This window comes from Crocodylus siamensis, chromosome 15 (assembly GCF_052110815.1).
Source record: "Crocodylus siamensis isolate JL-2025a chromosome 15, ASM5211081v1, whole genome shotgun sequence".
Classification (NCBI taxonomy): Eukaryota; Metazoa; Chordata; order Crocodylia; family Crocodylidae; genus Crocodylus; species Crocodylus siamensis.
The window spans coordinates 45,345,677-45,411,064 of NC_143409.1; the positions used below are offsets into that span (position 1 = coordinate 45,345,677).

General features: G+C 53.0%; 2 protein-coding genes across 7 annotated transcripts; both read left to right on the forward strand.

Moving 5' to 3' along the window:
* Window positions 1–1,793: 1,793 nt before the first annotated feature.
* LOC149852506 (zinc finger protein RFP-like) lies at window positions 1,794–20,151 on the forward strand. Of its 6 annotated transcripts, XM_090028549.1 has the most exons (8): window positions 2,397–2,900; window positions 4,261–4,317; window positions 8,233–8,329; window positions 9,224–9,454; window positions 11,722–11,905; window positions 12,217–12,332; window positions 13,124–13,183; window positions 13,387–20,151. In XM_090028549.1, exons 5-8 carry the CDS (start codon window positions 11,856–11,858, stop codon window positions 13,938–13,940), a joined length of 780 nt encoding a protein of 259 aa, XP_089884675.1. In that variant the 5' UTR covers window positions 2,397–2,900; window positions 4,261–4,317; window positions 8,233–8,329; window positions 9,224–9,454; window positions 11,722–11,855; the 3' UTR covers window positions 13,941–20,151. The 6 variants fall into 6 exon arrangements, with proteins under 6 accessions (XP_089884681.1, XP_089884680.1, XP_089884675.1 ...); XM_090028552.1 differs by lacking the exons at window positions 8,233–8,329; window positions 9,224–9,454; XM_090028551.1 differs by lacking the exons at window positions 2,397–2,900; window positions 4,261–4,317; window positions 8,233–8,329 and adding an exon at window positions 8,344–8,918.
* A 138-nt stretch (window positions 20,152–20,289) lies between these two features.
* On the forward strand, window positions 20,290–31,902 carry LOC149852507 (zinc finger protein RFP-like). The gene is made up of 7 exons (XM_090028548.1): window positions 20,290–21,223; window positions 22,506–22,601; window positions 23,592–23,822; window positions 25,239–25,261; window positions 25,727–25,842; window positions 26,541–26,615; window positions 27,221–31,902. The coding sequence occupies exons 1-7, from the start codon at window positions 20,804–20,806 to the stop codon at window positions 27,772–27,774; spliced, it is 1,515 nt and encodes a 504-aa protein (XP_089884674.1). The 5' UTR covers window positions 20,290–20,803; the 3' UTR covers window positions 27,775–31,902.
* Window positions 31,903–65,388: the final 33,486 nt, after the last annotated feature.

Below are 65,388 nucleotides of genomic sequence, written 5' to 3' on the forward strand. Positions count from 1 at the left end.
GAAGATCCCTGGCCCTGCCAGTGCCCCTTACTTCCCTCCCATGGCAACCTGCCCCGCGCTCTGGACCCACAGTCATTCCTGCCCCTCACTTCCAAGCCACAGCACCCTGCTCCCTCCATGTCCTGGCTGTCCCACCCCTGCAACCTTTTTCCCCCAGTGGGCTACTGCTTACAACCCAGTGCAAACTGCAGGCCCACATCCCAGGGTGATCAGATGCTGCTACAAGAGGAACAGATAGAAAAAGGCAGGTGCTAGGACCATAGATTAATGCATGGGGCAGCGGGGCTGATCCCAGGGGCCCAGGACAAGTAGATGCCCTGCCTGTGGCTTTCTCCTCCTCAGCAGGGAAACCAAAGCCACCGTTTTAAACCTGCTGTCATTTTTGTCTCCCAGCTGGTCAGCAGCAAGCAATGGGGGCCCTGGGTCCCCTGAACTAATCAGCAGCACAGAGGCAAAAATGGTGTCAAGTTGTGTGTGCGTGGGGGGGAGGAAACTGCAGTACTAGAGGTGCTGCCACACGTGTGGTTTGGAGGGAGCAGCACCCTGCAGGTAAGTGTTGGGGGAAGGGGCGGTGGGGAGATGGGGGGCCCCCACAGCGAGGGAGTGGGGCTGGGGCTGGGGCTGCCCAGCCAGAGTGCTGAATGTGATCCCAGGCTGGGAACGGGACAGAGGCCCAGGCGGTTTGTCCAGGGTGTGGGGTGGGGGTGGCTCCTGTTGCTGTGTGCAACTCTGTGGGAGGTGTGGGTGGCCCGCACCCCCTGGATCTGTGTGCAGGGTAAGGGCAGGCTGCCACTGTGGGCTCTGGGCCAGGGGCTATGCCAGCCTCTTCCTGGTGGGAGGTTGAGCTCAGTTGTGCAGGGTGGCAGCAGCAGCACTGGGAGGAGGGGCCATGGGGGGGCTACAGGGAATTTTGGGGTGGCTATAGCCCCCCAATCCCCCCTAGTGCCTCCCCTGCTCAGAGCACTCGTTCTGCTGCCTTTCCCTCAGGAGCCCTGCACAGAGCGCCCTGAGCAGTGGCAGTGGTAGGGGAGTCTTGGGGGGCTACAGTTACCCCAAAATTTCTTATGGCCCCCTGTTGCCACCCCTGCCAGTGCCACCCCTGCCCGCTCTGAGCCCAGCCCCCGATGGTACGAGATTGGCACAGCCCAGCCTGCAGCAGGCAGCCTGCTTTCACCCTGCGCACAAATCTGGGGGTGCACATCGCCCCCATGCCTCCCCCAGGGGTCTGCACAGCAGCGGGGAGCCACTCCTGCTCCACCCATCCTGCTCTGGATGAGCCGCCCATGGCTCCATCCCACTCCCGGCCCAGGGTAGTATTCACCACCCTGGCTGGGCAGCAACTGCCCCAGCCCCCCTCCCTCCCTGACCATGGGGGCCTCTATCTGTCCCCCGCATGCCCCTTCCCCCCCGACCTCTCAGAGTAACTGGCAGATGTTGCTCTCCAGGCTGCCCGGCTGCGTTCCTGGCCGTACGTGTGGCATATATCAGTGACATTAATTGGCTTCGTGGGCCTAGAAAAGCTGAAAGTTGATAATGTTAATATTTCTTTTATCAGTGCCAATCTGATATGAGACTAGTTTATCAGTCCACCTTGAGAAGGGGCCCTCAACTTTGCGTTTGCCCAGGGTCTCTATAAATCTTAATCTGCCTCTGGCTAGGACACTTCTCTGCTGAGACTGAAAAAAAACTACAGTGAACTTGGTAGGTGCTAGGACCCTGCGGGCATTTCCTCTGTGAACCCCCCCCCCCCCCCGCCAGCCCCCCAGCTGAGCTGCCAGAATCCCAGACAGAGATCTGAGGATGCCAAAAACAGGACATGTCTGGAAACTGGAACAGATGCAAAACCTAGAAGCCTGTGTGGACTCCTGCCGGGTCAGCCTGCACTCGGTGTCATTTCCAGGAAGGGAAACGCAGACACTGCTGCTAGTCCGGGAAGTGAAACCAGCCCTGTCCCCTCCCTGCTCCCAGCCATGGCCGCTGAGAGCTCTGTAGAAAACCTCCGGGATGAAGCGACCTGCTCCATCTGCCTGGACTTCTTCAGGGATCTGGTGATGGTCGTGGGCTGCGGGCACAACTTCTGCCGAGCCTGCACCACCCAGTGCTGGGAGGGGGCTGAGACAGACGTCACCTGCCCCCAGTGCAGACAGACCTTTCCCCAGGGGACCCTGGGCCCAAACAGGCAGCTGGGCAATTTGGTAGAACTGGTGAAGGGCCTGAGCGTGCGGCCAGTGGAGGCAGCCGGAGGGCAGCGAGCATGTGGGGAGCACGGGGAGGCTCTGAAACTGTTCTGCCAAGATGATGAAATCCCCATCTGTGTGGTGTGCGACCGATCCCGGGTGCACCGAGCTTACAACGTGGTTCCCCTAGAGGAGGCTGTTGAGGAGTACAAGGTAGGAACCGCTGTTTGACTAATGTGCACCAGCTTTAGATTTAATTGCAGGATCATTTCTTCCCACACTTCTTTCCACAGATCATTTCTGTCTTAGCTGCTGGTGTGACCAGCTATGGGGAACCTCCCTTGTAGGGAACAGACTACAAGATGCAGTTGGGTGTGTGGAGATCTCTAGGGGTTCCTTGGACAAAAACAGCTCTTAAATGTGAGACACAAAACCTCTTCGTAACAGTCCTGGGACATTGGTTCAAACTGGCCCCTTCCCCTTCCCTGGTGCCCAGCGGTCACCTCTCAGCTCCACACTCACACGCTCCGTTACACGGGACTGCCTCTGAAGCCTCATCTTGCATATCAGTGCCCCTTCCCTCCTAAATAAGCCATCCCGGATAGCAAATTCCACGATCCGTATTCTCAGCCTGGCAGCGTTCTCAGAGGAGCGATTACTAGCACATCACATCTCGCTGGGGGGAGTTTACCACTCACTTTTTCCAAGCCTTTCTGCCTTGAGGTAGGTAAATGAGTCTTTCAGGGTGTTTGATCTCCCTCTCTTCTCAGCCTTAGCCCTTCAGTTGCCTCCGAGTTGCTTTCTTGTTACTTGGTGATTTCTGCAGTGCCTCGGGGGTTAACAAACAATCATCTAGTTGGGTACTAGAAAGTCACTCTTGGCTGTCACTTTGTCCAGGCGTTTTGGGTACCTTTAGCTTTTGCTAAACCCTATTCCCTTGGTCTGCGTGGTCTACATAAGATTTTGGAGGCAGTTGTTCCTCAGTGGTACTCAGTAGGGCCCAAGTAGTAGAGTGTGATTCCTTCATGGATTTCTTCTTGGATTACGTTATGGAAAGCCATGGGATAATGTGACAGTAGGACTGGGAGGGACCTCATGAGGTCATCTTATCCTGTCCCTAGGTCAGGGCAGAATCAGACCTAACTAAAGCATCCCAGCCAGTTGCCTGTCTAACCTGCTCTTGGCAATTTCCAGGTGTTCCAATCTGACAACTTCTCTAGGTGGCCGATTGCAATGCTTAACCACCTTCATGGTCAGAAAGTTCCTCCTAATCTCTGCTGGACTCTTTCTGATCTGTCTACATCTTTCCAGAAATGTGGGGCCTCACCAGTGCCATACCCTGTCATGCATCCACAGATGCATCTCGAGTTGGTCCAGAGAGGTGCTACTCCCCCTCTATGCGACACTGGTCAGGCCGCAGCTGGAGGACCATCCAGTTCTGGGCGCCGCACTTCAACAGGGATGTCGACAGCATGGAGAGGGTCCAGAGGAGGCCACTTGCATGATCAGGGGCAGTAGGGCAGGCCCTACAAGAAGAGGCTACGGGACCTGAACCTGTTCAGCCTCAGCAAGAGGGGGCTGAGGGGGGACCTGGTGCCTGCCTACAAACTCATCAGGGGAGATCAACAGCAAATAGGAAGAGCTCTTTTCTCCCCAGCACCGCCTGGGGTGATGAGGAACAATAGTAATAAGCTGATGGAGAATAGGTTTAGGTTAGAGATCAGGAGGCAATATTTTACACTTTGGGTGGCCAGAATCTGGAACCAACTTCCCAGGGAAGTGGTCCTTGCCCCTACCTTGGGCAAAATCAAGAGGAGGTTGGATGATCACCTGTTAGGGATCTTGTGAACCCAGCATTCATTCCTGCCTGTGGCAGGGGGTGAGGCTAGATGATCTGTTCAGGTCCCTCCTGAACCTAGCAACTATGAAACTATCAAAGAGGGGGAAAAAAGGAAACAAGCAGTAAATCCATAATGTCCTGTTACTCCCTTTTAGAATTGCCTACGTTCAGCGCAGCTCCTGCTGGGGAGAAGATCAGATCACATATACTAATTAATGATATTGTTCTTAAATGTCATGACAGTGAACTTATCCAGCAGAGGAAGGACCAGCAGATGTGGCCCCCGTTACGACTCAAAAGGTTGGCACACTGTTTTAATTTAATTTGATCAAATTCAAGAAGAAAAGGGCAGTCTTGGTCTTGGGACGTAATCATTGCATGCACAGATTCAGGCTGGGGAGCAACTGGCCAGGCTGCAGTACTGCAAAGTACCAGGGGGTTAGAGTGGATCATAAACTGCTTATGAGCCAATCATGTATTCTTGTGGCAAAAAACCAACAGCATCCTTGGAGTGGGCTGTCCCTCCTTTATCCTGACCCAGGAGCCAGCTTCCTCACAAAGATTTCATAGATTTCATAGACATTAGGGACCTCGGGAGATCGAGTCCAGCCCCCTGCCCAAAGGGCAGGAAGTCAGCTGGGGTCATAGGATCCCAGCAAGATAAGCATCCAATTTGCTCTTGAAGGTGTTCAATGTAGGTGCTTGAATCACCTCCGCTGGCAGACTATTCCAGACCTTGGGGGCTCGGACAGTAAAGAAATTCTTCCTTATGTCCAGCCTGAAACGGTCTTGCAGGAGTTTGTGACCGTTCGACCTCGTCATCCCTTGGGGCGCTCTGGTGAACAAACGTTCCCCCAGATCCTGGTGGTCACCCCTGATAAACTTATAGGTGGCCATCAGATCACCCCTGAGCCTGCACTTTTCCAGGCTAAAGAGTCCCATAGCTCTCAGCCTGTCATCGTAAGATCCGTTTTCCTGACCTCTGATCATGCGCGTGGCTCTCCTCTGGACTCTCTCAAGCTTCTCCACATCCTTTTTGAATTGTGGAGCCCAAAACCGGGCACAGTACTCCAGCTGCGGCCTCACCAAGGCCGAGTACAAGGGGAGAATGACGTCCCGGGATTTGCTCGAGAAGCATCTATGGATGCAAGCCAGCGTTTTGGTCGCTTTACTAGCCGCAGCATCGCGTTGGAGGCTCATGTTCATCTTGTGGTCAATGATGACCCCCAAGTCTCTTTCTTCTGTAGTGCTATCCAACGTAGCACTGCCGAGCCTATAAGGATGCTGCAGGTTTTTCCTCCCAAGGTGGAGAACCTTGCATTTTCGGTGTTAAACACCATGAGGTTCTCGTCTGCCCATTTGCTGAGCTTGTCCAGGTCAGCCTGGATCACCTGCCTATCTTCTGGCGTGGATGCTTTGCCCCAAAGTTTGGTGTCATCAGCGAACTTGGCCAGTCCACTCCCGACTCCAATGTCCACATCATTAATGAAGATGTTGAACAGTATGGGTCCCAGGACAGAGCCTTGAGGGACCCCACTGGTCACAGGGCACCACGATGAGTGACTGCCATTGATTACAACCCTCTGGGTCCGACCACGAAGCCAATTTCCCAGCCAGCGGATTGTGGTGGAGCCAAGGCCACAACTGGCCAGTTTGGCCAAGAGATGACCATGGGATACCAGATCAAAAGCTTTTTTGAAGTCAAGATATAGGACATCAATCTCTTCTCCCTTATCCAGGTGATAGGTCACCTGGTCATAGAAGGAAATGAGATTGGTCAAACAAGACCTACCCGCAACAAACCCATGCTGGCTATCCCTTAGGATGTTAGCCTGGGCCAGTCCCTCAAGTATGGCCTCCTTAATAAACTTTTCTAAGATCTTCCCCAGGATAGAAGTCAGGCTAATGGGCCTGTAGTTAGCCGGATCCACTCTCCTCCCTTTCTTGAAGATCGGCACCACATTGGCCTTCTTCCAGTCTTCAGGCACTACACCAGAGCGCCAGGAGTTTTCAAAGATCCGTGCCAGGGGCTGGGCTATGACGCTCGCCAGCTCCTTGTGTACCCTGGGGTGCAGATTGTCAGGGCCAGCTGACTTGAAGGTATCCAGCTTCTCAAGGTGTTCCTTCACGAGGTCAGCATTTATGGAGGGTAGGGGATCCCCATCACCCGTATCTCCCTGTCCCATAGCAGGCATGGGCGTCCCATGGGACTGATGAAAGACTGACACAAAGTACCTATTTAATAGGTTGGCTTTTTCCTGGGCATCAGTTGTCAGTTGCCCCATCTGGTTTAGCAGGGGTCCAGCATTGCCCTTGCTTTTCCTCCAGCTCCCCACATATCTGAAAATGGACTTTTTGTTGTCCTTGATGCTTGAAGCTAGTTGGAGTTCAGTTGCAGCCTTGGCTTTCCTGGTTTGCTCGCTGCAGGACCGGACCAGCGCAGAATAATTCTCCTTGGAGGTGAATCCCATCCTCCATCCTTTGTAGGCTTTTCTTTTTAGCCGCAGGAGGTCCGCTAGGTCCCTGGAGAGCCAGGAGGGCTGCTGTGCCTTCTTGCTGCCTTTCCTCTGTGTTGGAATAGATTTAGCTTGTGCATTGAGGATCGCTTCCTTGAGGAGCAACCACTCTTCTTGAACTCCCACCTCCCTGGGGTCATGGTCCCTGAGGGCCTGACCGACAAGCCTCCTGAGCTTGTCAAAGTCAGCTTTTCTGAAGTCAAAGACTTCTGTGTTGCTGACTGACTTGCCAGCTTTACGGTGGATGCTGAAAGTGATCAGCTCGTGGTCGCTGTCACCCAGCTTCCCATCGATCACTAGGTTGCCGATTAGGTCGTCCCCCGTAGCCAGTACCAGGTCGAGCAGTGCTTTGCCTCTCGTTGGCCCATAGACTTCTTGAGTCAGGTAGAGGTCATCCACGCACAAGAGAAAGCTTTGCGACTGCTCGGATTTTCATTCTAGCTTCCTGTCCCTTTATTTTACATGTAGGCAGCTTGTCCCCATGGCAAAGAGAGCAAGGAACAACATAAACACATGTGTAAACAACAAAGAAAAGTAAAACTTCTGGTCTTTCCTCAGACCTACAGGGAGAGGAAAACCAGGCTCTGTGCTTTTCCCTCAGTGTACCAGCTGCTGCCACAACACTGCTGCTATCGCTGGTACCTCCTCCTCCTTGTCTCAGCCACTCAGGAACTTTTAACTTAACTACGCTACAGCTCAACTACGCTATGCTACAGCTCTGAAACCCAGGCTCTGTGCTTTTCCATCAGTGTAACAGCCATCATCAGCACATCCTCTTCCTCCTCTCCCTCTCAGCCACCATCCTGGGGAATTTTAACTACCTAATGGCCGGACAGTCATCCTTGCCAGCTGGCCCAGAGCTTCCAGGCAGGCACCTGTTCCCTCTAACCCCTGCAGTTGGGCTTCAGCCCCTGAGCCATGTACCTTGTTACAATCCTCTTGCTGCATTAACAGGAGTAGAAAGGTGGCCTTTTCATACAGGAGTAGAAAGAAATGGCCTTTGTTTTCTTTCTCTTAGCACTGCCCCTTCCCCTTTTCTCTGTCTTTCTCTTTCCCCAACCCCAGCTTATCTCTTTTTTTCTGTTTTCTCTCTCCTTCATATTCTGTGCCTTCTGCAGTCCTTTCATAGCATCTCTTGAAGTGCACCTGAGTTCACAAAATCTTGTGCTCTATAATCATACCTTATTTCCTTAGTTTGTGAAGGTGCATATCTACCCTGCCTCTCAGCAGAGTTCAGAGCATCATTGGAGTGAACCCTACCATTCTTCACACATCAGCTATGCTAATGGAGTTGTTCTCTCATTACGCTCCCTCTGTCCAGGCAGCACAGTTACCAGAGGCTCTAAGGCTGAACCCCTCAGGCCGTGTCAGCTCTATAGTACCAGAAACAAACCTTCAAGAGTCTCACTCTGGGATGTCTGTTTCCCTCTCTGTGAATTCAGTTGAGGACCAGGCCCAAAAAAAGATGTCTGTGGCATGAAATTTTGTCCTCAGCTTCAGAAATTGATTGCACTTTGCAAGTATCTCCAGTGTCATGGGCATATTTGGATCTGCAAGGAACTGTAGAGTCTTGGCATTTGGATAACCAAAAAAATCTCTTCATTAGCACCCCTCAAACCAAACCACTGAAATCAGCACATGCATCCCCCTCCTCCTGCTCATCAACATAAAATGGCTCAAATCCTTTCTGTTGCTTTAGGAAAAACTTCAGGGCCATTTGAAGACTCTGAGGGAAAGGAGAAGAAAACCTCTTGGAACTGAAACAGTCTGGAGAAAGAAAAACCCAGGAGTATCTGGTAGGTGTCTTGGGACCACAATGGGAGGGATTTCCAGGGCTGAGGAGCATTTACCCAGCGCCATCTCCTACATGATTTCACCAAAGAAGCTTTGTGTATATGCGGTTGTTGCAAGAAGCTGCTCTTGCCTGATATTAGGGATCATAGTGGGACTCAAGGGAAGAAGCGGGTGCCTGAAGTATGCGAGGCTTTGAGTTTGGCCCTGAAGTCAAAACCAGCATCATGTTTTGCATCTAGAAACATAGTGGAGAGCAGACTCTGGAGCACTGGAGCAACGTGCTCCTGACAACCCGCCTCTCTCACAGAGGAGGCTGCCTTGTTCTGCACCAGCTGCAGCTTCTGGATGGGGCTCAAGTGCAGGCTAATAGAAAGCACATTTCTGCAGTCTGTGCCTGAGGTTACAAGGATGTGGATGACAATTGCCAGATCCAGACCAGATGGTGTTGGCCTCTAGTCACCCCCATCAATGAGAGGTTTCATTATTCACCACAAACCAGGAGGGCTGCCAACCATCATCACCTCTGTCTTCTCTGGATTCATCTTCAATTGCTTCTCCTGCGTCCAGTCCCCAGCTGTTGCCAGCTCCTGGGTAAGGACCAAGACTAAAGTGCCTGGTTTAGATGAAAAAGAGGGACAGAGTTGGGTGTGATCTGGCCCACAGCCCTAGATTTGGCCCACAGGCACCATCAGCATAGTGACAGTGCCTCACTCCAAACCTTTGACTGATCTTACCCAGCATGGCCACCTCCCCTTAAAACATATTAGGGTCAAATACTATTACTGCATATCAGCCAGGGGGAAGGATATCATCCTGGTGCCTTGGGCTTTGCCAAGAATCTGCCATCTGTACACTCGGGCCTGTGCTGGTGTCACTTAAGTGTTGTCGTTTTACAGAAATGGACAAGAGCTGAGGAACAGAAGATTTTGTCCAAGTTTCATCAACTACGCCAGCTACTACAGGAACAAGAGCAACTCCTGCTTGCCCAGCTGGGACAGCTGGAGAAGGAGGTTGCGAATATGCAGAAAGAAAAGGGAACCAAACTGTCTGAGGAGATTTCCCATCTCAATTTGCTGATTTGTGAGATGGAGAGCAAGTTCGAGCAGCCAGACAGTGAGTTCCTGCAGGTGAGACTGGGCTGTCTCCAGCACAGAGCCTTGTACTGGGAAGGGAGTCTGCTGACTCCTGAAGTCCAGCAGTTAGAAACCACAGGGTGACCCAGTATGTCAGGGGTGGGAAATGATTTTGGTCTGTGTGTCCCAGCTACCAGCGGAGGGTTCGGGATTGAGGGTATGGTCACGGGTAGAAAGGTAAGAAAGGTTTATTGACTTAACAAAAACATAACTACACACAGATAACAAAACAACAGATAGCTGATAATAATTCACGTCGGCAACTTATTGGCAGTCCCCTCTGATGCCTGATGTACAACAAGTTTCTCTTCTGCAAAGGTCAGCGAAGTCAGGCATCCCTGATCAGCGCTGTCTGAGAGGTACCAGAAAGGACCCTGGCATTCAGTCCTGGGGCTCTTTGAGATCCATGGGCCCACTGATCCAGGCCAGCAGCTAATTAGTCCCTTTCACAAAGCTGTATCTTCCTTCTAAATGACTCCCAGATGTGCCAGCCAATTTATAACTTCTGAACTATGCTGATAACTTACACCCATTCAGATTCTTTTATTTCAACTGTCCTTAGACTGACCAATAGCAGTACAAGCCTTGCATTCTTTTGATAAGGTTAATTTTAACTATGCCACAGGGCCTTACTACTTCAAGGCTTTGCTAAATTTTCAGCCTTACTTTATACAAGGCTTTACTACATCTTTGACTTTTATTAGGCTCTTAGGAACAGCATGTAGCTTAATATCTGAACAAATACAGAAAAACACTTGGTCTAATCTTCATAGAGCCTTCAGCAAGCACCTTTATCACACAGACATGATTTTCAGCTGTCACACCGTGGGCCACATAAGGACTTTTGATGAGCTGTTGTGGCTCAGGTCAGCACCTTCCTCCCCCCATAGAACAACTCACCAAAACTCCCCCTGCAGGATGGAGCAACGGGCGGGATGTGTTCAGGATTGCAACGGGTGGTTGAGGCTGGGCCCAGGGGTGGGGTTGTGGGGCGGTGGCGGCGTGGTGTGGGAGCCCTGGGTAGAGCCATGGTCAGCTGCCTGCACATCCCTCTGACGGGCACAAGTTCTGCAGGCAGAGTAATGCAGGGAGTGGATTGTGGCTCTTCCCTGGGCTCTGGACCAGCATTGTCATCGCCTCAAGATTTTGGCCCCATTCCTGGATGCAGATCTCCCCCTGCCCACCTATGGGTACCAGGGGGTCTCCGTGGGGACCCCAGGATTATGAGACAGGGCCAGTGTGGGGTCAGGGCTGGGGCAAAGCCCTGGTTCTGTGGACAGGGACGTGCAGGGTTTGGGCCCAGGGCAGAGCTGTGAACTACTCCCTGTTGTGTCCCTGCGCTGTAGGTGGGAATGTGGGAGTATGTGTGTGTGTGTGGGGGGGGGTTCCTGGGAGCTGGCTAGGGATGGGGGCAAGGAAACAAAAGACAGGTGATATGTGCAGCAAAGCCCCACACGAGGAAGCCCATGCAGTGCTCCTACCCACACCCACAGTTGCACAGCTTACTGGTGGGGATGCTTTTGGTGCAGCTGCCCTCATTTACTGCACCTCCTCCTCCTACCCGTGCTGTGGCCATTTGGATGGGGAGGAAGCTGCTGCTGGTCAGCTCCTGCCTCAGCACGTAGGGGTCTGGCTTCAGCTCCTGGCTGCTTTGCACCGACTCTGCCCACCCGGTGCACTGAGCAGCCACCTGAGGGTGGAAGAGTGGGTGGCCAGGAGCTGGAGCCAGAGCCCAGTGTGCTGGAGCAGGAGTCACCTGGCTGAAGCTTCCTCCCCGTCCAGAAGGGCGAAACGGGTAGAAGCAGGAGGAGAAGCCTCTACTGGAGGCAAGTAAAGCCCATCAACACCCAGGCAGCTGCAGTCACACCACGACCAGGCCCATTTGAAGTTGTGCTCACTGGCCAGGGCTGGAGTGGTGAGTGCAGACAGGAGCACAGCATTAAGTGCCCTAGGTGGGGTTTGGACCCATGTGGAGTGCTGCGAGAGAAGTCAAAGGCCAGATACAATCATTTGCTGGGATGGATCCTGCCCACAGGCCGGATTTTGCCCAATGCTGTTGTTCATGCATCACAGCCATAAGAGTTCTTAATCTCCGAAAAATTACAGACACAAACATGACGGATGGAAAAGCTTCAGCAGCTCAGCCAATCATTAGCCCTTGAGGCTACATAGTGCTTCTTTATGTGCTTGTTTCCAAATGCCTCCCTAAGATCCCCAGGATGTAACATGGGCAAATCACATTGTCTCTCTTTGCCTCCTAGGATATTAGAAAGACCCTGAGCAGGTACATGGCTCCACTTCATTCCTCCTCACTTGGGCTGATGCTGGGAAGCAGCTGCAGAGCATAGCAGACTTGTGCCTCCCCAGGGCTCAGCGGTGCAGTTGGTGCGGCAGGATGCAAATTTCTCCAGTTAACTTAATCCTGAGAGGAGCATTTCTCCAAAGGTGAGGGGTCGTCCGTCCTGTCAGACAGACCATTTTTAACCAAAAACCTCTTCAAGGGATGTCTCTTCCCTTGATGTCTGGCTGCCTCTGGGCCCTCAGTGTGGAATATGGGCCATTCTTTGCCAGGTCATCAGTCACAATTCTGCCCAGGTCAGCGGTGACCAAGGGTTGGGGGGAAACATCTGAATGGGCCAGTGCGAGGGGCGGTCGCACTGCCACTGCCTGTGCTGCACCTCTGTGGAGCAGGGCTGAGCAGCGAACGGTGCTGAGGTCTGCTAGTTCATTCACTCACCTGAGATGGGTTTTCCCAGGTATGAAAGAGGGGAGATCCCACAGCCAGTGCCAACTTCTTTTGAGCTGGAAAGGAGACTCCGGGATTTCTTCCAGCAAACCTGTGCTCTGACAGAGACTGTGAGGAAGTTCAAAGGTACGGAGAAGGGATGGGGAGGGGGCGCAGAGAGGGGGGTCTGTGGCCATGGGGGGAGATGGGCTCTGGTCTACTGGCTGAAAACCAAGTTATTTACAAACGGCACAGAGCCCACAAACTGAGTGGAGGTCAGAGAGTCCAGGCATTAATGTGGTACGTTCGTGCACCCTGTGACATCAGAAAGTATTAAGGCCCCCGTGTAGGCAGATAATTCTCATTCTTTCCCCAAGACAGAGCCAGGCAGGGGCTGTGCTCTGGGCCCTGTCACTCGCAGCTGCTCAAGGAGTCGGTGGGACCTGCAGGAGCCCAGCTCCTCTGAGTGCCAGGGCTTGGTTGCTCAGTGGTTGGCATCCAAAATAGAGACTCCAAATCCAAGGCTTCTTCAGAAATGTTGAGCCAGCTAGTTTGTCTGCAGTGGGCTGTAGTGAAAGGAGAAATCTCCCTTCCCATTTCTCCCTCCCCACAACAGTAGCAGGCACTGGGAGGGCTGAAGTAGGGAGGGGCAGGCTAGTCAGATAGGGGGAAGCTATACTTTTTATGTTCTGCTCCCCTGCAAAAGCAGGACATCACCTCCAGGCAGAGATGGTGCCATGGTCGAGGGGCAGAGAGATGCAGAGGCAGCTTCTGAAGTTACAACAGCTGCAGGTGCTGGTACCTGGGGTGGAGATGGAGCCACCCCAGCATCTCTGCTCAGCCTGAGGCATTTGGGTCAAAGAGGTGGGACCTAGGCTGCAATGTCCTTACCAGCCCAACAGCAGGAAGTGTCATGTCTGTGCCCCTTTCCCCTCCAGACATTCTGCCATCTGTCCAGGAGAAGAGAAGTGGGGATGTACCACAGCCATACACCAAAGGTAAGCTCTTGTGGGGTTGTCCTGAGTCGCAGCAAATTCCCAGCTGCGGGGCTGTCTGTGCTCAGCCTCCAGGGCCCAGGGCAGAGGCAGCTCCTGGGGCCCAGGATGGGCCCAGGCAGGACGGGGCTGCTGGGGAGGGGGAGGAATGGCCTCATCTGCCCCAGGTCTGGGCTCAGTCCTGATGCTGCAATTCTCTCTTCCAGTGATGGTGACTCTGGATCCAGACACAGCTCATCCCAAACTCATCCTGTCTGCAGATGGGAGAAGTGTGACATTGGCAGGCAGAAGGCAGCACCTGCCTGACAATCCTGAGAGATTTGACTTTGAGTCCTTTGTGCTGGGCTGTGAAGAATTAAGCTGGGGGAGACACTACCATGAGGTCAAGATGGATGTGGACGAGGGGAATGGCTGGGGCCTGGACGTTGCCAGAGACACTGTAAGGAGGAAGGGAGAGATCAAGATAAGCCCCAAGGAGGGGTTTTGGGGTGTGCTGCACTGGTGGGGGAATCAAATCCAGGTTCTTACTGCATCTGCTCCCACCTGTGTGCACCTGCCCCAGGAGCCAAGCAGGGTGCGGGTATGTCTGCACTATGCAGAGGGACTGGTGTCATTTTTTGATGCTGATACCGAGACCCCAATTTTCACTTTCCCACCGGCCTCATTCACTGGGGACAGAATCCGGCCTTGGTTCTGCCTCCGCCTCCAGCCTATGTTACGCTCCAATTTTGATTCAGGCCAACTCAGACTGCGCCCCTGAGCCAGGCATTAGATGTTGCCCAGCAGATGATCACATGGGTGTCTCTGGCTTTGTTCTAACTCGTCTCTCTGACCATGGAGGACCCCCCTCAACTCAGCCCTCTCCCCCTTCTTGGACCTAGGTGATCTCGCTCCTTCTCTTGGACCTAGGTGATTTCTCTCCTCTTACAACAAACCCAAGCTGTGTCTGTACACATCAGCCCCTGCCACTGCTGCAGGGTCCCAAGGTGTAACAGGACTTGGGCTCCAAGGACAGCCATGACATGTCCTGGTGGCCACATGGCTCCTGTTCTGCTCCAGCTTTAGAGTGCCCTCTCTTTTTTTCACCTGCCACACCTTTGTTAGAAGAACTGATGTGGGAACAGGAAAGCTGCCCCCAAGGATCCTAGAGTGAGCCCTGGTCTGGATACCTGTTCACGGTTTCTCTATAAACCCCTATGATCTTACTACATCCTTTATGTTAAGTGGGCCCTCCTGACCTGTACGTGTCTCCCAGAACACCAAATGCCTTATGGGCTGTTCACAGCCTCCATCCCCCACTACAAGCTCACAGGTGTTACCCCTTATTTATTAGTGGAGACTTGCCTCCAGTCTCTTTTGGTCTCTTAAACTTTTATTGTTCTCTGCTACATTTTAGGCTCAAGCCTCTTTACCTTTATAACTCTGTTCAGGCCCCTTATGTCTAATCACTCTTTGCAACTCTTGGGCTCAGGCTTCTTTGCCTTTATCAACCTCCACCCATCTTGTGCTTTAGTCTTGCCCCATTAGGGCTGTGATCTGATCCCTCTAGGGCTTTGCTCTTGCTCCTCTAAGGTGCTGGGCCCCGGCCCTGTCTCTGGCTCGCTATCTCTCTCTCTCGCCATCTCTCCAGCTGGGCCTCTGGCCCTGGTTCTCACCCTCTCAGGCTGCAGCAGCTTGTGTCCTGTCCCTGGCAGGCTCATGCTTCATGAGACCTCCACATTTCCCCTATTGGTCCATATCTGGTCCACTGTTGGTAACCACCACAAAAGAATAAGCCCACTGGCTAGAGCAAAAACTCTGAGCACACTAGCAGCAGAAGCAAAATACCTCTCATCCTGGGGCTTAGTCCCTTGTAAGCCTTCAGCCACTTGCTTGCAGTCCCCATAGCCACAGGGTCTCAGTCAGCACGTCATGCCACAGCCACATCCTGTTCTTGACAAGAGGCAGAAAGAGAAAGGAAGAAAGAGAAGATGAGGAGGATGACAACATTTACTTCAGGATTCCCTCAAGAACTGAACTATTATGCATTATAATTATAGTTGACTTTCATCCTGACTTACATAGACTTATAATGTAATAACAGGTAATATGAATAATAGGAGTCAATAATATTATTAATTCCAATAGTAATATATTAATAAGAGTTTGTAGTAATAGTAATGTTAATGCTGATTTATTAATGGTCAATAATAATTGTAACAGTTCAATTCCTTATTACAGCATTTCTAAGCAGGTAGATCTGCCTTATCACCCTACACACATCCTGCACCTCCACCGTGTATATGTATATGTGTGTGTATATATATATATAGCCAATATATGATATAGACTTATGTTATATAGACTTATATTTGATTCCTTATGATGAGAAAGCAGATAGTGAGCATAAGGCAGGCGATTATGCGCCCTCCCTGCCTCTTTCCCCATAGAAGGGCAGTTGGGGGGAAGGAAATGCCCACCTCCTGGTTCAAGCTCCTCCCTCGGTCCCTTTATCCCCGTACAGAAGAGATATATACCCTTTTGCTTTACATACTACCCTTACTGAACTTGTATTACTTCCTCCTCCCGGTTGCTGGCTACAAGTACTGCTGAGGCTTCTCTTCTGTATACTACTTGAATTGCGGAGGCTTTCTTGCAGGCTTTGGCCCGAGCATCAGCTTGTGTATGGTAAGAGTTGCACAAGTTCTGCAAATCCATTTCATTTTATTCCATCCCTCCTCCTGGTTGCTGGCCCTGTTTGCTAATGAGCATATTATGGAATTGTAATTAGAGGGTTGCTGCTGGCCACAAAAGCGGAAGTTTTTTCTTGGTTGCTGGCAAAGACCTCTGGCAAATTCCCTCCCAGGGTCTTGGTAGTAGGCCCAGGCCTGCGGGCTCTTTGCCCCACTTGCTCCCCTCTGTCTTACATCTCTCTGCTGTACCCTTGCAACTTTGGAATTGTTGCTGGCCACAAAGGAAGCTGTATACCTGAGCTATAACCTCTGCAGTGGCAGAAGCTGAGCTTCTTTGTTGGCTTTGGCCCGAGCACCAGCTCGATTTGCACAAGTTCTGCAGGCCCTTTTCATATAGTCTTCTTGCCCTCCTCCTGGTTACTGGCCATGTCCCAGCAAATTTGGACTGGGGTACATGTCTTCTGACTGGGAAAAAGCTTCTTGTTGGGGAAAACCCTCCCTACCTCTTGCATCAGCACGAGCTGGACAAGTTCTGCAGACGCATTTCATTCATTGCTGCAGCTGTGCTCGGGAGCTATGACCACTGCAATGGCAGAGGGCTCAGGGCGCAGGGGGGGCCTTCCACAAAGGAAGCTTGGGCTTGAGTTTCTTTTCTGAATTGCGGGGGCTTTCTTCTTGGTTGCTGGCCAAGACCTCCAGGTAGTAGGCTCTTCATCCCACTTGTCCACCTCTGCCGTACACCTTGCAGAGGCTTTTTTCTTGGTTGCTGCCCAAGACCTCCGGGGCCAAGAGGCTAGAGGGCCAGTTGTTGACTGAAACAGGGAAGGCACCTGGAAGCTGTTTCAAGGTAGAAGGCAGCGGTGCGGTGTTTCGGTTTGCTTTCTGTTTGCCTGTCTGCAAGTGAAATCTTTGTCCTGTGCTTTTCTGTCTTATGCAGTAAACCTATTCTGAACTTACAGTTTGTCCTGTGATAACTGATTTTGTGGCAGCTAGCAGCAGCAGGCTTCATCGCTGGTATAGAGATGGCACACCTATTTTTTCAAGCCAAGGGAAGCCAAGAGCTTCTTGGTTCTCCACTGAGCTGTAAGGTCTGATCAGGGAGCTGGTCAGATTGAGTCTTGCTAAGCAGAGAAGAGTCTCCCATGAGCAAGACCCAGTGTCAGTCTCAAGGTACAGCAGGACACTGGGTAGAGGTCTGTGTCCTGTAGATAACCCCTAGGCCACTCGAGGGTTTGTCACGGTCTCCTTCCCGCGCTAGACTTGTCCAGAGCCAGAAAGCTGAGGGCTGGGTCCGAAGGGATTTTTCACAGTCTCAGGGTTATCTGTAGCACACGACTCCCAGCACTTTTTGCCAAAGTTCCCCAGGTCCAACTCACTACCTACCTCAGAGGGAACTCAGGAGGGTATGTGCCAATTCATAGTGAATTGACAACACAAGTATTGCAGAGGGCTGTAGTCGCTCGCTACCATTGCAACGTGCCCTGCGGGCACACGATGTTCGTGCTAACTGCACCTCATTGGCGTTCCTTTTCTCGATATTTCCCCAAGACACTTTTTCTGCTCAAGGTCGGATCTGGTCAGGGTGCTAGCGAGATAACTGATTTCATGGCAACTGGCAGCAGCAGGCTTCTCTGCTCATACAGGGAGGGCACACCTGTTTTTGTAAGCCTAGGGAAGCCAAGGGCTTGCGGGTTCTTTACTAGCTGTAAGGTCTGGTCAGGGTGCTAGTTACATTGATATTTCACTCCTCCTGCACTAGACTTGCCCAGAGCCAGAAAGCTGAGGTCCAGGCCTGAAGGGATTTGTGCTCCGGGTGGGATCTGTAGCACATCACTCCCAGCACTGTCCTTGGGTCAAAGTTTCCTGCCTAAATCCGATCCCGCATGGGGGATTAATGCTAACAAGCTGCTCTGTGCTGCATGTTCCTTCCACAGTGCCAGCCTCCACTGCATGTGCAGTTCGCCTCCTGGCAGTAGGGTTGAGGATTAGCAGCAAGGCTGAGTATAGGAGCTGGCCACTCCAGCGGGGAGGGAGTGGTGCCTGCTCTTGGGGCCAGGTTGCAATGGATGCTTGCACTAACAAAAGGTTTCCTCCTTCCCTACATTGATATCAGCACTACAACACAGGGGGACCTGGGAATCCAGGACTTGCTTGTCTTCCACCACAACAGGGGGGATGAAGTGGCCCTGTTTTTCATAGATTCATAGCAGCTGGAAGAGACCGTGCAAGATCATCAGGTCCAGCCCCCCTGCACTTGGGCAGGAAAGACTGGTGGGGTCAGATGACCCCAGAAAGGTGGGCATCAAGAAGCTTTTTGAAGATTGCCAGGGTGAGTGATTGTACCACCCCTGGGGGGAGTCTGTTCCAGACCCTCGACACGCGAATCATAAAAGAAGTTTTTCCTTATGTCCAATCTGAAGTGATCTTCAAGAATTTTGTGTCTATTGTTTCTTGTGTTTCCCTGGGGTGCTTTGGTGAACAGATGCTCCCCCAGGCCCTGATGTACACCCCTAATATACTCATAGGCTGCCACCAAGTCCCTTATAAGTCTTTTCTTCCCCAGGCTGAACAGAACCATGTCTTTCAGCCTCTCCTCATATGACCTGCTCTCCAGACCTCTAATCGTGTGTGGCCCTCCTTTGGACTCTCTCAAGCTGCTCCACATCCTTCCTGAAGTGCAGCGCCCAGAACTGGACACAGTACACAGTATACTGGACACAAGTATGACATCAACTTCGTTTCCCGTATGAAGGCGGCGAGTTACCTGATTGTAGAAGGACATGAAGTTGGTCAGGCATGACCTGCCTGCAACAAAGCCCCGTTGCCTATCATTCAGAATAGCACCTTCTGTTAGCCCATCAGCAAGGGATTCTTTGATGATTTTCTCCAGAATTTGACCAGGGATTCAGGTCAAATTGATGGGCCTGTAATTCCCTGGGTCCTCCTTTCTCCCTATCTTGAAGAGGTCTGTAGTAAACTCCTACAGTCAAATCCCCTTCCTCCTGCTCTCCCACTATCTTGACCCAGAGAGTCTCAAGTCACCTTTCTTTATTGCCAGCCTCTGCTTCTAGGGAGGTGTACCGTTCCTTCATGTAGGGAGCAACTCCACCACCCTTCATCCCAATACGATCCCTCCTATGTAAGGTGTAGTCCTCTATAACTATGAACGCCAATCATAGGTGGAGTCCCACCTGATCACTGTAATCCCTATGAGATCACATTGCTTATTGATTAGCAGGAAGGCCAGTTGTTCCAGTCCTGCTTGTTCCCTATGCTCCTGGCATTTGTATACAGGCAACTAAGCCTGCCATTGGAGGCCCCACTCTTCCTGGTGTGCTGCGGAAAGTCCTGTCCTTCGGCTGGTGTCAGATGCTTCTTATTGTTTCTCCATTTGCTGGTTCCATGGCTGCGTTCCTCCCCTTTGATGTGCGGTGGCTGCCATCCCTTCCCAACAAAATGTGTGCTGTGGTTGAAGAAGCCAAAGCCCTCGTGGTAGCACCAGCACCGGAGTCTTTTGTTCATTTCTTCTATGCATCTGTCCCTTCCGTACCCATGGCCCATAACCGGAGGACCCAGGAGAGGACTACCCATGCCCCTGACCCCTTGAGCCCAGCCCCCAGAGCCCTGCGGTCCTCATGACACAGTCAGGATTGTTCCTGGCCGTGTCATTTGTGCCCCCATGGATGACGAGTGTGGGGTAGTGGCTGGTGGACTGTACGAGTTTAGGAATCCTTTCAGCCACATCCCAGATACGAGCCACTGGGAGGCAGCAGACCTCGTGGGTTAGTGGTTCAGGGTGGTAGATCACACCCTCTGTCCCCCTCAGGAAGGAGTCGTCTACCACGACCACCCTGCATCTCTTCTTTGGGGTGGTAGCTGGCTGCCTTCCTTCCTCCAGAGCTTCTGGTCCCCATCCAGGGGAGGAGTGAGCCTGGTGCTGTGTGCCTTGGGACCCAAGATGACCATCTTCCAAGCAACCCCTGGATGGGACTCCAGATTGGTCTCTTTGTTCATGCTGCTGTGCTTTCAAGCTCTTTCCTCCTCGTTCTTCTGGTGAAAAGCCTAGTAGTAGTTGTCGATCTCCTGCTCATGTGAAGCCTGCTCACCTCGACCTGGAGCTCCCTCACCTGGCACTCTAGAGACCTCACTAGGGAGCATACCCTACAAATGGGGGTGCCTTTGCTCCCATTCCCAGTTACTGGCAGGTGTGACAGGCAGCCAGAGGCTGCTGCTGGGGAGGCTGCTCTTCTGCGCACACTGTTTCTGCGGGGATTTGCTCCATGGCACAGACTATTTCTGAGGGGCTGAGGGGTTTTTCTAGGCCCTTCTTCTCCCACTAAGAAGGGGCAGGTGATATTCTTGGGATGTGCCCAAAGCGCGCCCCCCCCCCCCCGGAAAATTTGTGCACTAATATGGCCATGGATTGCTCTACCTCCCTCCCCTGCTGTTGTTGTCCTCTGGATCTTGCCTGGTGCTGTTAGGCCACTTTGGCCATGCCTGTGTGACCATGGGGAGCAGCCGTCTGTGTGTGCTGAGGGAGGGGTTGTGAGCAGCCCTCCCCCAGGCCCTGATGCTGGATGCACTCGTGCCCTGCCGACCTCTGTGCCAGGGACTGTCCCATCGAGTTCCTGGGCAGGACTGGCCTGGGGAAAGCAAAGCACCAGAGAAATGTGGGCAGGATCAGGGCTTCTGGGCTTTGTCTGCACTGAATATCACTGCCAGTATATAGAGCACAAGCCTATTTCCCCAGACACTCAGGAGTTAGACTAAGTTTCAGCTTAGGAATTGCTGAAATAATTTAAATGAAAAAAACCCTTCTGTACTCCTGGACTCCTGCCAGGTCAGCTGGTACTCACCAGCATTTCCAGGAAGGGAAAATCCAAGCTGTTTATGAGCATGCACCAGAGCTCAGGAAAGTGAAACCAGCCCTGTCCCCTCCCTGCTCCCAGCCATGGCCGCTGAGAGCTCTGTACAAAGCCTCCGGGAGGAAGCGACCTGCTCCATCTGCCTGGACTTCTTCAGGGATCCGGTGATGGTCGTGGGCTGCGGGCACAACTTCTGCCGAGCCTGCATCACCCAGTGCTGGGAGGGGGCTGAGATGGACGTCGCCTGCCCCCAGTGCAGACAGACCTTTCCCCAGGGGACCCTGGGCCCAAACAGGCAGGTGTGCAATTTAGTAGAACTGGTGAAGGGCCTGAGCGTGCGGCCAGCGGAGGCAGCCGGAGGGCAGCGAGTGTGTGGGGAGCACGGGGAGGCTCTGAAACTGTTCTGCCAAGATGATGAAGCCCCCATCTGCGTGGTGTGCGACCGATCCCGGGCGCACCAATTTCACAGCGTGGTTCCCCTAGAAGAGGCTGCCGAGGAGTACAAGGTAGGAACTGTTTTTTGGCTAATGTACCCCAGCTTTAGATTTAATTGCAGGTAGGTTTATTTTTTCCCACACTTCCTTCCACGGGTCATTTCTCTCCCTCAGGTGCTGGTGTGACCTGCTGTGGGGAGCCGCCCTTGTAGGGAACAGGCTACAACATTTAATTGGGCGTGTAATGATTTCTAGGGGTTCCTGCCTCAGACAAATATAGCTCTTAAATGAGAAAGACACAAAACCTCTTTGCAACAGTCCTGGAGCACAGGTTCAAACTGGACCCCAGGGTTCACCTCCCAATTCAACACTCACTTGTTCCATTATACAGGACTGTCTCCAAAGCCTAATCTTGCATATCAGTGCATCTTCCCTCCTAAACAAAGCCATAAGCCATCCCAGATAGCAAACTCCACGGTCCGTATTCTCAGCCTGGCAGCGCTTTTGGGGGGGTGATTACTAGCACATTGCTCTTTAGCACTCCCTTTTTCCAGCCTCTCTGCCTTGAGGTAGGTAAAAGAGTCTTTATGACCCCCAGCAGGAGCTGAGCTGAAGGTAGGTAATTCTACAGGAGAGTAACAGGGCATTATGGATTTACTGCTCATTTCCTTATTTTCTTTTTTTCACTTCTCCTAGCACCATCCCCTTCCCCCCGCCCTCTCTCCGTCTTTCTTCCCCCACGCCCTGCTTGTCTGATTTTTTTTATTTTTTCTTTCCTTCATATCCTCTGCCTTCTGCAGTCCTTTCATGGCATCTCTTGAAGTGAACTTGTGTTCACAAAGGCTTGTGCTCTCTGCTTAGTCCATGAAGGTGCATATCTACCCTGTCTCCCAGCAATTTGGAGCATAATTGGAGCGGACCCAACCATTCCTCACAGCTCAGCTATGCTAATGGAGTTGTTGCTCTCTGACTATGCCCCTTCTGTCCAGGCAACACAGTTACCAGAGGCTTTAAAGATGAACCCCTCAGGCTGTGACAGCTCTACAGTCTCAGAAACAAGCCTTCAAGGCTCTCACTCTGAGATGGCTGTTTCCTTCTCTGAGAAGTTAGTCAAGGACCAAACGGGAAAAGATGTCTGTGGGCTGAAGCTCCCTCCTCAGCTCCAGCAATTAATTGCACTTTGGGTGTTTCCAGCGTCATGAGCAGACTTGGATCCCCAAGAAGCACTCGTGTGTTGGGATTTAGTTAGTCAAAAAACTCCCTTTATTAATACCCTGCAAACCAAACCACTGAAATGATCTCATGCACCCTCCACCTCCCACTGCTCAAGCTAAAATATTTTCTATTTCTTTAGGAAAAACTTCAGGCCCACTTGAGGACTCTGAGGGGAAGGAGAGAGACCCTCCTGGGATTCAAACAGACTGGAGAAGGGAAAACCCAGGAGTATCTGGTAGGTGCCTTGGGATCACAAGGGGGAGGGATTTCTGGGGCTAAGGAGCCGTTACCCAGAGCCACGTCCCACACAATTCACTAAAGCATCTTTGTGTATATGTGGTCCTTGCAGGAAGCTACTCTTGGCTGACATCAGGGATCATAGTGGGATACAAGGGAAGACGGGGGAGCTTGAAGTATACCAGGCCCTGGCTTTGGCCTTAGAGGTCAAAACCAGTGCTGTGTTTTGCTCCCATAAAAGTAGTGGAAGCCAGAGCAGACTCTGGAGCACTGCAGCAACGTGCTCCTGGCAACCCGCCTCTGTTGCAAAGCAGCTCTTGTACCAGCTGAAGCTTCTAGATGAGGCTCAAGTGCAGGCCCATTGAAATCACATTTCTGCAGTCTGTGTTTGTGGTTACAAGGATGTGAATGATGGATGCCAGATCCAGCCCTGATGGAGTTGGTGAAAGGTGCCCCTAGTCACTCCCATCATTGAGAAATTTCTTTATTCCCCACAAGCCAGGAGGCTGCCAGACATCATCGCCTCTGTCTTGTCTAGATTCAGGTTCAATTGCTTCTCCTGTGTCCAGTCCCCAGCTGTTGCCAGCTCCTGGGTAAGGAGCGATATTGAAGCACCTGGTTCAGGTGAAAAAGAGGGACAGCTGGCTGTGATCAGCATGCTGTGATGGTGCTTCACTCCAAATCTCTGATTGATCTCACCCAGCATGGCCACCTCCCCTTAATACAGGGGTGGGCAAAATTAATATTAATCTGCCCTGGGCTGCCTGTCGTGCAGCCCTCGATGGCTTGCCAAAACTCAGTAAGCGGCCCTCTGCCCAAAATAATTGCCTGCCCCTCCCTTAATGCATATTAGGGTCAAATGCAATGGCAAAAGAAATGACTGCATATCTGCCAGGGGGGAGGATATTATCCTGGTGTTTTGGGCTTTGCCAAGAATCTGTCCCCTGCACACTCAGGCCTGTGTTGGTGTCACTTACTATTGTTACAGAAACAGACGGCAGCCGAGAGGCAGAAGATTATGTCTGAGTTTCGGCAACTGCGCTGGATACTCCTGGAACAAGAGCAGCTCCTGCTGGCCCAGCTGGGAGAGCTGGAGAAGGAGGCTGAGAAAATACAGGAAGCAAAGGTCATCAAACTCTCTGAGGAGATTTCCCATCTCAGCGAGCTGATCAGTGAGATGGAGGCGAAGTGCCAGCAGCCAGCGAGTGAGTTCCTGCAGGTGAGCCTGTGCTGGGGACAGCCCAGGGCCTTGTCCTGGGGGGGACGGCTCCTGACTCCTAGAGGCCACAGGGTGACCCAGTATATCAGGGGTGGGCTATTATTTTTGCCCGTGGGCCACACAGGGATTTGTGATGAGCTTCTGCAGGCCAGGTCAGCACATTCCTCCCGCCACGGAACAACTCACCAAACTCCTGATGCAGGATGGGGCCGTGGGTGGGCTGCGTTCAGGAGTCAGATGGGGGGTTGAAGTGGGATCAGGGGCAAGGTTATGAGGGGTTGCCAGTGTGGTGCTGGAGCCCTGGGCAGAGCCGTGATCTGTGGCCTACACACCCCTGCAACAGGTGCAAGTTCTGTAGGCAGGGTGATGCAAGGTGTGGGTCATGGCTCTTCCCTGGGCCCCTGCCCAGCACTGTCATTACCCCACGATCCTGGCCCTCTCCCAGCATGCAGCTCTCCACCTGTGCAGCTGCAGGCGCTGGGGGTGGTCTTCATGGAGGTCCCAGGATCATGGGGCAGGGACAGCATGGGCCTGGGGCTGGGGCTGGTGCAGAGCTCTGGTTCTGTGGGCAGGAACATGCAAGTTTGGAGCCCAGGGCAGAACGGAGATCCACTCCCTGCACACCCCTGCCCTGTGGGTGGTGGGGTTTGGAGGGTTAGTGTGCACATGTGTGTGTGGTGGGGGGGGTGCTGCCTGGGTGTTAGGTCCTGGGAGTTGGCCAGGGTCGAGGGGAGGGATGGAGTTGAGGGGCAGGGAGCACATGCAGCAGCACCCTGCTTGGGGCAGCTGGCACCATGCTCCTCCCTGCAGTTGCCGGCCCAGCTGCAGCCAGTACACATAGCTTACTGGTGGGGCTACTCTCAGTGTAGCTGTAGTTGCTGAGATGCAGCTCTGCTTCCTTCACCTGCAGCAGCTCTTGCTCCTGCCCCTGCTGTGCCCATCCGGATAGGAAGGAAGTTGCGGCTGGGCAGCTCTTGCCCCAGCATGTGCAGTTCTGGCTCCAGCTCCCGGCTGCCTTGCACCCACTCAGCCCACCTGGTGCGATGCGCAGCCACCTGAAGGTGGCCAGGAACAGGATCCAGAGCACTTAGTGCTAGGGCAGAAGCCACCCGGCTGAAGCTTCCTTGGGCTGGATCCAAGACTTATGTGGTCTGGATCTGACCTGTGCCCCAGATCCAGCCTGTGGGTCATATTTTGCCCACCCCTGTGGTACATGCATCACAGACATGACAGTTGATCTTCATCTCTGAAAAATTACAGACAGGCACATGCCAGAGATGGAAAGCTTCAGCAGCTCAGCCAGTCGCTCGCTCTGGAGGTTACATAGTGCTTCTCTATAAGCTTGTTTCCAAATGCCCCCCTGAGATTCCCAGTGTGTGACATGGGCAACTCATATTGTCTCTCTTTGCCTCCTAGGGTATCAGAAAGACCCTGAGCAGGTACGTGGCTTCAGTTGACTCCTCACACGGGCTGCTGCTGGGAAGCGGCTGCAGAGCATGGTAGACTTGTGCCTCCCCGGGGCTCAGCAGTGCGGTTGGTGCGGCAGGATGCAAATGTCTCCAGTGAACTTAATTCTGAGAGGAGCATTTCTCCAGAGCTGAGGGGTTGTCCATTGTGTTGGACAGACATTTTTAAGCAAAAGCCTCTCAAGGGATGTCTCTTTCCCTGAGGTCTGGCTGCCTCTGGGCCCTCGGTGTGGAATATGGGCCATTCTTTGCCAGGTCATCGGTCAGTAATCTACCCAGGTCAGCAATGACCAAGGCGGGGAAAAACATCTGAATGGGCCAGTGCGAGGGGCGGTTGCACTGCCACTGCCCATGCTGCACCTGCGTGGAGCAGGGCTGAGCAGGGAATGGCACGGAGGTCTGCCAGTTCATTCGCTCACCTGAGATGGGTTTCCCCAGGTGTGAAAGAGGGGAGATCCCACAGCTGGTGCCAATTTCTCCTGAGCTGGAAAGGAGGCTCCAGGATTTTTGCCAGACAACCTGTGCCATGACAGAGACTGGGAGGGAGTTTAAAGGTACGGAGAAGGGATGTGGGAGGGGACGCAGAGAGGGGGGTCTGTGGCCATGGGAGGAGATGGGCTCTGGTCTATTGGCTGAAAACCAAGTTATTTATAAATGGCACAGAGCCCACAAACTGAGTGGAGGTCGGAGAGTCCAGGCAGTAATGTGGTATGTCCGTGCACCCTGTGATCTCAAAGTATTAAGGCCCCCGTGTAGCCCGATAATTCTCAGTCTTTCCCCAAGACAGAGCCAGGCAGGGGCTGTGCCACTTGCTGCTGCACAAAGAGTCAGTGGGAGCTGCAGGAGCCGAGCTCCTCTGAGCAGCAGGCCTCGTGCTCAGTGGTTGGCATCCAAAATAGAGACTCCAAATCCAAGGCTTTTTCTGAGATATGGACCCAGCCTGTCTGGCTGCAGTGGGCTGTAGGGAAAGGAGAAATCTCCCTGCCCACTTCATTTCCCCCCGTTACAGGAGAAGCAGGCATTGGGAGGGCTCCTGTGTGTCTCTGGAGTAGAGTGGGGCAGATGGAGGGAGGTTGCTTGAGGGAAGCTACACCTTTGATGTCCTGCTCTCTTGCAAAAGCAGGACATCACCTCCAGGCAGAGACGGTGCCACTGTCTAGGTTCAGGGAGATGCAGGGGCAAGAGCTGAGCTGCAGTATCCTTACCAGCCCAACAGCAGGGAGTGTCACGTCTGTGCTCTTTTCCCCTCCAGACACTTTTCCATCTGCCCTGGAGAAGAGAAGTGGGGATGTACCACATGGGGATGCACTACAGCCATACACTAAGGGTAAGCTCTCGTGGGAACGGCCTTGAGTCGCAGCAAATTCCCAGAATCCCGCACAAGCCACGGACGGACCCTTTCTCTCCGCTCGGGGCCCTCGGCTGTTCAGTTCTGTGCTGGGAGGGAGCAGGTGTCCCTCAGGGTTGCTGTGTCTCTCCCCTCGTGCCTGGCAGAGACTCCCCTGTTTCTTCTCCTACCGCTTCCCTCTTCTCGGGGCAGAGCCAGGCTCTCCCCAGGGAGCTGCTGTGGAAGGAGAAGGTGGGGGAAGGGGGATAAGGATGCTGCTGCCTTGTGCCACTTAGGCATCCTCCCACGCTGTTTGAGGAGATCGTCTCCACAGCTGCCTCTTCACCTCCGTGCCTAGCCTGGGAGTGGATGGCAGGTCAGAGGGGCTGTCGCCTGCCTCCTCTTGCCCCAAGCTTAGCAGGGGCAGGAGTGGCTGCCAGTGCCAGGCTGAGGAGCTGCGGGGCCGTCTGTGCTCAGCCTCCAGGGCCCAGGGCAGAGGCAGCTCCTGGGGCCAGGACGGTCCCTGGCAGGTCGGGGAAGGGGGGGAACGGTCCCACCTGCCCCAGGGCTGAGCTCTGCCCCGACGCTGCGATTCTCTCTCCCAGCGACAGTGACTCTGGATCCAGACACGGCTCATCCCTCTCTTGTCTTCTCTGCGGACAGGAGAAGAGTGCAACGAGCAGAAACACGGCAGCATCTGCCTGAAAATCCTAAAAGATTTGGTTCTGAGCCCTGTGTGCTGGGCTGCGAGGGATTCATCTCGGGGAGACACTGCTGGGAGGTGGAGGTGGGGCAGGGGTACGGCTGGGCCGTGGGGGTGGCCAGAGAGTCTGTGAAGAGGAAGGGGCTGATCAGCTTTAGCCCCGAGGGGGGGATCTGGGCCGTGCAGCGCTGTGGGGGTCAGTTCCAGGCTCTCACGGCCCCTGCTCCCACCCGCCTGGACCTGCGCCAGGCGCCCAGCAAGTTGCGGGTCTGTCTGGACTATGCAGGGGGGCAGGTGTCATTTCTTGATGCTGACACCGAGGCCCCGATCTTCACCTTCCCACCGACCTCATTCGCTGGGGACATAATCCGACCCTGGCTCTGGCTCGAGCTGAGATTTGGCTTCAGTGTCAAGCAAATGGGTTTTTGTCCAGTCCAGCTCAGGCTGTGCCCCTGAGCCAGGCATGGGATGTTGGTCACGTGGATGTCTCCGGCCTTGTTCTAACTGGTCTCTTACCAGCCCTCTAACTGGCCCTCTGTCCAGCCCTCCCTTCCTTTCTCAGACTCAGGTGATCTCTCTGTTCTCACAGCAAGGCCAGGATGTGTCCATACAGATCAGCCCCTGCCACTGCTGCAGGGTCCCAAGGTGTAATAGGACTTGGGCTCCCAGGACAGCTATGACATGTTCTGGTGGCCACATGGCTCCTGTTCTGCTCTACTCCTTGCTTTTTTTTCCTGCCATGCCTTTGATAGAAGAATTGATATAGGAAAAGGGAAGGTGCCTGCAGGGGTCCTAGGGTGAGCCCTGGTCTGGTTACCTGCTTGTGGATCCTTTTTAGACCCCACTGATCTTATTCCATCCTTTATGGTAAGGGGAATCTCCTGTCCCGTACGCACCTCCCAGAACACCAGATGCTTTACGGGCTGCTCACAGCCTCCGACCTCCCCTGCGGGCTCGCAGGTGCTACCCCTTATCTATTAGTGGGGACTCGCCCCCAGTCTCTGCTCTGGTCTCTTAAGCCTTTATCATTCTCTGCTACTTTTTAGGCTCAGGCCTCTTTGGTTGTATCAGTCTGCTCCAGCCTGTTCAGGTCCTTTATACCTTATAATTCTCTGCAACTCTTTGGGGCCAGGCCTCTTTGCCTTTATCAATCTCTGCCCCTCTTGTGCTTTGGTCTAACACCCTTAGGTCTGCGATCTCACCCTCTGGGGCTCTGCTCTTGTCCCTTTTAGGCAGTGGGCCTCGGCCCTGTCTCTGGCTCTCCCCATGTCTCCAGCTGGGCCTCTGGCCCTGGTTCTCACCCTCACTGGGTACAGCTGCTTGCGCCCTGTTCCTGGTAGGCTAAAGGCTTGTGCCTCTGCGGCACCCTGGGATCTCTGAACTTCCCATCAGTCCCTTTCTGGTCCACTGGTAATAACCACCAGAAAAGAATAAGCCCACTGGCTATAACAAAAACTAAGCATGCTGGCAGCATAACCCAAATACCTCTCATCCTGGGGTTTAGCTGTTTGTAAGCCTTCAGCCACTTACTCTCAGTCCTCGTAGCCACAGGGTCTCAGTCAGTGCCTCAGGCCACAGCCATCTTGATCCAGAGCTCCTTCTCCGGCAGCCTTCAGGGCCAGACTCCCTGCCCTGTCTCAAGCCCTGTGTTTTCATAGCTCCTAGGTACTAACCCTCTTTGGTTATGTGACTTTCCTGGTTGGGTGACTTACCTGCTGGCCTCAGCTATTCTCCAGTTGGGCTTGCTGGCTTAATTGCTTGGCAGCTTACTGCCCTGTTGCGCAGCTGCCGCAGCAGTGCCGTGCTTCCCCCGCAGGGTACTGCTCAGCTGTATCATTGCGGAGCACTTAGCTCAGCAGTGGACTGCTTGTGGCTTGCAAACCCCTCGGGAGCTGCCCTTTGGAAGCTCCTACCGAGCAGCCTTCCCCATCTGAGGCTCTCTGGGCAGTTGCTTCCCTCTCTTAAAGTCAGGGAAGCCCTAGGCTTCCTGTTACAGAGGCCTGTTGTCCTTATGGTCTGTGGCGCTGGAGGGCTCCAGCAGGGCTGGCAGTGCAATGTCCCCTGTAAGAAGCCCCCAGCTCTGGAGCATTGGCCTGCCTGTGACTGGAGCAGCCCAGGGCTGGGGGCTCCCTGCAAAGTGCCTCTGGGCATCCTCGGGGCAGGGAGGCCCCAGCTGGGGATGTGTGGGAGGCAGGCTGGATCTGCCACTGGGGAGCTGCTGGGCTGGTTTGGGTTTGGGTGTTTTTCATGAGGGCCCTGGGCTGGGGGTTCCCAAGGAGCTGGAAGGAGCAAGGTCCCTCCTTGTTGTAGGGGGAGAGGCTGGGAGGCCGAGACAGGGAGGGGGAGGGTGGCATAGGGACTGGAGAGTGCATGGGCAGGGCTGAGATTCAGAGGGTACGTTCAAAGATGGGAGCAAAATAGTTGTGGGGTTTGGGAAACAAGAGCTGTTGCTGCATCGGGGACAGAGAATGAAGGAAGTAGGATTTGGGAGTGAGGGGAGAAGCTGGAAGCTCCCATTACCTTTGAGCAATTAATACAGCCCTGTGCCTTAGGGTCTCATTTGGATTTCCCATCCAAGAGCTCCTGCAACAGGCCCCAAGTCCTCTTCCTCTATCCATGTGTAAGAGTTAGCACTGTTCTTGGGTTTTCATGCCTACGAGTGATGGCTAGAAAATGACATTTAAAGGTTTACTTTTAGGAATTGGCTTGTAGGTGAATGTATATGTATTAGAATAATGGTTCTGGACAGTGGCAAGGGTTAATTGATTTCTAAAGGTCTGGTTGTCACACATACAGTTTTCACACCCTTCGAGGCAGACAGGGTGTCTCACTCAGGAAAGCAACAATGCCAACAGATATACACGTAGCCTGGGAAAATATGGGCATATACCACCCTGTTCCATAACGTGAGATAAGGTGGCACCAGCTCCCAAGGCTGAAGAGTTGGGGCCCTGAATGTTCTGGTTTTGGGGGAACAGACCAAATTAGGCGAAGGTCCAGAAATCCCAAATTAGGCTGTCATGGTTTTGTAAAACAAAAGAATATGCTGACACAACAGAACATGGACAGTATGACGACCACAGAAGGACCAGTCGGTGATGCCCGGGGATGAAGAGTCATCAGGAGGGAAGAAGAACGCAGAAGCAGAGACTTCAGAGCAACAAAGGGTCCCTGTCCCTGAGAGGAGTCCCCCTGAGAGGGGAACCCGAGGCACATGGGCATACCACCAGCCTGTCTCATCCACCCCACTGGGGGGCAGGGGGAGGCCTTGGCCTCTGACCTCCAGGCTACTGACATCTGACATTCAAGAGAGAACCTCAGAGTGAAGCTCGCGTCCTTGCCAAATGTATCTTGACTCTGATGACAGCCCTGGGATTGGTAGCTGTAGAATTGCTTGTATTATTCTTTGCTGTTACCACTGTATATAAAAAAAAATATTCTATTATAAAATGGAAAGGTCGTGGTCAGTCTGAGAGTTTTGGGTCCCCCTGGAACAAGGCACCTGGGTCCTAAATCCAGTGCCAACAAGGAGTAGGAGGGAGTTCACCCACCAAAGGCCTGAGCAGTAATGCAAGATACAACTTTAGCGTGGTTTGCAAGGCTGCCTGTCCAAGGTGCTATGATGTTTGGGAGCAGACAGTGGTGGTGAGGCAGGGACAGCTGAGGTGTCAACAGAGGGTTGTCAGCTGAGGTTGTCAAAGACAAAATAGGTTTATTTGTTTTTTTAAACTTAAATCCAATATTGAGAGTCCTGTGGGAAGGAGGAGAAGGGATGTGAGGCCTGATCTACACCATGGAGCAGAGGATTGTGGGGGACACAGAGAGGAAGGACCAAGGCTGGGACAAAAGTGATGGACAAAACAGCCAGTGAAGGAGTCTGGAGAAAGGAGGAAAAGGGGAGAGGAGGGAAGAGAGTGCAAAAGGAGATTCCCAACATGGTTCTTAGGGTGAGGTTGGCTCCTTGGTGCCATGTATTAGCACATGGATTTCCCCATCCCTCCCTGTTATGGGGTTACCAAATCTGCAGTGGGGCATTTCACAGACATCGCCTCCCCCCAAGTTGGGCAACTACTGTCATGTTTGCTGTTATAAGCAACTAAAACCAAGCTGCCATATGTGCATTGTTATTGTGAATATGTTTGGGTGTGTTCAGCTCCAGGGTTAGACTTGGAGATTGAGGACTTCTGCTCAATAGTAGCTGCGTCCATATTAAAGGGGACTTTGTTAGTGTTCCTGTGAAGCAGCTGGGAAGATCGCAGAAGAGAAGATGTGGAATGGTTTCAGGAACTTCTCTTGCGAAGGCTGAAGAGATCCAGGTCCCTCAGTCTCTCCTCATAGGGCCTTGCCTGCAGGCCTCTGACCATCCAGGTGGCCCTTCTCTGGACCCTCTCAAGATTCCCTGCATCCCTCTTGAAGTGCGGTGCCCAAACCTGGACGCAGTACTCCAACTGTGTCCTGACCAGTGTCACAAAGAGGGGAAGCATCACCTCCCTTGATCTGTTGGTCATGCATCTGCTAATGCATGATGAAGTGTCATTAGCCTTGGTTACACTGACGACTTGTGTTCATCTTGGAGTCAACTATGACTCCAAGATCCCTTTCCACTGCTTGCTGCTGAGGTCATTCCCCGACCTGCAAGTGTCTTGGTGGTTCTTTTTGCCCAGGGGCAGCACTTTGCACTTGTCTTCGTTGAACTGCAAAGTGCTGCCCCTGGGCAAAAAGAACCAACAGGCTGGAGACTCCAGGATTTCTCCCAGAAAACCTGTGCCCTGATGAAGACTGAGGGAGTTCAAAGGCAAAGGGAAGGGATGTGGGAGTGGACACAGGGAGGAGCCTGGCTACTGGCTTATATTAGGTTACTTACAGGAGGCAGAAAGCCAACAAAGTGGCTGTAACAGGGCCCTGGCCCAGGCATTAGTACTTCACATTCATTCACCCGGTGACCTCGTAAAGTTAAGGCCCAAGTTTAGCCACATAATTCTCGCAGTGTTTTCCCCAGAACAGGACCTGGCCAGGCAAGTGCTCTGGGCTCGCCGTCAGTCGCAAGAGCAGGAGGAGTCGGTGGGAGCTGCGGGAGCCCAGCCCCTCTGAGAGCCAGGCCGTGTTGCTCCGTGATTGACATCCAGAATAGAGAACCCAAATTGAGGGTTTTTTTCTGAAACATGGGCCCAGCTACTCTGGCTGCAGTGGGCTGTAGGGAAGGAGAAATCTCCCCTCCCACGTCTTCCCCCTCCTCCCCAGGAGCAGCGGGCACTGGGAGGGCCTCGGCGTGTGTTGGAAACGGAGTGGGGAGAGGCAGGCCACAACGACGGCAGCATGCTCCCTGAGGAAAGCTACATATCTGGCGTCCTGCTCCCTTGCAAAAACAGGCCACCTCCATGCATCCCCGTGGCTCTCTTGGAGAGCCTCTCCTGCTCTCTCCAGGCTCTGCTGCACCCAAGGGAGGGGTCTGTCTCTCCTGGCTTCTCCATCACACTGTGCCTCATGCACCTGCTCCCATGTATGTTCACTCAAAATGAGCCGTGTGTTAAGTGTAAGGGCTTATTACGAACAGAAACGTCCCCCCGCTGGCCGTGCTAGGGCCCAGGTGCTTCCTCATGACACGTTCTGGCATTTGCTTCCATCTGCTTGACCAGACCGTTGTTAAGAGACAGAGGCAGAGGAAATGAGCAGGAGGGAGACAAGGAGGTCAGAAGCCAAGAGAAAGGTAAACGGAAGCTGGCTCAGGATGGCCTTGTTCGTTTAGTTGTTTATTAGCAGTTGGACTTGGTTTAGGGTTTCTGCAGGTGATTAAATACAGGCATTGCTACCTGACAACGAGCAAGACTTGTTTGATAACCATGTCTGACAAAGTCAATGTTAATATTAATGATGAAAGAACCTATTCAGCACATTTGTATATTCACTGAACGGTTTCAGCAGGTTTCTGAGGTTGGGGCAGAGAATCAAGTATAAAAACCCAGAAATGTTGCTCTTTGGTTTTGAACTCCGGTTCTTTCTGAATTTCCCACCTGCAGGTGAGCCACGATCAATGCTTCTTTAAAACTTAAGTCTCTGAATCTGCTGTGTGAAGCCCTCTTCCCTGGTCTCAGCTGGCCACCTGCTAGAGGCTATTAAGGTTTTAGGCCTTAGAATATTTATTATTAATTCTTCTCTGATATGAATAATCCTCTTATTGCTTAAGGTAGAAGAGCATTTTATTGTTATTAGGTGTGGGGTGACATGCCTCGTGTACTGCTTTGCTGTTTCTACGTTAGCTGTATTTCTGAGTTTAAAAATTATTTTTTTGAGACTTGATTTTGGTGGTCCAGACTCCTGGAACCTTCTTTGGCTCCCAGATGAATCTGGGGTCAACATCCTACTGCAGGGCTTGGCAGCCTGTGACCAGGGAGTGGGTTTGATCCAACTCATGAAGAGGTCCAATCCTGTCTTCCTGAGTCCAATGTGGCCTGAAGGATCGGTGGCATAGAGCTGCCCTATGTTGCGTGTCCCTTCTGCAGCTCCAACCTCCTGGCCGTGGGGTTGAGGATTAGTAGCAAGGCTGCGCGCAGGCAGCTGGCCACTCCAGCAGGGAGGGGCTGGTGCATGGCCCTAGGGCCAGGCTGCAAAGGGTGGCTTGCACCAACAAAATGTTTCCCCCCTGGCTCTACAGAGACACCAGGTCATCACCACTAAAACATAGGGGAGCCTGGGAATCAAGCCCTTGCTCCTCCTATGCCACATCACGGGGTATGAAGTGGCCCTCTACTCAGGCTGCTGCTGGAGGGGCTGCTCTTCTGGACATGCTCTGTTTCCTGGGCGGCTTGCTTCACGGCACAGCCTGTTTCTGTACTGGTTGAGGAGTGAGGGGTTTCTCTGGGCCCTTCTTCTCTCACTAAGGGGCTGGTGATATTCTTGGTTCTGCCCCATGTTCCCCACAGCATACTTTGGGCACTAATTTGACCACGAACTCCTCTAGCTCCCTCCCCTGCTGCTGTTGACATCTGGACTCCGGCTGCATCCTTACCCATTAGACTGTCATTGCTGCAGGGCAGAGCCCTTTGCAGTTATGTCCAGCACTCAGCAAAAAGGATCAAGGCTTCTGCAATGAGCATCACTGCCTGTGTACAGGGGATGAATAGGTTTCCCCAGAGAATCCATGGGCAGGATCTAGACTGGTTTCAGCTTAGGAATTGCTGAAAGAATTTTAATTAAGAAAAACATTTACCCATTGACTCCTGCCAGGTCAGCTGGTACTCAGTGTCATTTCCAGGAAGAGAAACTCCCAGCTGCTGCTCATGTCTGAGCATGTGTCAGCGCTCAGGAAAGTGAAACCAACCCTATCCCACCCTCCCTTCAGAGCCATGGCTGCTGACAAACCTGTAGAAAACCTCTGGGATGAAGCGACCTGCTCCATCTGCCTGGACTTCTTCAGGGATCCGGTGATGGTCATGGGCTGTGGGCACAACTTCCGCCGAGCCTTCATCACCCAGTGCTGGGAGGGGGCCGAGACAGACGTCACCTGCCCCCAGTGCAGACAGACCTTTCCCCAGGGGACCCTGGGCACAAACAGGCAGCTGGCGAGCATTGTAGAAATAGCCAAGAGGCTGCATGTGCAGAAAGCCGAGGCAGCCGGAGGGCAGCAAGCGTGTGGGGAGCACGGGGAGGCTCTGAAACTGTTCTGCCAAGATGATGAAGCCCCCATCTGCGTGGTGTGCGGCCGATCCCGGGTCCACTGAGCTCACAGCATAGTTCCCATTGAGGAGGTTGCCAAGGAGTACAAAGCAGGAACTACTGCTCGGCTAATGTGCACCAGCTTTGGATTTAATTGCAGGTTCAAATCTTCCCACATTTCCTTCTACCCATCATCTCTCTCAGGTGCTGATGTGACCAAATGTGGGGAGCCTCCCTTGTAGGGAACAGGCTACAAGATGCAGTTGGGTGTGTGGACATCTCTAGGGGTTCCTTGGACAAAAACAGCTCTTAAATGTGAGACACAAAACCTCTTCGTAACAGTCCTGGGACATTGGTTCAAACTGGCCCCTTCCCCTTCCCTGGTGCCCAGCGGTCACCTCTCAGCTCCACATTCGCATGCTCCGTGACACGGGACTGCCTCTGAAGCCTCATCTTGCATATCAGTACCCCTTCCCTCCTAAACAAAGCCATAAGCCATCCCAGATAGCAAACTCCATGGTCGGTATTCTCAGCCTGGCAGCGCTCTCCGGAGGAGCGAATACTAGCACATCACTCTTTAGCACTCCCCTTTTCCAGGCCTCTCTGCCTTGAGGTAGGTAAATGAGTTTTTATGGGTCTTTCAGGGTGTTTGATCCCCTTCTCTTCTCAGGCTTAGCCCTTCAGTTGCTTCTGAGTGGCTTTCTAGTTACTTGGTGATTTCTCAGTGCCTTGAGGGTTAACAAACAGTCTTCCAGTTGGGTACATTTTGTCCAGGCTTTTGGTTATGATTCTTAAATTCTTCCATGTTTGCCATACCTTATTCCCTTGGTCTGTGTGGGCTGCATAAGATTTTGTGTGTAGTTGTCATTCAGTGTTACTCTGAGGCTCAAGTACTAGAGTGTGATTGCTCAGGCACAGTATATCTCCTGGATTAAGTGGTGGAAAACCATAGGATAATACAGCAGTAGGACTGGAAGGGGTCATCTTATCCTGTCCCTAGGTCAGGGTAGGGTCAGACCTAACTAAAGCATCCCAGCCAGTTGCCTGTCTAACCTGCTCTTGGCAATTTCCAGGTGTTCAGATCTGACAACTTCTCTAAGTAGCTGGTTGCAATGCTTAACCACCCTCAAGGTCAGGAAGTTCCTCCTAATCTCTGCTGGACTCTTTCTGTCTGTCTACATCTTTCCAGAAGTGTGGGGCCCAATGCCAGACACAATAGTCCAGGTGAGGCCTCGCCAGTGCCTGATAGAGGGAAATAATCACTTCCCTTGATTTGCAAGTGCCACTCCTGTTAATGCAGCAGGAGGATTGTAACAAGGCGTATGGCTCAGGGGCTGAAGCCCAAGTGCAGCGGTTAGAGGGAATAGCTGCCTGCCTGGAAGCAGGCCAGCTGGCAGGGATGATTGTCTGGCCACTAGGTAGTTAAAATTCCCCAGGAAGGCAGCTGAGAGGGAGAGGAGGAGGAGGATGGTGGCAGTGGTGATGGCTGGTACACTGATGGAAAAGCACAAAGCCTGGGTTTCCTCTCCCTCTAAGTCTGAGGAGAGACCAGAAGATTTACTTCTGTTGTTTGCCCATTTGTTTGTATTGTTTCTTGCTCTGTTTGCTGTGGGGACAAGCTTCCCACATGTAAAATAAAGGGAAACTGAAGCAAAGTGCTGACTGGCCTTTGTGAGGAAGCTGGCTCTTGGATCAGGATGAAGGAGGGATGGCTCACTCCAAGGATGCTCCTGGGTTTTTTCCACCAGGAGCAGCTCAGAAGGAGCTTATGGTCCACTGTAACCCCCAGGTCCTTCTTTGCAGTACTGCAGCCTGGCCAGTCATTCCCCAGCCTGAATCTGTGTGTGCAATAATTAGGTCCCAAGTGCAAGACTGCCCTTTTCTTGTTGAATTTGATCCAATTCAGTTGAGACAGTTTGCCAGTCTTTGAGTCTTAATGTAAGTCCACATCTGCTGGTCTTTCCTCTGGTAGATAACTTCCCTGTCATGACATTTATGCATGCTATCATTAATTGGTATATATTATCTGATTTTTCTCCCCAGGAGGAACTGAGCTGAAGGTAGGCAATTTTACAGGGGTGTAATGGGATATTATGGATTTACTGCTCATTTCTTTTTTTTAAACTTTCTCCTAGCGTTGTCTCCTTCCTGCTGTCTCTTTCTCTCTATATCACTCTCCCCCCGCTTATCTATTGTGTTTTATTTTCTCGCTCCTTCATATCCTCTTCCTTCTGCAGTCCTTTCATAGCATCTCTTGAAGTGAACTTCAGTTCACAAAGGCTTGTACTCTATATACGTGTCTTATTTAGTCTGCGAGGCAGAGTTTAGAGGATCACTGGAGTTTAGAGCATCACCCTACCATTCCTCACCCTCAGCTATGCTAATAGAGTTGCTCTGTGATTATGCCCCTTCTGTCCAAGCAGCACAGTTACCAGAGGCTTTAAGTCTGAACCCTTCAGGCTGTGCCAGCTTTAAAGCCCCAGAAACAAATGTTGAAGAGTTTAACTCTGCAACTGGTTTCCTGCTCCAAGAACTCAGTTCAGGACCCGGCCCAAGAAGATGTCTCTGGCTCAGTGCTCCCTCCTTAGCTCCAGTAATTGATTGCACTTGGGAGGTGTCTCCTGTGTCTTGAGTATACTTGGGTCTGCAAGGAGCTCTAGTGTGTTGCCATTTGGTTAGTCTGAAAAATCCCTTCAGTAGCACCGTGCAAACCAAACCACTGAAATCATCCCATCATGCACCCTCCTTTTCCCACTGGTCAAGATAAAATCATTTTTATTTCTTTAGGAAAAACTTCAGACCCATTTGAAGACTGATGAAAAGGAGAGAAAATCGTCTAGAGAAGGGAAAATTTGGGAATATCTGGTAGGTGCCTTGGGACCACAAGGGAGAGGGAGTTCCAGGGCTGAGCAGCAGAACCACGTCCCACACGGTTTCACCAAAACAGCTTTGTTTATATGTGGTCCTTGCTGGAAGATGCTCTTTGCTGACATTAGGGATCATAGTGGGACACAAGAGAAGGAATGGGTGCCTGAAGTATGCCAGACTCTGAGTTTGGCCTTAGAGGATAAAACCAGCATTGTGTTTTGTATCCAGAAACACAGTGGAAGCCAGAGCAGACTCTGGAGCACTGGAGCAACGTGCTCCTGACAACGCACCTCTCTCACAGAGGAGGCCGCCTTGTTCTGCACCAGCTGCAGCTTCTGGATGGGGCTGAAGTGCAGGCCCATAGAAAGCACATTTCTGCCTGAGGTTACAAGGATGTGGATGGCAATTGCCAGATCCAGACCAGATGGTGTTGGTGAAAGGTGCCCCTAGTCACTCTCCTTAATGAGCAGTTTCTTTATTCATCCCAAGCCAGGAGGCTGCCAGACATCATCACCTCTGTCTTGTCTAGATTCAACTTCAATTGCTTCTCCTGTGTCTAGTCCCCAGCTGTTGCCAGCTTCTGGGTAAGGACCAAGATTGAAGTGCCTGGTTTAGATGAAAAAGAGGGACAGAGCTGAGTGTGATCAGCATAGTGATAGTGCCTCACTCCAAATCTCTGACTGATCTCCCCCAGCATGGCCACCTCCCATTAGTACATATTAGTGTCTAATGCAATGGCAAGAATAAATCACTTCAGATCGGCAGGGGGAAGGATATTATCCAGGTGTCTTCATCTTTGCCAAGAATCTGTCCCCTGCACACTCGGGCCTGTGCTGGTGTCACTTACTATAGTTGTTTTACAGAAATGGGCAGAAGCCGAGAAGCAGAAGATTGTGTCTGAGTTTAACCAACTGCGCCAGCTAGTAGAGGAACAAGAACAACTCCTGCTGGGAGGGCTGGAGGGGTTTGTGAATATGCAGAAAGAAAAGGGCACCAAACTCAAGAAGTCTATGGGCCAACAAGAGGCAAAGCGCTGCTCGACCTGGTACTGGCTACGGGGGACGACCTAATCGGCGACCTAGTGATTGATGGGAAGCTGGGTGACAGCGACCATGAGCTGATCACCTTCACCATCCGCCGTAAAGCTGGCAAGTCAGTCAGCAACACAGAAGTCCTTGACTTCAGAAAAGCCGACTTTGACAAGCTCTAGAGGCTAGTCAGTCAGGCCCTCAGGGACCATGACCCCAGGGAGATGGGAGTTCAAGAAGAGTGGTTGTTTCTCAAGGAAGCGATCCTCAGTGCACAAGCTAAATCTATTCCAACACGGAGGAAAGGCAGCAAGAAGGCACAGCAGCCCCCCTGGCTCTCCAGAGACCTAGCGGACCTACTGTGGCTAAAAAGGAAAGCCTACAAAGGATGGAGGACGGGATTCACCTCCAAGGAGGATTACTCCGCGCTGGTCCGGTCCTGCAGGGAGCAAACCAGGAAAGCCAAGGCTGCAACTGAACTCCAACTAGCTTCAAGCATCAAGGACAACAAAAAGTCCTTTTTCAGATATGTGGGGAGCCGGAGGAAAAGCAAGGGCAATGTTGGACCCCTGCTAAACCAGATGGGGCAACTGACAACTGATGCCCAGGAAAAAGCCAACCTATTAAATAGGTACTTTGCGTCAGTCTTTCATCAGTCACACGGGATGCCCATGCCTACTATGGGACAGGGAAATCTGGGTGAGGGGGATCCCCTACCCTCCATCAATGCTGACCTCGTGAAGGAACACCTTGAGAAGCTGGATACCTTCAAGTCAGCTGGCCCTGACAATCTGCACCCCAGGGTACTCAAGGAGCTGGCGAGCATCATAGCCCAGCCCCTGGCACGGATCTTTGAAAACTCCTGGCGCTCTGGTGTAGTGCCCGAAGACTGGAAGAAGGCCAATGTGGTGCCGATCTTCAAGAAAGGGAGGAGAGTGGATCCGGCTAACTACAGGCCCATTAGCTTGACTTCTATCCTGGGGAAGATCTTAGAAAAGTTTATTAAGGAGGCCATCCTTGAGGGACTGGCCCAGGATAACATTCTAAGGGATAGCCAGCACGGGTTTGTTGCGGGTAGGTCTTGTTTGACCAATCTCATTTCCTTCTATGACCAGGTGACCTATCACCTGGACAAGGCAGAAGAGATTGATGTCATATATCTTGACTTCAAAAAAGCTTTTGATCTGGTATCCCATGATCACCTCTTGGCCAAACTGGCCAGTTGTGGCCTTGGCTCCACCGCGATCCGCTGGCTGGGAAATTGGCTTCATGGTCGGACCCAGAGGGTTGTGATTGATGGCAGTCACTCAACATGGTGCCCTGTGACCAGTGGGGTCCCTCAAGGCTCTGTCCTGGGACCCATCCTGTTCAACATCTTCATTAACGATGTGGACATTGGAGTCTGGAGTGGACTGGCCAAGTTTGCCGATGACACCAAACTTTGGGGCAAAGCATCCACGCCAGAAGATAGGCGGGTGATCCAGGCTGACCTGGACAAGCTCAGCAAATGGGCGGACGAGAACCTCATGGTGTTTAACACCGATAAGTGCAAGGTTCTCCACCTTGGGAGGAAAAACCTGCAGCATCCTTATAGGCTCGGCAGTGCTACGTTGGTTAGCACTACAGAAGAAAGAGACTTGGGGGTCATCATTGACCACAAGATGAACATGAGCCTGCAATGCGATGCTGCTGCTAGTAAAGCGACCAAAATGCTGGCGTGCATCCATAGATGCTTCTCGAGCAAATCCCGGGACGTCATTCTCCCCTTGTACTCGGCCTTGGTGAGGCCGCAGCTGGAGTACTGCGTCCAGTTTTGGGCTCCACAATTCAAAAAGGATGTGGAGAAGCTTGAGAGAGTCCAGAGGAGAGCCACGCGCGTGATCAGAGGTCAGGAAAACAGATCTTATGATGACAGGCTGAGAGCCATGGGACTCTTTAGCCTGGAAAAGCGCAGGCTCAGGGGTGATCTGATGGCCACCTATAAGTTTATCAGGGGTGACCACCAGGATCTGGGGGAACGTCTGTTCACCAGAGCGCCCCAAGGGATGACGAGGTCGAACAATCACAAACTCCTGCAAGACCGTTTCAGGCTGGACACAAGGAAGAATTTCTTTACTGTCTGAGCCCCCAAGGTCTGGAACAGCCTGCCAGCGGAGGTAGTTCAAGCACCTACAATGAACACCTTCAATAGCAAACTGGATGTTTATCTTGCTGGGATCCTATGACCCCAGCTGACTTCCTGCCCTTTGGGCAGGGGGCTGGACTCGATGATCTCCCGAGGTCCCTTCTAGCCCTAATGTCTATGAAATCTATGAAACTCTCTGAGGAGATTTCCCATCTCAACGAGCTGATCAGCAAGATGGAGGCGAAGTGCCAGCAGCCAGCGAGTGAGTTCCTGCAGGTGAGACTGTGCTGGGGACAGCCCAGGGCCTTGTCCTGGGCGGGACGGCTGCTGACTCCTGGAGCCCAGCAGTTAGAGAGCATAGGGCAGCCCAGTACATCAGGGGTTGGCAATTGTTTTGGGCCGTGGGCCTCATAGGGAGCTATGATGAGCTGTTGCAGCCATGGCCAGCACCTCTCCTCCCCCTGCGGAACAACTCACTCACACTCCCTATGCGGGATTAGACCATTGGCAGGCTGTGTTCAGGAGTGGGATGGACAGTTGACACTGGGATCGGGGTGGGGCACAGGGTGGTGACTGTGGTGCTGGAGCCCTGGGCAGAGCTGTGATCTGCTGCCTGCACACCCCTGTGACGGTTGCAAGTACTGTGGGCAGGGAGTAGATCATGGCTCTTCCCTGGGTCCTGGCCCAGCACTGTCATTGCCCCAGGATCCTTGCTGTCTCCCTGGGTGCAGCTCTTTGACTGCCCAACCATGGGTGCCAGGGGTTTGGGCGGGGGGTTGTTCCACAGACACCCTGGGATCATGAGGCATGGACAGGCTGGGGCTGGGGCAGAGCCCTGGCTTTATGGGCAGGGACATGCAGGGTTGCGGCCCAGGGCAGAGCTGTGGTCTATTGCCTGTATGCCCCTGCCCTCTGGCTGGTTTGTGTGTGTGTGTGTATGTGTGTATCTGAGGGGCAAAGGGGCCTGACTGGGTGGTAGGTCCTGGGAGCAGCTGGGAGTGAGGGAAGGGAGGCAGGAGGCACGTGGCATGTGCAGCAAAGCCCTGCCTAAGGCTGCTTCTGGTGCAACTGCAGCTGCCCGGATGCTGCTCAGCTACCCTCGCCTGCAGCGGCTCCTGCCCCTGCTGTGCCCGTCTGGATGAGGAGGAATCTGCAGCTGTGCAGTTCTTGCCTCAGCACACAGGGCTCTGGCTTCACCTCCCGGCTGCCTTTGCACCCGCTCTGCCCTCCCAGCACCACGAGCAGCGACCCGAGGGTGGCAGAGTGACTGGAAGGTGGCTAGGAGCTGGAGCCGGAGCCCTGCGTGTTGCGGCAGGAACCATCTGGCTGAAACATCCTCCCCACTCGGACGGGTGCAGCAGGGGTAGGAGCACGAGGAGAAGCCTCCACTGGAGGTAAGGGGAGCTGACCAGCACCCAGGCAGCTGCAGCTGCAGCAGAGCAGGCCTGCTGGAAGCTGTTCTTTCTGGCTGGGACCCTGGCTGACGAGTGCAGGCAGGAGAATGGCACTGGCTTCTCCAAGCAAGGCTCGGCTCCACGTGGAGTGCTGTGGGAGCAGCCACAGGCCAGACCCAATCGTTTGGGAGGGCAGATCCAGCCCACGGGCTATATTTTGCCCACCCGTGCGTTATGTGCATCACAGACATGAGAGTTGTTTTTGGTCTCTGAAAAATTATAGATGCACGTATGCTAGAGACAGAAAAGCCTCAGCAGCTTAGCCAACCATTAGCCCTGCTGGTGACATAGTGCTTGTGTATACGCTTGTTACCAAATGCCCTCAAAATCCCCAAGGTGTGACACAGGCAACTCACATTGTCTCTCTTTGTCCCCAGGGATATCTGAAAGACCCTGAGCAGGTACGTGGCTCGGGATTTGCTCGAGAAACATCTATGGATGCAAGCCAGCGTTCTGGTCGCTTTATTAGCCGCAGCATCGCATTGCAGGCTCATGTTCATCTTGTGGTCAATGATGACCCCCAAGTCTCTTTCTTCTGTAGTGCTATCCAACGTAGCACTGCCGAGCCTATCAGGAAGCTGCAGGTTTTTCCTCCCAAGGTGGAGAACCTTGCATTTTTCAGTGTTAAACACCATGAGGTTCTCGTCCGCCCATTTGCTGAGCTTGTCCAGGTCAGCCTGGATCACCCGCCTATCTTCTGGTGTGGATGCTTTGCCCCAATTTTGGTGTCATAGTTTCATAGTAGCTAGAGTTGGAAGGGACCTAGGTAGATCATCTAGTCCGACCCCCTGCCTTAGCAGGAAAGAGCACTGGGGTCAGATGACCCCGGCAAGGTGCTCATCTAACTTCCTTTTAAAAATCCCCAGGCTAGAAGCCTGCACCACTTCCCCTGGAAGCCGGTTCCAGGCCCTAGCTGCCCTGACTGTGAAGTAGCGCCTCCTAATATCTAATCTAAACCTACCCTCCGCCAGCTTGTGACCGTTATTCCTGGTCACTCCTGGCAGCGCACGGGGGAACAGGGACTCCCCCAATACCTGCTGATCCCCCCTGACCAGTTTGTAGCAGGCCACAAGGTCCCCCCTTAACCTTCTCTTGTGGAGGCTAAACAGGTTCAGGTCCCGTAGCCTCTCCTCATAAGGCCTGCCCTGCTGACCCCTGATCATACGAATGGCCCTCCTCTGGACTCTTTCCATATCATCCATTCGTCATCGGCAAACTTGGCCAGTCCACTCCTGACCCCAATGTCCACATCATTAATGAAGATGTTGAACAGGATGGGTCCCAGGACAGAGCCTTGGGGGACCCCACTGGTCACAGGGCACCACGATGAGTGACCGCCATCAACTACAACCCTTTGGGTCCGACCACGGAGCCAGTTTCCCAGCCAGCGGATCGTGGTGGAGCCAAGGCCACAACTGGCCAGTTTGGCCAAGAGGTGATCGTGGGATACCAGATCAAAAGCTTTTTTGAAGTCAAGATATATGACATCAATCTCTTCTCCCTTGTCCAGGTGATAGGTCACCTGGTCATAGAAGGAAATGAGATTGGTCAAACAAGACCTACCCTAACATCTTTAACTATTTCTTTGCCTCCGTCTTCCTAAGTAGGGCCCAGAACAGCCACCTCCCTGCCGGGCCCCACTTGGGCCCCAGGGGAAGCACACCTGGGCCACGGGTCAGTGAGGATTTCGTTAGGGAGCTTCTGGAGGGGTTGAACGTATTCAAGTCAGCCGGCCCAGATGATCTCCACCCTAGAGTTCTAAAGGACCTGGCCGAGGTCATTGCAAGTCCCCTGGCACGGCTGTACGAGCACTTGTGGTGCTCTGGTGAGGTACTGGAGGACTGGAAGAGGGCCAACGTGGTCCCCATCTTCAAAAAAGGCAGGAAGGAGGACCCGGGAAACTATAGGCCGATTAGTTTTACCTCAATCCTAGGCAAGCTGTTTGAGAAAATTATTCTGGCACACATCCAGGAGAGGCCAGCAGGGGACTGCATGCTTAGGGGCAACCAACATGGGTTCATCAGTGGCAGGTCCTGTCAGACCAACCTGGTGGCCTTTTATGATCACAAAACCAGATCATTAGATGCAGGGGTAGCAGTAGGCATAATCTTCCTGGACTTCCAGAAGGCTTTCGACACAGTCTCTCACCCTGTTCTCATTAAGAAACTGGGGGCTGCGGTGTTGACACCCACACAGTCAATTGGGTCGCCAACTGGCTGGAGGCCCACACCCAGAGGATAGTAGTGGATGGGTCCTTCTCAACCTGGAGGGATGTGGGCAGTGGGGTCCCCCAGGGCTCGGTCCTTGGGCCCGCACTGTTCAACATCTTCATCAGTAATTTGGACGAGGGGGTAAAAAGCACCCTGTTCAAATTTGCTGATGACACTAAGATGTGGGGGGACGTGGGCACATTGGAAGGGTGCAACAGGCTACAATCAGACCCAGACAGGTTAAAAGGGTGGGTGGACGAGAATAGGATGGGTTTCAACACAGACAAGTGCAAGGTGATGCACCTCGGGAGGAACAACCGGCACCATACCTACAGGTTGGGGAACTCCCCTCTTGTCAGCACGGAGGCGGAAAGGGATCTGGAGGTCATCATTGACTCCAAGATGAACATGGGCCGGCAGTGTGGAGAGGCAGTCAGGAAGGCCAACTGCACCTTGGCATGCATCCACAGATGCATCTCGAGCAGGTCCAAGGAGGTGATCCTCCTCCTCTATGCGGCACTGGTCAGGCCGCAGTTGGAGTACTGCGTCCAGTTCTGGGCGCTGCACTTCAAGAGGGATGTGGACAATATGGAGAGGGTCCAGAGGAGGCCACTCATATGATCAGGAGACAGCAGGGCAGGCCCTATGAGGACAGGCTGCGGGACCTGAACCTGTTCAGCCTCCAAAAGAGAAGGCTGAGGGGGGATCTAGTGGCCTGTTACAAACTAGTCAGGGGGGATCAGCAGGCACTGGGGGAGTCCATGTTCCCCCGATCACCGCCAGGAGTGAGCAGGAATAACAGTCACAAGCTGGCAGAGGGTAGGTTTAGGTTAGACATCAGGAGGTGCTACTTCATGGTCAGGGCGGCTAGGAGCTGGAACCAACTTCCAAGAAGTGGTGCTGGCTCCTACCCTGGGGGTGTTTAAGAGGAGGTTGGATGAACATCTTGCTGGGGTCGTTTGACCCCAGCACTCTTTCCTGCCATGGCAGGGGTCGGACTAGATGATCTGCTCAGGTCCCTTCCGACCCTACAAACTATGAAACTATCTTTTCCTGTTTGTGAAAGCCCTCCCACTTCCCGCAGGGCACAGCACTGGGATGTGAGTACTGTCTAAAGCCCCTGCTCAGTTTGGAAACCCCTTCTCATTAAAGCCAGCTGTGACTTGCTGCAGATTTGCCAGGCTGATAATTTTGTTTGCAGTTATCTCCTTAAGCAGCTGGCATACCTCACGAATCGCCAGGCTGACTGTGCAGGCAGCCACGCGGAACTGGTTTGTGATGTAGCGGAGGCTGGATGGGGTGGCCAGTTTCACGATGGCCATTGCAACCCTCTTGTCTGGTGGGATGGCCCGACACATGTTAGTGTTCTGCCCTGCGCTGTGGGGCCCCAGCATCGAGATGATATGATAGAAGATCTCCCTTTTCATTCGGACCATCTCCAGCCACTGCTGGTCACTCCATGTCGTCAGCACGATTTGCTCCCACCAGTCCGAGCTGCTCTCGTGGGCCCACAGCGTGCGGATTCAGGTCCTCCTCAGGTTTCAAACTTCATTCGTTCGCTTTCCTCTGTGTATTCCAAGTCCTCTGGGTACCTGTATCATCATCTTCTTGTTATTAATGCTGTTAAAGCAGGATAACAACTTGCCAGTGAGCACTTAGCACAGTTCCTATTGTTGGTGTCACTGGGCATAACCCCAGGTAACTCAAAGGGATGGAAGACCACGAGCGTCGAGGAAGTCCTGCTCTGGGCTCAGATGAGCCAGGACCCCCACTTTTCGCCCAACCTTTGTAACCCTTTCTCTGGTGCCTGCAATCTCCTGTCCTTCTGGAAAGCAGGCGAGCTAAAACAGTTATCTGTGGAATGCAAGGGCACCGCTCGGAGAGAGAAGGGAGGAGGGAAAGGGGAGGAAGAGGGAGGCCAGCTGCTGGAAAATCACTGACAGTGAAACTGACCGAGGTATAAAATCCCGCTGTTGCAGGGTTAAGTGCGCAGGATTTGAGACCATACAGTCTCCCTGTGCCTTTTACTTGAGCTCAAATAAACTCTGTCTGCTTCTCCCCCCAGTGTGTTTTATTTGGCGCGACGCACACCGGGCAACGAACCCAATTGTTGCCTCCCTCGGGCACCTTGTGCTGGCAACACTATCCTTCTCAAGCGTTGCAGCTGTAATCCCCAAGTAAATACCTCCTCCTCCTCCTGCTCACCCATGTCCTTTATATTCTCCATGTTGGAGGACTCTTCACTGTGTTGTTTTCCATCATCACGCATTTAAACCTCGATCTCCATTTTGCCCCTCTCCATCAGGAGCAGCTTCTCACCCGTCTGCACCAACTGGGGGGGGCAGGAACTGTAAGGTGTTGTGTGGTCTGGAGCTTTGTGTAGTTGCTTTTTCAACACTTCACCCTGGCACCCCAAGGCATTGGGGCTTTTGCACATCTTTTCATCCTGAGCTTAGCAGTCACTTGTGTTCTCATGTAATCAAGCTTGCAAACAAAAACTGTTTTGCCTACTCCTCTCCTGGTAACGTAGGCTGCTCAAAACTTTTGCCACTTTAAGGAAAACAGGCTGTGGTTCTGCAATAAAATTATTTTACACAAGCAGGCGGGTAGGAATTGATTTTTTGCAACATGCTGGGCCATTGAGTGGCCATCCCAAAGTACAATGGCCTTGTTTACCCCATCACCAGATCTTTTCTATTGTTAAACTGGGTGCTTCATCGCCTGTGGGTGTTTTGACACTTACAGGTAAGGACTTCACAATCCTAGGAATTTTCCCAGAGCCTCATGCAAGCACAGCCTGAGTAAAAAGCTCCCCCCCCCCATTTTACCAGTCCCCTTTCACAAATAAATCCCCCTTGGCTCAAGTGGATGCTGCTCTCAATCAGCCCAGCCTCAGCCCACCAGTGTGCAGGCTGCTCCTTTGCACGCATGCAGACACTAGTGTGTGCAGAAACAGGCTTGGCCATGTGCTGTCACACTGCAACATTCAGGCACTTGGTTCTGCTCCTGCAAGACCTAGAAATATTCCTGGCAGCTTCTAACAGAGCATCTGGGGAGCACATTGGAGGACTCGCATGATAGTGAGAGGACTTTGTCCCTGTCCTGATAAACAACACTTTCTAGCTCTCTCTTTTCCAGTAAGGCACTGGCTCACTTCATTCATTACCAGGTAAAAGTGTGTGGAAAAAACATACAGCAGAGCCCTGATGCAGCCTCCGGAAGAAAAGGAGTAGGAATCTGCTGAAACCTCAAGAGTCCCCGGTGGCAACTGGTCACTTGAGTGCCAGATCCAAAAGACGGCATGTTCTGGGGCAGGGGTGGCCAACCTGCAGCAGAGGTGCCACAAGTGCTATGGACAACTTGGGTGTATTTGGACATGGCAGATGGGGAGGGGACAGGAAGCATGCTGACAAATAAGGTGGGGAGCAGAGCAGCAAACCAGGGAGGGAGCACAAAGGAGGAAGAAGAAAGCGTAGCAACAAATCAGGCTGGGAGCACAGGGCAGGGAACAGAAAGCAGAGCAGCAGCTTGGGCAGAGGAAGAGGGTCAGAGAAGCAGTCGGGGACAGCATGCCTGCAAAAAGCAAGGGGCTATAAGGGGCAGCACGCTCTGACATGGCAGAGGAGAGCTGCTGTCAGTGAAAGGAGGGAAGTGAGAGAAGCCAGGGGGTGCGTTCCCTTGGGGAGTGCTCTGCTGAGGCTGCCAGGCAATTCTGCCTCTGCTTAAGAAAGCACCCCACAGACCACGCAGCTTCTTGAATGCAGCTGTCTCAGGGTGTCTGATCACTCTGGGCCCATGTAGCTGACTGCTGTGGATTGTATCCTTGTTTGCAGCAGCCGTGAACTCTGCCTCCTGCGCTCTCTTTTGGAGCGGGGAAGCGGGGCTGCTCAGTTCCTGCTGACACCCCTGAGGACTGCTTGAGGACCAGTCATATGAGGATGGACCTGCAAATACAGGAGATCATGCCTGACTAATCTAGTTTCTTTTTATGACCAGGTTACAAAACACCTCGACACAGGAGTAGGGGTTGATATCGTTTACTTAGACTTCAGGAAGGCCGTCGATACGGTATCCCACCCCGTAGTGGTGAACAAGTTAAGAGGCTGTGACTTGGATGATTACACAGTCCGGTGGGTGGCAAATTGGCTAGAGGGTCGTACCCAGAGTGGTGGTGAACGGGTCGGTATCGACCTGGAAGTGTGTGGGCAGTGGAGTCCTGCAGGGCTCGGTCCTTGGACCGATACTCTTCAATGTCCTCATCAGTGACTTGGACGAGGGAGTGAAGTGTACTCTGTCCAAGTTTGTGGATGATACAAAACTGGGAGAAGTGGACATATCAGAGGGAAGGGAACAACTGCAGGCAGACCTGGACAGGTTGGACAAATGGGCAGAAAACAACAGGATGCGATTTAACAAGGAGAAATGCAAAGTGCTGTGCCTAGGGAGGAAAGATGTCCAGCACACCTACTGCCTAGGAAATGACCTGCTCGGCAGCACGGTGGCAGAAAGATCTTGGAGTCATTACTGACTCCAAGATGAACATGGGCCGACAATGTGAGGACATGGTCAGGAAGGCTAACCACACCTTGTCATGCACCCACAGATGCAGCTCGAGCAGGTCCAAGCAGGTGACCCTCCCCCTCTATGCGGCACTGGTCAGGCCGCAGCTGGAGTCCTGCATTAGAGAGTAGGTTTAGATTAGACATCAGGAGGCGCTACTTCACAGTCAGGGCGGCTAGGATCTGGAACCAACTTCCAAGGGAAGTAGTGCTGGCTCCTACCCTGGGGGTCTTTAAGAGGAGGTTTGACATCTACCCGGCGTCATTTGAGCCCGTTTTTTTCTCTCCTGCCCATGGCAGAGGGTCGGACCTGATGATCTACAAGGTCCCTTCCAACCCTACTTCTATGAATCTATGACAGGATATTGCGTAGTGCTGTGGTCACTGACTGCACCTCATTTGCATTCTCTTCCTTGATATCTCCCAGCTTCTCTTCTTTTGTTCCTCTGCTCTTCACAGACCACATTGTAGCAGAGCACCTTGTGCCTGCCACTTCGAAGTTTGAATTTGGCAGTAGAGCAGCTGGCCGGTGGGTGCTAGCTTCATGAAGGCTAGCATATGATCCCAGAAGGTCCCTGGGATTGAAGGAGAGGGCAGAGCAGTGTTCATTTTAACCCAGGCCCTCAGAGAGGGAAGAGCAATCTGTTGGGGGAGACTGAAGGAACAGCACTGGCTGAGCAGCTGCTCAGAAACCCCTTGGAGGTAAGGGTGGGAGCTATGGGGATGGTTTGGAGGCTCCTGGTCCTGGGTATGACTTATAACTTCACTCTGCCAGGGAAGGGTAGCCTAGTGGGACTCCCTGTGGCAAGGGAGTCCCCCCAAAATGCCAGGCTAGTTATCTCCCTGGTGAAAGGCGAGGAGGAGCACCATATAACCCCAGCCCCTGCCTATGGAGCCCCCTGTCCTCCTTCATTGCAGCTCCATGAGGATCTAGAAGGAAAAAGGGTGCTGGTCACTGGAGGCTTCCCAGCTGCCTGCTCCAGCAGACTCCAAGGCAGGTTAAGAAAAAGCCATGGCATCTGCTGCCTCTCAGAAGAGAAGGGCCTCTGCTGTGGCACACACGGTGCTCTGGGGGAATGGAGGTGCTGCAGCCCCCAGTGCTCCCCAGCCCCCTCCCTTGAGGGGATGAGGACAGTTCTCAGCATGGTGGGGAAACTCCCCAGCCTGGCTGTGCTCTACTTACCCAAGAGGTCCCCCCTCATCCAAAGACCCAAGTCCCCAGCAGCTCTGGGCTGGGAGCTGCACTGTGACACCCACTGTCCCCTGGGTGGGGTCCCCTGGGGCCAGGGCAAAGTACGTGTAGTTGCTGGTGAGGGCGTTGTACTCGAATGCCTGGTCCATGGCCTGACACACCCTGCGCTGGAGCATGTCTGGGTCGACCTTGCCCTTGCTCCTCAGCACCTTGGTCAGGACCCTGATCTGCAGGAGCTGGTTCTTGCCCTGTTTAGACACAATCCCCTCACAGGTCCCCAGGATGTCCTCAGTGTCAGGGGGCACCTGACTTGGGGCAGAGGAGAGGTCGATGAAGTGCTGTCCTTCCAGTTCCTTCATGCTCCAGACACCACAGTCCGCAGCTGGGGGCAGTGACTCCCTTGCCCTCCACTGACCTGGCTCTGCTGCTTGAGCTGGAGTGGAGGCTTTCTTTGCCTCCCTGCTTTACAGTCAGCCACTAGGGGTAGCCACAACCCCAGGCACGGAGCTCATGCACTGTGCAGGGGCCCCCAAGCACCAAGGGGCTTGCTTGCACCCAATTCCCTGCAGACTCACCTTCCATGTGGATGATCTCCCCATTCCTGCAGTACATGCCCACGTGGCCCTGCACCAGCCCACGCTGGGGGCAGACAGTTGGAACAGCTCTTCTGGCTTGGGATCTTCCCTGTTTTCCACCGTGTGGAAGAGCTTCCTCAGGAGCTGCTTGTACAGAAAAAACTTCACCATGCTCATAGCCTTGGACACGGCCTGGGAACAGAATCACTTAGCTCAGGGGCCACCAGCTCCCCCAGGTGTTCAGACATCACCAGTCAGATCCCTGCAAAACAAGGGAACTGGCCACATTTCCTTATGGGAAGGGTTCTAGGGCAGGGGTGTTCAGCCCTCAAGACATAAGCCAAATCCAACCTGCGGGTTGGGAAATTTGGCAGCTGGGCATTGGTGGCAATTAACACTGCCACCATTCCTCCCCTGCCTAATTTCTAACTCCCACACAGCTAGACTGGCCTCAGGCCAAGCCATTGCTGTGTGGATGGATGTGGCTTGGGCCTGGGTTGTTGCCACACCCCAGATCCTGCCACACCTGGCCTGCGCACCAGATGGGGCCTGCTTGCCCTACAGATGGATGGATGTGGCATTGCCCATCCAGCCCATGGGGTGAACAGGTTGGGCACCGCTGTCCTAGTGCACTGGATGGCCAGCAATGGGCACACTGCAACCTTTCCTGATCTTGGGAATGCCCCGGCACTGCCAGCTCCCCGAGAGTTAGAGCTGTGAGGCAAAGCTGCTTGTGCTCCTGAGCTGGCTCTGTAGATAGTGGGCTTGGGTAAGGGAGCCTGGAGGCCCAGTCCTCTCTCCCTGGTGCAGATGGAGCAGCAGAGCCTTTGCTCTCTCCTGTTGGCTGGCACAGCTGAGCCCAGGCAGTTAGAAGCTGTTTGCAGGGAAGGATGATTAGCAAGGGGAGAGCAGGGAGGGAAGAAGGCCCACCCCTTACTATTGCTGGTGATCTGGTAGCCCTTAATGGCCATATGGTGCTGGAAACTGAGGTAGTAGGTGAGCTTGGTGGGGGGGAGTGGCCTCTGGAGATGGTCTCTGCCTTGCTCCCTCTGATGGCCAAGAGCCTGTTGTGATGGGGGCAGAGATGGGACCAGGGTGGACCTTTCTCTCTGTCACCTACCAAGGCCTCTGTGAAGCCTGGGTAACTAGTGTGGATCCTCATGATGACTCCTAAACAAGGTAAGATGTATCCATCTGGCCAGGACTGCTGGGCTGGGCTGCAGGAGGGGCCTGGCGGGGGCTGCCTGGGGATTACCTGGTAGAAGCCACTTGCCTGGAGAGAGGAAAATGCCAAGACAGAGGTGCTTGTCAGTCAGGAAGAACTTGTGCCCCCTGCGCTGCTGAAACAGCTCCTTGCTGTAGGGCTCAGAAAAGAACAGTGCGAATCTGTTCCACAGGAGTATGCCACAGACTCTGCCAGGCCTCAGTCTACTCCAAGGCAGGCATGGACAGATGTCTACTTCTCCCCTTATCCTTTGCATTGCTCAGGCAAAGTTTCCCCTTGCAGTCTGCAGCCCCTCCACAGCTGGACCCTTGCTGCCTCCTGGACAGAAGCTCTTGGACCTGCGCAACCCTGGGGTGCTTGTGATGCTGATCTGCATCTACTCCAGGCTGACCTCTCTGTCCCAACCCCTCGCTTCTGACCTCATTGAGACCTGGGCCCTCTGCACCTTCAGAAGGGCACAACTCGGGCACAAACAGTCCCATCAAGCCTTCTGCAACCCAGTGAACAATGGCTGTCTCCTCCTCCATCCCCCTCCAGGAAGAGGGAAACAGCCTATGCAGGCTGGGATCACGGTGCTCCCCCAAGCGTAGAGAAAGATGAATTAGCCCAGAGACAGGAACAGCATTGGAAACTGCCTAGTGAATAGAGCAGGTAAGTTTGGCTGAGCCATGGGCTGCTCTGCTGAAGGGTAATTGTGTGTGTGCATGGGGGTGGGGGAGTGTGACACAGGGGATCAAGCTAAGAGGTGTCTCAAGTTCTTTAAATAAAGCATCGGACTGCTTGGGTGTCGCACAGTGGGAGAAGATACACACTGCTGCGCCTGATGCTGGGACTGCACAGCTGCGGTGGGCAGGCTGCAGAGCTATTGCCTCTGTCCAGAGCCAGCCAGGTCCTTGGGACTTGGGGCTGTTGTTGGGAGCAGTGAGTGGAGCAGGAATGTAGGCATGGCCTGGCCTGGCCTGGATATCTGAGGGCTACGATGGATGTGCCTTGTCCAACCCAGGGAATGAAGCCAACCCACTGGACCTGACATCCAAGCAGAATGTGCTAAGATTGTAGCATCTAGAAGCATCCAGACTGCCGCAGGGAGGACTGGCAGGGATTGGACTGGAGTATTCAAGCCTGCGGAGGGTGGATCAGTCCCTGCTCCTCAAATTGACCTGCAGTTCAAGGGGATGTGAAAGGAGCTCCCAGGGCCTGTGGAAGGCTCCGCAGGGCCCCAGTGTATCTGGAGAACTGTCCCTGCAAACGCTGCCACGTTGGCAATGACTCCTGAGCAGAGAGGAGAGGACTCTGAGGCAGGGCTCCCAGCTGGCAGTCTCTCTCACTGGGGCAATGGGTTGCTCCACCTTATATTATGAGTAGTATTCCGCATTCTCATTTTTTATTTTAAAAAATAATCTGGGAATTTTTCAGCGTTTATCTTCAAAACATAAAAACTGGGATGAAATCATGATAAAAGGAAGAAAAGGAAAAAATCAGTTTAAATCGGGGAAGAATCAGCAGTGAGGGAAGGAGGGTTTAAGGCTGGGACTAGGGAAGGGGTGGAGGGAAGGGCACGGCACAGCCCATCAGCTGCTCCCGGGCTGTAGCAGGGAGCAAAGCGGGGGGAGCTATCAGGGGCAGGGGGCTCAGTTCTTGCTGCTGTGTGCCCCCCCAGGAGGGCTGTGGGCTGGGGGGGCCTGGGCTGAGCTCTTCCCAGGGGACATGTGCCCCCAGATCAGTGGCAGTAAGAACCTGGTGCCGTGCGTTGCCTTTCTTCCCTGGCTACATTTGCGCCTCTCCCCCCTGCTGCAGCAGCCTGCTGCCAGGCTGCCCTGGCATTTGGGGGAAGGGGCAGTGGTGTGTTGCTGGATGTGGAGTGGGTGGGGAGGACCTGATGCTGGCACCTCCTGCCATGACCCCCAGCCACATTTGACCAGAAGCCTGTGCCTTAGGTAACCGGCACAGTGGCACTTTGAGCTTACCAGCACCACTCATTTTTCAGTTCAAATGCCTGTTAACCAGCATGAGTGGGGAATGGACCAAGGGTTGGGATCCGCAGCTGCCGCTGGCAGTGTCAATAACAGCCAGTGAGGATTGTGGACTGCCCACAGACACTGCTGGCAATGTTGGTGACGGGGTGGTGAGTGGCAACTGTCTGCAGGCACTGCCAATACAGTCAGTGCCACCTTTTTGCAGTGGGTACACCACCACACTTGGGGTGCACGTGCACCCACATGCATCACCCCTGCACAAAGACATGCCCAGCCTGTGAGTCCTTGTGGTCACTGCCAGGCCTTCAGAGAGCAGATCTCCAGGTTGTGCCAGGCCTGCCCAGCACCATCATGACAGGAGGTCTTGGGTGAGGGGCTGAGGAGGGGAGCATGGCCCCGGTCACTACAGGAATGTGCCGCAGGATGGGCTGGGAGGAGGCAGCTGTGTCACATCCCCTGGTAGTTACCTGGAGTAGGAAGCTCATCTAGCAAAGAGGAGGAGGAATATCCAGTTAGTCGAGAACCAGGACACCAAGCTCCCACCAGCCTGGGGCCTCTCTGACCTGCACAAACATCCTTCGCCTCCAAACCCTGGAGGCTGGAATCACCCATTCATGACCGGCCAGCCCCTCCCAGCTCCCCAGCCAGGGCCTCATTCTCTGCTCCTCACTGTGGTATCTGCTTGAGACTTCCCCAGCCAAGGCAACAGGGTGCTGCTGGAGACATGTCACCTCATCCCCAGTAAGACAGGCTCTGGAAAAGGCTCCACTGACCCTTCCCAGGCCCCACAGTGTTGAGAGGGGCATCTGGGAGCAGCAGCCACTGGAAGAGAAGCTCTGCACTGTTAGCTGCTATGAAGCCGTGCTGCCAGGGAGGGGGAGAGAAGGTCCTGTAGACCCCTGGGCTGGACCCTTGTCTCAGATTAAGTGCTCTGTTCATGCCTGGCAGGAACGCCCACCAGGTTAGCTGCAAGTTTTGGGTATGAATCCATTATATCTGCCACGCTGAATTGTCTGCATCTTAATCTGTTTTGCCTGCTCATAGCCAGGCCAGATACGGTTGCTTGCCAGGCAGTGGCCGGGAACCTCTGCTTGCCAGAATGGTAACTGTCCCAGGACAGAATCCCCCTTCCCTACCCTACTGCTCTGTCCCCAAGCTGTTTCTCTGCAGCACCCAAGCTGTCGGCTGTTGCGCCAGCACACCCTGCTCTGTACTGAGGGCTGTTCTCTCAGTCTCATGGTCCCTCCACTGCAGCTGCAGTCCCTGATCCTTGCTGCCAACTTCTGTCACCAGCAACTGCTGCAAGTGGCAAATTCAACAGTGAGAGCATGGGGCAAGGGGACAAAGCAGGCAGCAGGAGCCTGGGGGGCCATCTAGATCAGAGCTGGGAGCTAGTGCCGCAGTTGCCCACCCCTAGTTATTCTTGGGGGGAGATGGTGGATTAGTGCAGGTGCAGCCCCCTCTTTGATACCTGCTCCACCCAAAGTTTAAAATCAGCTGACTCAGAGGGGCAGTTGCATTTCTAGTCAGGCAGCAAGCAGTGAGGGAGTCGCAGATTCACAGAAGTTTAGGGCTGAAAGGGACCTCATGAGACCATCCCAATTTCATGGGTCACTGTCATCTCCCTAATTCGTGTTAATCTCTCTACACTCCATAGGTGTTAATGGCCCTCTCTCCTTTGCAATGGTTTTGGTGTTCCACTGTTCAAGCTATCCTTTTTTCAGCAGTTCTACTGTCTCTTGGCCATTCCTGGGAGCATCCCTCTTCTGTTTCACAGCCCTGCTTTTACCTCTAGCAAAAAACCTTAACTCAGGAGTGGTAATATTAACTCAGAAGTATAAGTGAAGTGTTTGGGGAACTGTCAAGGTGCTTAAGAAAGTTAGACTTTTTTATGAATTTGAATAAGAGACACATTTAACTATAATGACTGCAGAACAAATGACACAATACCTTTTGACTATTTCTGCCTAGCTTGTTATGCTTTTTAAAAGTTTATATATAGTCTAGAAAACTAGTGCACATGCAAGAGCTATATTTGTTTTTGATTTAATCATAAACTGAATCCAATTGGAAGGCATGGTGGCAATGGGGTCCTCATGGTGGGGTAGCTCATGTAAAATACCACAATGTTGAAAGTTGCACAGTAAGGCAAGTATAAGGTGCCTCAAAACCCTAGCCTCCACTGCTTTGTGGGTGCTCCTTGGTTGAAGAAAGGATATGGGACATCACAGTGACAGAAACAAGCCCTTGCAGATGTGTTACGCAGTTTGCAGTAGTTCTTATCTGTTGCTCTCTGCTGGAAACTACAGCCATTCAGGCACTGAGCATATGGACTCCTTCTGGCCTTTGGATTCTTTCTTGGTGGTCTAAAGGGTGTATGGTAGGTCTTGGGCAGCCTCCACTCCCCCATACGCTTGCCTAGGTGCATGCATCAAAGGTGTTGGTGTGATGGTTGCATAAACTTCTTGTGCATACAGCAAGATCCAGAGGATTAACGATTGCCAAGAAACTGAATACAGGTAGTACTCACTTAAGGTCATCCTTGTTAATGTTGTTTCATTATTACATTGCTGATCTATCAGAGAACACACTTGTTTAAAGTCACAAAAGGTTCATTTATAACATGTGGCTGCGGCCTGCTAGTAGGTAACTACTGTGACGTAACTGGATTTGCTTAACATCGTTTAGCTCAGTCGCATTTTTCAAGAATGTAACTACGACGTTAAGCGAAGAGTAGCTGTACTACAGTGCTACCCCCCTACCATATTACCAAAGCTTCTAGTTTCTCTTTAATTAAAGAAAACTATATGTGATGATGCACCACACCACCTGTACTCCTCCCCACCCCCTTTGCAAAATCATTGATCCATCCACGGTAACAAACCTTTATAGCTCAAGGCCTCTGGAGCTGGCCAGACCTGTATAATCAGCAGACCCAGCTGGGAAGGGGTCAGCTGGTTCCTGAGAGAGCTCAGCTGAAGGTGAACAGGGGGGAGATTTGTTGAGCAGAGCAAGGCCTGGGCTGCTTGCAGCCAGCTACAGCACATACAGCAGCGTGCTCCACTCTGAGTGCTGTGTTTGATGGAAGGGCCTGAGTCAGGCCCTGGGCATAGTGTTAGTCCTTCCCAGGCTGGAGACCAGGCTAAAAGTCTACAAAGAGGTAATTAGGTCCAACAGCTCTCAGCTGAGTTGGAAATGGGAAGCACCCCAATGCATGGACACAAGAAACCAGACCCAGGGATCTTAAAGTAAAGCCAGTGAGTGCACTTTGCACTAGGCGCACAGAGGAAGAGTGTGTTTTATGTGCTGCTATACCTGTATGGATGTGTACCAACAGCTGCCCCACATCAACCCAGCTATATATGAGGAACTTGTCACCTGGGTTGGGGAGGCAAAACAGTGAGGCTTGATGCTGGATTTCACTCCCTTGTGTGGTGGTGCTATGCCATAGTCCAGGGGTGCTCAACCCTGGGCCCATGGGCCAGCTCCAGCTCCCTTCCCCGCACCATGTCATCCTGCCCATGGGGCCCCCCATGGGTCTGAAAGTTTGGCAGTGGGGGAGCGATGGCACCACTCCAGTGGCAACATGGGATCCAATACCAGCGCCCAAAGCCAGCAGAGGCGGTGCCAGATGGAGGCACCATGGTGCCCAGTTCTGGCATGGGGCCCAATCCAGCCTGTGGTGCCAAAAGGTGGAGCAGTGCTACCACATGAGCCCAATGGGCTGCTAGGCTCAGGAGGACAGCATATATGAAGCACCTATTGAGATATACATGCACATACATCGCCAATCCCTGCAGTACCTCAGGAAATGCAGCCACTTCTGGGAAATCTCTTGCCCTTCAAACTGACTTATGGCAACAGTCAAGATGCCTGACAAAGTCCCAGATGTCGCAAATCTGGTTATGGGCATATGCTGCACCCAGCTGCTCATTTACCCTGGCTTTATCTCTCACAGCTGTTTTACAGGCTCTTCCCTCATGAAATCAATGAGCTTTAAAAGCAAAGTGCTTTGCCTGTAACTACAGCCCTGCGGACTTCAGCAGGGCTACTCAGGTGCTGAGAGGCTTGTGCTTAGGAGCTTGGCTGTACTGGGGCCTCAGTGTTTGGGCCTGACAATGCCTGGTGCTGAGTGCTTGGCGGGATGAAGGATGCTGGCCGAAAGGGGCCCACTGCCTGGAAGCGTCTTGCTAGGTGCAGTTCATCCACCCGCTGGGTTTTGAGCAGCTTGCTGCAAACCTGCCCGACTGGGATTGGCTATTTGTTGCCTTTAGAGAAGCAGAACAGTGAAGCTTCAGACAGTGAGGACTGAGCTGCCGCTGCCCTCCTGCCTGGTGGGGTGTCCAGGGAGTGTGGAGGCTATGTTGGGGTTATGGGTGAGTTCACACCTTGTCTTATTAACAGTGCAATGGAAAGATCTCTTCATGCCTCAGAGCAGTTCACTTCACATCCCCATCAAATCTGTGAGAGCCAACAGACAGCCCCGCCTGCTACCTATCCTTAGCCTGGACAGTTTGCTCGGGAGTGTAGAAGAGTCTAAGCAGCCATCGGGGAGTTCTGCTCTTGTCTTCAGTGAAGCTGGGTTTCCACCCCTGGACCCTGCCCTGAAGCACTTGCATCTAAGTGGATTGTTTTCATGGGTGTTTTTTGCCATCACATCAATATACAATTCTATCATGAAGTGTTATAGCAAGGTGGGGCTGAGAGTGCGTGTGTGCGTGCGTGCGTGTGTGCATGCATGCGTGTGCACGCGCGCGCACATGCGCTCATGTGCACATTCAGGAACTGTTGTGTGATCTTGTGCATGTGTTGTATAGGACAGATGTATAGATGTGTTTATACCCTGTGTTACACGTGGCCTGTGTATGTATAGTGGCCTGTGTATGTATAGTTGCTTGAGTTATGTGCATTTATGCTTTGGTGGACACAGTGTGCGTGTGTGTATGTGTGTGAATGAGCACAGTATGCATGTTAGTGTCATCAGTGTGTATACGTCAACCTGCAGTATGGGGTGAAACCGTAAGGCTAATGTGTGTGCAGAGTGCTGGTGTTGTGTGTGTGTGTGTGTGTGTGTGTGTGTGTGTGTGTGGGGGGGGGGAAGGAAGGCAGCACAGTATAGGATACACAAGGCATAGGAGGGGCTGGAGAGTGACACAGGATGTTTGAATGGGGTGTGTACAAAAGCGGGGTGCTACAGTAGTTGTATGTTTCCTGCAGCATGTGTGTGCAAGCATTATGTATATGTTGCATTTTGAGGGGTGTGCATTCAGTGGCTCTATGTACTGTGAACTCCATGTGTATGTGTGTTGGGTATATACTGTATGTGCACTTGTACTATATGCACAGTACACTATGTGTATATAAATTATGTGGTATGTGTGTACGCCCATGCAGTGGTCGGATGTGCTGTGCATTGTGTACATGTACTGAGAACATATTGCCTGTCAGGATGTGCGTACAGTGGATGTGCACAGCGTGTAAGGATGCACTGTATATATACTGTGAGTTGAGGGGGTGCTTGTGTGTGCACATGCAGTGGCTGTACATGCTGTACACTCCGTGTGTGTGCGCGTGTGTAGGATGCATATGGCTGGGTGCCTACCTGGCCCACCAACCTCTGCTGGGAACCCAGATAGGGTTTCTCATGAGATCAGAGCACAGTCACAGTCTTTGGCATGTGTGTGGCCCAGAGCCAGCCTGGCCCGGGTCAGGCCGGTCAGCCAGATAACGGAAGGGAGAACGGCACTGCTGACACCTGCCTTCAGAGCTGGGTTTCACAGGGAGCAGGTCATACACAGCATCACATTAAACTTTAATCCCCTGCGTCTGGGGGTCAGTGCAATCTTTGTGAGGCCCAGCAGCAGACGGCAGCAGGAGCAGGCAGTGCTTGGGCTGACAGCCTCCCATCCTCACCCTCCATCATCCAGTGACCTCAGCACAGGAGGCATCATTTATCACATCAGGGGAGCAAGCGGCTGTTCCTCGAGCAGGCTGCACAAAGGGAAAAGGATCCTGACAATGCGGGAGAGCTAATTACCCCTGAAACTTGAGCCAGCGGATGCAGGGCCCTGATCTCACCTGGGTTGCAAAAGACAAGGAGGCTCTCTTGAGTGCAGAGCAGCTGCATCAATCCTTCTAAAATGGTAGGTCCCTTGGAAAGGTGGAACAAGGTCCTGACCACTCATGGTTAACAGTGTGTCACAGGGCTTCCCTCAGCAGCAGCAGCAGTGTCAGCGAGGTGTGTGGCTAACTTCCAGCTGGAGTGCATGCATCCTCCTGCCCAAAATGCTCCCTGTCGATTCATAGATTCCAGGGTCGGAAGGGACCTCAGTGGGCCGTCTAGTCTGACCCCCTGCCCCTGGCCGGCAAGAAAGGGGTCAGCAAACCTGGGGTCATATGATCCCAGCCAGGTGCCTGTCCAGTCTCTTCTTGAAGACCTCCAAGGGTGGGGTGAGCATCATTGTATGCATTGTTATCCCAAATCATCTCATGCCCAGAAGTGGAGCTAAAGTGTCTGCACAACAACATGGGAATACATTTCATTAGTACTCTAGCCTGGAGTGCTGGCTAAGAGAAAGGCCTCACAGCAGCCAGACAAGGCCTCTTCTGCTGGGGGAGCACTGGAGAGAGAAACAGGGCACAGCAACATCCCCAAAAGGTTTAGGACAGGAACTGAAGGATGATTCTGCATCTGAATTTCAGGAGGCAGAATGTGCTCCCCAGGTTGGAGACTGGGCAGGACTCCAGCCTGATGCCTGAGCCTTTGGGCAAGAGATGCTGGCTCTGGGGGGACCAGGGGTACTGAGGACCTTGGTTTAGGTATGATTTTATTGGCTCAGTGCTTAACCACAGGGGAGAGCCCCTGACCTCTGCAATATCACCGGCACTGCTCCCAAGACCACCTAGGCTCCCTCCAAGGTTTGTGAGCAAAGCACTGGAATATCCTGAAGCCACTCAGGTTGTTGGATGTGAAGGACCATGGTACTCCAGCAGCTAGGAAATGCCATGTTTCTGAAGGACCCTGTGTCCCTCACATTACTGCAGTAGGGCCTATGGGGAGACACTGGTGGTACCCAGGCCTTGATACAGCAGAATAAGGGAGCTGAGTACTCATGTCATGCACAGCAGGACCTGTCCTGGAGCTCCTGGAGTCCAGCCAGCAGCTGACATGGCCACCTGACAAAACCTCTCCATATGGTTCAGTGGAGTGCGGGTTGTATTAAGGAAGTCCATAGTGTTACAGTGGCTCTAGCATTTCCATTTGGCCACAGCCCTCAGTCCCCTTTGCTCCCTCCCTCCATGGGAAGAGCTAACAGTAACCTGCTGCATGTCAGAACTGGGGCAGGGGGACACGCATCCCTCCCCTGGACCCTCTGAACGGGATGCTGAGCAGGACTGTTGCAACCTGCCCCACCATGCCCTGCTCAGCAGAAGTGCCTGGCCCTTCTGCGATGGCGTGTGCATCCGTGTAGATGCAGGCACTTGGCCTGGTACCCTGAGCACCTGCCCCAAGGCCCTGAAAGCATACGCTGCCACTCTGGGCTCTGCTAGCCTTGCTCTGTCATTCCTTCCATGACACATCAGGCAAGGAAACCTCATCAGCCCCAAGTCCTGGCTTCTTGTTTCATGCCGAAAGGCAGCTGATCTTGGGTTAATCCATGCCCAGAAACCAGACAGAAAGAGGGGGGTGGAGGTGGGAGGGAAGCATGCAGAGATGTACCAGGTCAGGCTGGGGCCTCCAGACCTCTTGCTAAGGTCACGGGGGTGGTGGCTGCTCAGATAGTGCAGCTCTTTCTCTTTGCATCCAGCTGAGAGAAATAATGATCCGGGAGAGGGAGGGTAAGTGAGGAGGAAGACAAGGGAGCAGATGGATCTGACCAGAGCTGGGAGCACCACCTCTGTCCTTTCCTGTAGTGTGTGCTATCGCCATCGCTACCACAGAGCTGTGCTTAGGGCTGTGTGTTCATGCTGATATACTGAGGTCGTTTCCATTTCAGAGCTGGAGAAAAACACCCCCAAACACGAAAGCTTTTTGCAAACAAAAAGTCATGCCAGAAGCATTTCGACGTTTCCAGCAGAGAGGAAAAAATCACTGCTTCAACTCAGCACTTCAACAGAAGGTGACATTTTTTTTTTAAATGACAGTCACAAACGAAGCAACATTTTGAGTTAAGGGGAACTAAAATGATGATCTGATTTTGAAATATTGATGGGAAAAGGCCATTCCTGTGCCATTCTTTGTCTCAGAAAACAAATGCATTTTTTTGGTGGATGAAATTGGGATTTTCCTGAGGAAAAAGTTTGGTGTCAACACAACTGTTTTTTTGAGGACAGGCAGCCTTCTTGCCACAAGTGATTTCAGCCCGCCACGCGTGCAATGCGGTGTGGGCAAGAGTAACATCTGTTATTAAAATGAGCTCTGTCTATGGGCACGGGGAAGCCCAAAGAGGGGACATGGAGGGCTGGTCACTTGAGACGTTCTGCAGATTGGGGTCATGTGGATTTATGAGCAGGATTTTCAAACTTGTTCTATACCCAGTTGCTTCTGTGAGGGACAATGGAGAATCGCCGCCTTCCTTGAGCTCTTTGGGAACCTGTTTTGCAGGAGAGCCTTGGTCCCTGCTCCCTCCCAGGGAACAAGCACTTTGGAGCTCCTGATCTCTGCAAAGGAGGACTTTGGCCAACCGGTTGCCCTGACCCCTGGGGACCAGCAGTCTGGGCAGACAGTGAGCAACTCAGCATGGCTGTGGCACCCTGGTGCTTTCCAGATTACTAGCTCCCAAAGCCCAGCCTTGGGTAGGTGGCTGTCTCTAGATCGTTTTGAGACTGACAGCGGCTTCTCTGGGTAATCAGTAAATTAGGAATTAAATTCTCTCTGCCTGCTGGGAGGGGGGCAGATTCCAAGGTTTTAGGCCAGGTAATCCCATGGCATCTGCCCCAGCATCTGTCACAGATCTCAGTCATGACCCTGCCACTGGGCTTAACGTTTGCTTCTTCACTTTGCTGTGGGCAGCCTGAGGCTTGCTGCTGTCCAGCCAGTTTCCTGTGCATTGAGTGCTACCCCTGCACATTGCCAGGGCACTGGGCCTGTGCCCTGGCCTTGGAGCAGCTTGCTGATGCTCTGCTCCATGTCCAAGCCCATTGCAGGATAAGGAGAACCTGGAGAGCTCTAGCTGGAAAGGCTGAGACCAGCCGAATGGAGTCACAACAGGAGGGTGACAGTGTCACTTGGGCCCAGCGTAAAACTCCAGCACTGGGGGGAATGGCCTCTGTTGAGGCTTCATCCTCAGAAGCTAAAGAAAACCAGCCACTTCTAAGCTCAGAGTTTCTAGAGAACAACAGAGCGACAACTTGCAGGATGCAGTGATGTGGGCCTGATGCCCCAGCCCCAATTCAGATCCACCCCAAACATTAACAGTAAATAGAAGAAGCTCATGAAACACCTGCCAAGCATTTTGCAGATCTGCCATGCTGGGATCCCTTGACCCTAGCTAACTTCCTGCCCCTGGGACAGGGGGCTGGACTTGATGATCTTCAAAGGTCCCTTCCAGCCCTAATGTCTATGAAATCTATGAAATGGGAGATTCCCAGGGTCTGTGTTCATGGCAACTCCCCAAGCAACAAGGGAAGGGGGCCAGCTGGCCCCAGGAGCCATGCTGAGGGGCACAGTGACCCGAGAGGTGAGGGGAATCGCCCATAAGGAAATCTGGGTTGCAGGAGTTCTCATCCCACGCTGGCATCCTCGAGCGGCTATAGATAGATGGCAGGAGCGGGGTGGTCTGGCTGGTAGAAGAGGGAAAACCTGAGAAGGACCAGATCACTACGGTCACCGCTTGCCCGTGTCTCATGGGACCATCAAAAATCTGGGAACTAGAGGCTGCCAAGACCTTTTTCCTCCTCCCCACAGACTGGGTACCTGGATAGATGCAGGCGAGTTGATAGACAGGTGTGTAAGGGTTTATGGAGCTAGCTTACTAGTCGTACAGCTAGACAAACACATGCTCGCATTACCTTCCACCCGCGTCAGTAGTCCCACCAGCACTGAACGCGGCAGTGCTGTAGACAGCGGGGCTCTCTCCATCCCCCCGACCGGGTCTCCTTATTCTCCTCATCTGGCCAAGGCACAGGAGTCTGCTGCAGTCATGTTTGTTCCCAGCAGCCCTGAAGGGCCGTGAGCTGACTTGGTTTTTCCCAGGCTCTTCTGCCTGGGTGGCAGCAGGTCACTTGACTGTCTGGTTTACAGCTATACTCCAGGATGATAACACTGCCTAATGTTCGCAAGTGTGCTGGCTCTTCTCTGTACATGGGGGACAATGGACCTGAGAGGATGTGTCCTGTTGCAGCACAAGCCACTGGCATGGATGGTGGAGAACCTAGGTTCCTCGCTGTTTTGGCCCCCATCCTGGCTCCCAAACACAATCTCCTCCCCGTGGGCAATGCTTGTATGGGGGACTCTGTGCACCTCTGTGGCAACAGTCCTTGCCCCAGGACTCGCTCTTCCTCACTAATAGCACAGGTCACATTTTGCTCTCTGTCTGGCTCCCCTCTCACTTTGGTGCCACTAGACTGCAGCAGTCCAAGTCGCTCTTTAATGGCGTTAACTAAAGGGGTTGAACAGGGCTGGGGATAGCGATATTTTTTTAATTATTGGCTTTCCTCGGCATGATGCTTATTGGCCTGGAAGCAGATGGCTGGCCACACTAATCCCCCCTGCCCAAATCCCCACTCTGGAGCTGGCTTTTTACAGGCTAAGAGGAGGTTAGATCAATCAGGCAATAAATTAGCCAAGTCAGCACATAGTGCCGAAAACCCGTGCAGCCCAGCCCCGGCACACGTGCCAGCACTGGTGCTCCCAGCTATTGTGACTGGGGCTCCCAGCTATTGTGACTGGGGCTTTGGGATCTCCCGGGAGCTCATGTGTTCGGTGGCTGGGCTCCTTGGCTCTGGGGTCAGCCATTGTCCCATGGCACAGCAGCATGGGAGAGGGTCTGTGGGCAGAGGCTGGGTGCACAGGGACATCCAGTGACCTTGCCCTGACTCAGAACAGGTTGGGTTTGGGCTGCCAGCGTTGGTTCACAGCCCCACACCTCTCACAGCCCCTGCTTTCTGCATCCTTTGGGCTCGCTTCTAACACAAGAAGTCAGGCCCTGCACAGCAAGAGGAAAGAAAGAGGTGGACTGTGTATCTCGGGGGAGTTCGCTCTGG

What these genes read in the sequence shown, in the direction of transcription:
- LOC149852506 (XM_090028549.1), top strand. Translation starts at nt 11,856, where the DNA reads ATGCAAATTTCTCCAGTTAACTTAATCCTGAGAGGAGCATTTCTCCAA. An exon ending in AGAGGAGCATTTCTCCAAAG is followed by an intron (nt 11,906 to 12,216) that starts GTGAGGGGTCGT and finishes GGGTTTTCCCAG; the next exon opens with GTATGAAAGAGGGGAGATCC. An exon ending in ACCACAGCCATACACCAAAG is followed by an intron (nt 13,184 to 13,386) that starts GTAAGCTCTTGT and finishes TCTCTCTTCCAG; the next exon opens with TGATGGTGACTCTGGATCCA.
- LOC149852507 (XM_090028548.1), top strand. Translation starts at nt 20,804, where the DNA reads ATGGCCGCTGAGAGCTCTGTACAAAGCCTCCGGGAGGAAGCGACCTGC. An exon ending in AGGCTGCCGAGGAGTACAAG is followed by an intron (nt 21,224 to 22,505) that starts GTAGGAACTGTT and finishes CTATTTCTTTAG; the next exon opens with GAAAAACTTCAGGCCCACTT. An exon ending in ATCAGAAAGACCCTGAGCAG is followed by an intron (nt 25,262 to 25,726) that starts GTACGTGGCTTC and finishes GGGTTTCCCCAG; the next exon opens with GTGTGAAAGAGGGGAGATCC.